Source organism: Bidens hawaiensis, unplaced genomic scaffold (genome assembly GCF_021521415.1).
Source record: "Bidens hawaiensis isolate Kalapana, Puna unplaced genomic scaffold, B.hawaiensis_p1.1 tig00035166_1, whole genome shotgun sequence".
NCBI classification, from domain to species: Eukaryota; Viridiplantae; Streptophyta; class Magnoliopsida; order Asterales; family Asteraceae; genus Bidens; species Bidens hawaiensis.
The window spans coordinates 1-72,089 of record NW_027496133.1 but is presented as its reverse complement, the minus strand read 5'-3'; the positions used below and the strand labels follow the sequence as shown (position 1 = coordinate 72,089).

General features: G+C 34.9%; 2 protein-coding genes and 1 pseudogene across 3 annotated transcripts; all 3 read left to right on the top strand.

The window, feature by feature from the left end:
- The first annotated feature begins 28,922 nt into the window (after positions 1 to 28,922).
- LOC143587173 (WAT1-related protein At5g40230-like) lies at positions 28,923 to 30,702 on the top strand (annotated as a pseudogene). Its single transcript, XR_013144833.1, has 4 exons — positions 28,923 to 29,175; positions 29,401 to 29,623; positions 29,701 to 29,862; positions 30,520 to 30,702. The product of XR_013144833.1 is annotated as a WAT1-related protein At5g40230-like (transcript).
- A 3,707-nt stretch (positions 30,703 to 34,409) lies between these two features.
- LOC143587171 (putative potassium transporter 12) lies at positions 34,410 to 41,069 on the top strand. Its single transcript, XM_077068536.1, has 10 exons — positions 34,410 to 34,735; positions 35,629 to 35,857; positions 36,542 to 36,790; positions 37,223 to 37,273; positions 37,350 to 37,610; positions 37,704 to 37,756; positions 38,155 to 38,269; positions 38,376 to 38,630; positions 39,510 to 40,053; positions 40,544 to 41,069. Exons 1-10 carry the CDS (start codon positions 34,469 to 34,471, stop codon positions 40,995 to 40,997), a joined length of 2,478 nt encoding a protein of 825 aa, XP_076924651.1. The 5' UTR covers positions 34,410 to 34,468; the 3' UTR covers positions 40,998 to 41,069.
- A 14,898-nt stretch (positions 41,070 to 55,967) lies between these two features.
- On the top strand, positions 55,968 to 56,414 carry LOC143587172 (uncharacterized). Its single transcript, XM_077068538.1, has one exon. The coding sequence runs from the start codon at positions 55,968 to 55,970 to the stop codon at positions 56,412 to 56,414; it is 447 nt and encodes a 148-aa protein (XP_076924653.1).
- The last annotated feature ends 15,675 nt before the right edge of the window (positions 56,415 to 72,089 follow it).

Genomic DNA, 72,089 nt, shown 5'->3' with positions numbered 1-72,089 from the left:
TATCTCGTCTATAATGTAATCTTCGATTCGTTCGGGCTTCAATAACCGTTAATCGGTTAATCGTACTTCCAATACGATTAACTGTATAATCGAGTATAATCCGTACTATGAATCATACATACTCGTATAAACGCATTATAATTCACATATTCATTGTTAAATAACACATAAATAGTATATACCGGTTAGGGTATATCTGATTTTGCCGGAATCGTTACATATTGGTTTCTTTGTTGATTTAAGTTGGTTTGGTTTTGGTTCTGATAAAACTAATTCTGGTTCACTTGTCCTCAATTTTGAAATTGTCTAGGAATATTGCATTCCCTTGCAAAGTGATCTGGTTGTTAACAATTGTAACATATGGCTTTTGATTTGTTAAAACCAATTCTTTAATTTGGTCCTGAAAAACTTGACCTTCCTGTTCTGGTGTACAACCTTTTGCTTCTCACAGCTAACATGGTAGCTTGTCATTTTAAATCCATATCTTTAGGATCATCAACACATATATATTCTAGATCTTGTTGTACCACACTTGTATGAATTAAATTCATAGCAACAAAAGCAATGTAAGAATCTATAAACATCGAGAAAAGTGATTGGTACTTATTTCTTTGAGATGTAGAATTTGGAGTAAAAGGAGCTTGCCCACTAGAAACTGATGAAGCATCACCATCCTCAATCATTTTCACATTGAACTAGGTTGACGTGCCTGACTAGAAGTAGATGCTGATGTAACATGGAAAGCTCTTGGTGAATCAACACATTCATTTGGTTCTTCTATGATTGGAATTTGTTGTTGAGGTCTTGTGCTCAAGTTTCTCATTGGAGCAATTAAATCATTTGAAAATGGAAAGATTGGTTTATCTTCCTTTATCATTAGATTTGTAATCATTTTATGTTCAGCTGCTCGCTAAAATGATATAACAACATCTAACTTCAGGTTTGGGAAGTTAGCTTTCTCTTTGATGAATTTTGCTGTTGTGTACCACTCACCATATAAAGATGACAACAATTTCTTGTTTTAATCATTATCAGTAATCTGCGAGTCTGTTATCCTAGTTTCATTTACAATAGTCACAAATATTTGGAGAAGTGATTTCAAACTTTCACATCTCTGAACTTGAATCTGTCAATTTGTTGTTTCAATATGTCTTTCTTAATCTCTTTAAGCTCAGTGTTACCCTCAAGCATGTCTATCACAACATCATGCATAGCTTTAGCAAATGTGTGATGTTGAACACTTGTTAAAATTTCCCATGATAACCCAAGTTTCAACATAGACAAAGCCTTATCATCCATTCTCTTCATTTGTCTCTCTACAGCTTGGTTTGAATTTATACTAGTTGTAGGAACATATGGACCCTCTTTGATTGACAACCACATATCAGGGTCATTGTAATTACTACAACTTCAAACATCACCTTCCATTTGGTATAATTTCCCTATCCAACTAACTTTGGAATTTTGTTAGTAGAAACTTCCTAATCCATGTCCATTTATTTTGTTTATTTTTGGAAATTTTTACAAGAACTTAGAAAATATTTTTGTATTTTTGATTCTAAATTTTGATAAAAGTTTATCCTTAACAATTACTGAAAACTTTAATATGTTGCTAAAATTTACTTAAAACTTGTGGATCTGGCTTAGAAATGTCAGATCTAAGTCAACAGAAAATTTCGAATGGATTTTAACCAAGATCCAGACAAAATAATAATCAAACAAGATGCAAATATAGGATTATAATACTTTTAAACCTCAATACTTTGCAAATCTAACACAAAAATGAGAAATCTGATAAGGTGACGTCACTCTCCAATGGAGCAGTGTTCAGCTGACGTCATCATCTTCAATTCTTCATATATTCAGCTCAAATCACACAAATCTAAAGTCGAAACACTAAGATGTCGTTTGGCTCACATAATGGTTTGTGATTGAATTTCAATCTTAGAATTTGAATTGGAATAGAATCTCTTAAAAATTATTGTGATGTTTGGTTTGTAAATTTAATAATGGAATTGAAATGTTAAAAAAATTAAATGACTAAATTACCCTCATCACCTTCTTTCTAATTAATCCCCTTTTCTGTATATTTACGAATCATGTTTAACGCTTCATTCATTGAAGGATTTTATTATTTTTTGTTTTTGCTACATAGAATTTGATTTCTGGAACTTTAGTTTTTTTGTTTTATGTTGAACTTGAGTTCCGATGAAGCTTCGTCATCTATATTTCGTTTTCTTAGATTTGATTATAGACCAATGTGTGTTTTACGATGTTGGAAGTCATCTACATCTAATTTCTGGGTATACACTTTGAATGAAGATTCGATTTTAATCAATTTTGGATACGAATTTTCAGGGTGTTCTTATAATCTTTGGACATTCCATTGGAAAGTTTATAATTCTATGGTATATTGAAGGAATGTGAATTTCATTAAATGAAAGAAAGATTTCTCATTCCAATCCTTAATATACTAACCAAACACAATTTTGAATGGAATTGTTTCCAATTCCAATTCCTATGAAATCCATGAACTAAGCAGGCCCTAAAACAAAAACTCGATTGTTTTTATATTAGCTCCACGGTTATAATACCGCTTGTTAGGACTAGCTTTCGTGATTACTAGAATCAGACAAGAACATGAAACACAATTTATGAAAAACCCCTAGAATGTTGTTGGCAGAATCAACAACAAACAATAAGTTGCTAATTATAGTAAGTGACTGAAGAACATAAAAAATTAAACTAAAACTAATTCCATTATCATTAATATTCAACTAAATACACGGAAACTTTAGGGTTTTAGAATGTATGATGGCTGACAAATATTCTAGTGTGTCGGCTGTCAAAGGTGTAAGAGGGGCGTCCAATAAATTTAGACCTAATCATTCTATTTATAGGCACACCTCACTACCTTATTGAAACCCTAATCATTACAAAACATTCTAAAACAAGGTACAAGTTTAAAAACAGGTCTTCGAGCAGACATATTCATCGACGAGTAGAGCTCATTATACCTTGTAATCTTCGAGTGTGCACGAGACATTACTTCGAGCAGGCTCTTACTTAGAATATTTTCATAGTGAAAATATTCCTCTCAAGCAGACTTCATCTTCATGATCACACCAAACTTTGTTCGGATAGATCCTATGAGCAAATAAGTTCTTTGATCAAACCTCTTCATCATTGGCTTAGTATTATTTGAACAATCTAATTATGCTCGGGTACTGTAGACTTGCTTAAAGTTGAATCATGCTAAGAGTAATACGTAGAGAAATTCCATAAACTCCTTACCAGCATATTTGAGATTCAATATTATTGAATACCTTGCTTGACCCACTAAGTTCCTCGTGAACTCAGTTTAAGCTAAGTGTTAATCAAGGATTTGCTCGATAGTAAACCATGCTTGAAAATAGGCAACCTTGCTCGATTAAGTGGTGTTATCAAAACTAACACTTAGAAGATATAATGAAGAAATTATATCTTGCTCGAGGAAGTATTTGCCTTGCTCGGAGTGCTTGAACTAGCTTGAGCACCATACTTAGACAAATATAAGGAGGTTAAGAAGACTTCAATCATTCCATTAGACCCAACAAGGTGGGAGTGGAGGCGGAAACGTATGTGGAAGTAGTAGTGGAAAGGAATTGATAGATGTGATACATGAAAGTAAAGCATATTTTGTTGAGCCTTCATTTAGTTTGGGATTAAAATAAGTCTTTGAAGGATCTGTGTTGAAGACACCAACCTCAACCACAGTTCCAGGTGATACAAAATTTGGGGTTTTTGAGTTGAGGACACCAACAAATGAATATAACGAAGGGATATATAGCGATGACCAGCACACACTCTTGAGTGTGTTGTCAAGAAGGTTGAACATAAAAGGTAAAGGTATTAAAAGGGAGAAAACAGAAATACGTCAGAGCTACTGGATTAGATCGCCATATATGTAGAGGCCAGTAGACATTACGAGTAAAGAAGAAAACGATGAAACATTAGTGTAGAGATATATTCATAGGACTGGCGGTCCTAAAACGCAAGTTGTTTTTGTTAGAATGCACATTTATTTAATATGTTAGCGTTAATAGTTGTCACACACTTTTGTTTCTTTGAAGGGAACATGTTTTTTTACTGATGATGGACTATTAGGGATATGAGGTACATTTGAAACCCTGCAGGCGAGCATGATGATTAGTAGCAACGTCATCTCATGTTTCTCCGTGGTATTGAATGATGGGGAGGCGAATAGGAGTGATTCGTCACTGTATCAGTTGTTTCCTGGACCCATTGAGCTTGTAAGTCATTTTAGTGTTATGTATCATATAGGATGTATGCATGTGTACTAGTAGTTTATGTTGGGTTGGTTTACCATGGGCATTAGTTGATAGTACACGTGGTTGATTGTTGAGTATCGGTTAGAGCCACATTTGTGATGGGTATCTAAGTGACCAATAGATAGGTTCTAGTTGAAAGTGTTGTGTAGGGAATATGGAACGTGTCTTAAAAATTTGGAGTTGTTGTACGGTACGTAAAATGTCAGTGTAAGCTATGTTTTGGAATAATGTTTGCACAGACTAAGTAATTTAACCATGTTAATGATTTTGTATTTTTTAAATTTACAGAATGACAATCTGATTATATTTAAAGATGTCACATTCACATCGGCTGTTGGCATGCTGAAGCAGATTATTAGGCACGTAGTGAACAATGATGGGACAAAATTAAATTTAAGACCATATGAACTTATTGTAATCCCGATTATGTCTGTTGATCACTACTATTTGGTGTGTTTTGATGTGTAAAATCTAGCAATTGATGTGTTAGATAGTGTTGATAAATCAACAAACAAACGACGGTCGAGAGCCAAGAAGAAGTCGAATGAAGAGTATTTTTATTTTTAAACGTGTACGGTCATGGAACCGGTTAGTAGTTTTGAATCGAGTACAAGTGTTTTTATGTTTTCTTAAAGTATGATGATAAAGTTTCAAATTGTAAAGTAATTGATGTGTGTTGGATGCATAAAGAGTTTATTGTGAGTTACCTACAAATTGTTGATCATCCAAAGGCAATTGCAATGGAGGAGGTAGTACCAAAGTGGCTGAAATTAAAGTGTACCAAAAAGGATTATGAAGAGTCTAGGTTGTTTACCATGAAGTATATGGAGACACTCAATGGGGGGGGGGGAGGTAAACTACTATTGTGGCCTAGGGGATGTGTCATTGAAGAATAAAAAGGTGTTATTCAGCTTACGGATGAAGTACACAACCAAGATTCTGCTATCTGGCATAAACACCCATAAAAGGAATATCATGGAAGCTCTCATGAACGAATGATGAATGTCTACTTGAGGGCTAGTAATATAGTTTAATGGTTTATGGTCTCCAAACTTAAGTTCATTTTAGTTATACATTTGAATATGCTTTGTTTTGGCTAGATAAGCAGTTAAGATATGATGATTTGGTTTTATATGGTGTTTCACACATGTATCAAGGTTGGGTTTTGATGACCTGGTTTTGTGGTTGGTTAACGTAATGAGAATTAAGCTTGATTATGAAGTTTACATATTAAAAACAATTTTATGTTTTATCAAATGTAGTTGTTCAGTGGGTCAGTGGACTAATAAGTATGGTTTGATGTTGCCATTAGTATCTAATTGTTTTGTGTTATTATATGCTAATGTTAGCAGTTATGTGTACATGTGTTTGCAATTAAATGGATGCATGTCAAAAAGTAACTGACATAACACTCATATGGGAGAATGATTTTGATATACTTAGTAATGAAATCTGGATTAACTTTAATGTTGTGTGTTAAAATAAAGTTGCTTGTATGTATAACACTAGGAGCGTGGGTAGGAAAAAAACTTGTCTTGAATGTGTAATGACCAAAATACATCCAAAATAGATAATAACGTTAAGACATAGTATACATCCATACATAAGTACATAACAAGATAGCAGCTTACAAATCTCATATATTCATACGTATGAAGAAATTCATTATTGTGACACTGATTTGACAAGTGTTTGTATGTTGATGTCTATTTATGCTTAAATTGATGTGTGCGTGCATATAGCCAAACATACGCACCTAAGCACATACATAACATAGATAGACATTACCCAGGATACGTGCCAACCTACCGAGAGGCGTGCAAATGCGTTAGTACATACCTGCAAACCCACTTTCGTACGCACCACGTGCCTGGATAAAAAAATGAGCTGGCACAGGCGTAGATATAAGTAGAACCAACATACGTAAAGACAGACACCTATGCACACCGAAGTGGGACTAACATGCGTACAAACAAGCATACATATGTACATAGATAGCTACAGACATACCCACGTGTGTGTACGAAAATAACTACGTACATACGTGTTCTCCTAGTTACCTACATGCGATAGTGCAAATGTGTGTACGTACATGTTCTCCTACTTACCTACGGACGTACGTACCCATGAATGAAGGTGCATACGTACCCGTGTGAGTTCGTTCATACCCGCGTGTGCATACATACATACGTACGTACATACCTGCATACACGCATACACATACATTCATATGTATGCACATACCTGCACACGTAGATGCATGCGTACATACATGCGTACCTACAGAAAGACCCACTTACATAAAAGAAACGCATATATACCGACGAAACATAATACCGACATAAAATCCCCTATAAATGAAGCAAGCATAGAAAAATATGTATGCGTACATACATGCTCACCGCAATCCCGACTATTTTACCGAATACGTTACTGCATAGATTGGCAGATACCGAAGATGTGCATTCATAGATAATCACAAATAAATATACATACCAATAAAACATCGGTACATACATTTATAAGAACTAACCTAGGAAGTTTATAAAAATGTCAGGTACATACGTAGACAACTAGATAGAAACAGAGACACCTGAATTCAAAACAATGTATATAGACAGGTACATACAAACAGATTATTAAATGGGTATATATGCATACTATGTGTGTGTGTGTATATTGTTAAACATGTTGGTTCTTGTGTCAGTTATTCATTGTTAAAACACAGGTGTTCATGCAGCAGTGGTAATCGAGACACATACGTAGATAATGAGAGATATACATGTTCACGAATCGGTTGAGACCGAGACACACATACATAAGCTAGATGTAATAGATAAGGACAATTTGTAGTTGGCCACATGCTTATCTATTCATGAAAATGGTACACAACTATTTAAAGAAAGAAATGTAGGATAAGATAGTGAAAAGCACCTTTGAATAAAAACGAAAAATGATAAAAAGACATGTTAAGTTCCTTTGAAGTTAAAAGAAAATAAAGAAAACCAAAAAACTTTTATTCATCAGAACTCGATTCGGCATCATGGCTTTCATCAGAATCTTCGGATGTATCCCTTTCAGACATGTCACCGGTCTCGTCTCTTTCCGCATATTCCGTAGCTTGTTTGGCCATCATTGCTGCTTTATATTTTCTCATTTGGTCCCTTTATTTTCTCCTTTGCTTTTTCTCTTTTCGCGTGCATTCCTTTACTTCCATAATTTTTTCATGGTTATGGGAGTTATGACCCCGGACATCTTTATTACATTTTTTACAGAACCTTTTTGGTTACAGGAGTCATGACCCGAACCGTTATTTCTAATCCCTATCAGTGGAGTTATTGTGATTTTATCGGGTATCTTGTATCCAATAAAATCTTGGATTATGGCGGACTTACTGTTGTAGGAATATTCTAAAGGAATTTTGTCCCATATTTTATCATTCATCTGTTGCATTTGGTTGACCGAGGATTGAAGAAGTTTAGTGCACCTTGCGCACGCAAGGGGTGGAATACCACAAAGAGAAAATGTACCTAATAAAAATAATTTTTATTAGTTGGTACATGTTTTGTTAAACCTCCCATAAGCATCATATTCAGACTTTTTTTTGGACAATATCCGATAAGAGTTTGCATTGAGTGAATAACGGATCCCAATATTAAAACAATAATGCTTTAGAGTAAGCATGAGTATAAAATTAAATAAAGCACTGAGATAAGACCCATACCTAAAGCTAACATCATATAACCCAATGAGAAATTGTGTAATAGGCTAAACCCCTCTTAATATCTTTTTGAGAAAGAGCTAAAGTAGGTTCGCACACTGCTTGGTTAAAAACAAAAATTGTTTCCTTAGTTTAGAACTTTCATAGAGAGTAACACCATATCTTGATTCAATCTTGAAAAGTGATAAACTTCTTATCACAAATTTGTGACACACTTAGCAAATTGTGATCCACTATATCACAATAACCCTTTCAAATGCAATATTACCATTTGAAACTTCACATTCCTTTGTAATCATTCCACCTTGCTTACCAGCAAACGCTACATACCCTTCTTGAATATCATTGACATTCGAAAGAAGATTAAGGTTGCCAGTTATGTGTCGAGAACATCCACTATCCATTATCCATTTATCACCAGAAATATTCTTGGATGAACTCTGCACAACCAAAGTAAATGATTAGTTCAAAAAGGCTACCCAAGCATATGTCATTGATTTCTTTGACTTTATGCAAAGATAAGCACCATTAATCACATTTGAATTCTGATTTTGACATATTAGTTGAACGGGTTCAAACGATTTTTTCTTTACATTAATCATGTTTACATTAATATGAACCACCTAACGTGGGTTCACATCATGAAACATGATATGTGTATCATCAAGTTTAACTTGTGTTGGTTGTCTTTTCAAGATTTGTTTAAACAAAGGAACCTTAGGTGATTGTTCCATGGTTAATGACTTTTCAGTCTTGTTCTCCCTAGTTCCACATTGATGTTCAACATGACCATATTCACCACATGAGAAACAAGTTCTCATGTCCACAAAGATGTGTGGTGAGTTAACACTAGCATGTGAAACGTGATGTTGAAAATATGCAACCGATACTTTAGAATCTTCAAAGTGAACATAACGTTTTTTTCTTATAAAATTCAAGATTTGAACAATTTGAGAAATTTTGTAAAGTATCAGTTCCAGTTAATTGACAAACTTAATAGGTTTCACAAAGTTGACTTGCGGTTTTACATTAGATTTAGAAATTGGTTTGTTCAACGACTTGGATTTTTCAAAATCTTTTCAATGTCGTTTAAACTTGATGTTTCATTTTGAAAGACACGCCTAATCAACTCAGGTTTGAGTAAGTTCAATGGAATGTATTTTTTATCAAAAACCATATCCACACCTTTTAATTTAAAAACTCTTCCAGTTTTTAGTTTTCCCACATACAGATTAATGAATTTCATCAAACCCACATCAGAAATACTCGGTTTTTCTGATTTCTTGTTGCTTACATTAGATATGTTTGACCCATACACAACTTCTTCAACTTCATGTGGTTCACAAAGAATGTGGTTAGAACGAGGAATGTTCTATTCTTTTTGTACCACCTTGGGTTCAAACACACCTTCAATAACCACCTCATCAACATATTCGACAAAAACTTTGTTGCTTCGAACATGAGTTTCTTGAGTTGAGACTTGAAAAACTGGTTTTTATTGTTTGATTTTTTTTTGGTTTCTCCGCATTGAATAGGTTCAACCATTTTTGGAGGATCAACAGTCAAAGGACTGTCAATAACAACTTTTTCTTTTTTTCCAGAAAATGGATTATTTGAATAAGCATTATGAAACAGTGGAGGAAGCTCAATAAATCCTAGGTCATTTTTAGATCCTTTCTGTTTAGCAGATATTTCAATTATCTCATTTAATAGAAATGAATAATTTCTAAAGTTTCCAAGTTTGTTTTTCAACTCAAGTACCTAATTCTCGAGTTCAGTTTTCTTAGTTTTTGATTTTAAGATAACCTGAAACTATCGATCAATAATTAACAAGTTTCCTGAAAGCTCAACCTTCAAATCATGATTACTATTTTACAATCCCTTATTTCTAACTTTAGATTTTTGTTCAAGATCATAGGCTTGCCGATAGTTATCACGAACTATAGCTAAGGCTTTCATCAAAGTCTCATTGTGATTATGAATCAAGTCAAACTTAGACTTATATTCATCACATTGAGAACATGATGAACTCTCAGATTCATTCACAATTTTATATATTACATTAACAGGTTCAACAATAACAAGATTAGGCTTAACCTCCTCGATCTTAGCCATGTAAGCAAAAGAATTTTGAGGCTCTTGGCTAGTAACATCATAATCAGATTTAGTTTCTGACTCGACACTATCTGCAGTCAATCCATCAACGCTTGTATCTTGAAAATGTTTAACTGTCTCAAACATGGCCAGGTTCACTTGATTACCATAAGAAGAGTTTCCTAATAGCCTTTGATTCCAGTCGATACCATCAGCAGCAACTAAATCTTGTGACCTACCAGTTTTCACTAGTTCAACCCTATAATTCTTCTCCTTTGATTCAAAATACATCTTACCAGAAATTCTATCTTGATTACGGGGTCCCAAGTACTCTTTCTTCGGCTTGTCACACTCTTTAGCAAAATGTACATAATCTTAAAAATTGTAACATCGAACCTTTAATTTATCGAGCCCAACTCTTTTTTTCAAAGTAGGCAGGTCTTTCCCTGTTTTCTGCATAAATTTCTTTAGTTTCCTCACTATCATTGCCATATTCCACTTTAAATCCATTAGTTCCAAATCATCTGGGTCAATATGGTCATAACCTTCGCCAGTTAACTCACTAGTAGCAATCTTACCACCCACCAATTGTTCATAAGACATCATGAACTCACTTAAGAAAGAAAAATGTTGTTCTGCCTCTTTCATATTAACTTGTGGTCGTTGAGACGCAGAAGAATTACTTGAACCAGTAGATGAGTTGTTTGAACCAGATGCCAAAAAAAACAAACATTAGGCATGGGATCACCTGTTTGTGGAATTTCTTGATTATTCTGTGAATATAAATTAGAAATAGGAACTAAGCTGCTACTAATCGGAAGATAACCACCATAAAGAGTAGGATCTTGATTATGTTGGGATGAAATTTGACACTTCAAGTCATACTCTCTCTCTCTCTCTCTCTCTCTTCAATCTTTTGCATAAAATCCAATGCAGTAAGACCATCATTCTTGAAGAAATTATTCTCTTTCAATACCAACAAGAAAGTAGAATATGAACTTGGTAATGGATTCGTAACTGTGTCAATTTGATCAAATTGATTAGGTTCCAACTTCAACTTAGTCATTTCAGCACTAAGATGACAAAACGTAGTCAACATCTGCTCGAAGGATTCTCCCTTTAAAAATTTAAAGTTTTTGAACTGATAGAAATTAGCCATAGCATCACAATCGGCTGTCACGCTCGTCGTCGAAGATTGCAGTGGTTAGTTTCAGGTTCTATTATTTTTCTGAAAGAAATTAGTCATAGCATCACCACCGTGTATCCAAGCTGTTGCCGCATGTGAGTTTTTGTTACGATATCACCACCGTTTGACAGGAAAGGGACGTGACCATTGTTTCTTTTTTTTTTAATTGGCTCGTGATCATGGGCATGAAGCCAAGGTTTATAAAATAATATTTTTGTTTATTATTGGGTCTTAATGCAAAGAGAAGTAGGTGGTGGGCTTTGTTCAAAGCCAAGATTTAATTTTGGCAGATTAAAAAAGAAATTACTTTTTTATTTTGTTGAGACCCTATTATGCAAATTACGTGTCAAGAATTGTTGAATCAAGATCCTATTTTGTTAAAGAACAGTCGTAAAATCAGAAGAAATTGTTTAAAGAAACGGAGAACCAATGCCAACCTCGTTTGCCAGGTTTTATTGTTTCAGCTTATGATTTTTAGTTCGTTATTTCGTTGTGGTTTAAATAGGTTGATTGTTTAACAGATTTTAGTAGAATAGCCGTTATTTATAAGAGTTTGGTGCGCAGCCGTTAAGTTCATGCACGTGTCATTGTGTGTTTGTAATTTTTTTTATCCAAGTTTTCGTTTACGTCATTGTCATGGAAGAAGACGGAAATGTTTCGATACAGAAGTTTGACGGGCAGAATTTCGGTTGGTGGAAGATGCATATTGAGGCACTACTTTGTCATAAAGACTTAGATGTAGTGCTTGAGGATGAAAAATCAGAAAAGTTGTCAGAAGTAGAGTGGAAGAAGTTAGAAAAGAAAGTTAGGCCTTGGTTGCACTTTTGTTTTCGGAAGATGTCGCGTTTAACATCATGAAAGAAACCACAACCCGTGGTATGATGGAGGCACTATCCAACATGTATGAGAAGCCTTCGGCAGTGAATAAGGTCTATCTTATTAGAGAGCTAGTTGTTGATCAATTCCTCATGGTGATAATGGAAAACATGAATAATATGATAAACCCTCAATTATATGTGTACCTGTTATAGCATGGAGAGTAGTAACCGCATCGGAGAAGGATGCAGATGACATAGTTGTCAGCTTGATTGAGTTCCCTATAGGATGTATAGTTAAGGATGGTGTTAGGGTTCTTGAGAGGAACCCGGTTTAGAAGAGAGGAGGCACACAAAATTGTATGTGTGTGAGATTAGGTTATAATGTTAATATTTATCTCTCTTTATAAGCACCTAAGGTGAAACCATTTATTAGTTAATTAAAGGTAATGTGGCTAATCAACAATTATCAAACTAATATATAATAGGTATAATTAATATCTTGATCTAGTATTATATAAATGATAATGATGGCCATATAAATATATATATATATATATATATATATATATATATATATATTCTTACATTCTCCTACTTGGCTAAATAATCATTTATTATGAGTATTATATTAGTCTGATCAAAAGTTAATACTCATTTTAGCTTTAAACCCAAACTGGAGCAGAGAAATATAGTCACTGAATTGAACATCAGCTTAAGACCCACATTAATTATATTGCAGTCCTTATGTAAAACATAAGTAGTTATGATCAAAATTTTCAAATAAGCCCTTCAAACGTTTTATTTGTATAATAATTTACCTATATGCCATTACGCATGCAGAACATATTAAGAGACATACAAACTCAGAACTGATGAGAAAAATTAATAGTTAATCATTCATAGTACGATATGCAGTTGTACATAGTCATCAATAAACCCCTCATGATTATAAGCTCTTTTATAATATTTATGGGTAATAGACCTTTAGTTATAGGATCCTTAAGCATATCATGAATGTGATAGATATGAAAATTTTAGATTCCTCAATTCGTTCATAAATGAATAATTAATTTCCTATCAAAATTTAATGCAGCACCTCTCAAACTGTTATTGTTTGAGAAAACATGGTAGTTGACTTTATCACAATAAGTATTCATTATAAAATTTATATGGAGTTCAATAAAAACTTGTGAGTCCACTAATAAATATTCAAGAAAATTTATTGACAACAACATTGTACTTAATTAACATATTATGTCATTATGACTTAGGTTGTTGTTATCAGTTCATTATGAATCCTCCATGATATAGATTTAACTACTGACATAAGAATATATCCCGAAAATTACATTTTCTTATCTCTGAATATGACAAAGTTTACAGTAATCTACCGGTTTGAATTCCCACTTCTTTTTTTAAGTTATAGTCCGTCGTTTCTTTTAAAGATATTTTAATACTATTTTAAATGCTTCACATTAATCTAGACATATCTAGTGTGTTGCAATTTTGAGTAATATCTGAACGAGTATAGACTTGAACCTACATAGGTCTTCTACTTAATGAAGCATAAGGTAATAATCTCAATGATCCTATTATCCTCTAAAATAGAGCAATATTTTTTGTTACATGTGTAAGAACCCATATAAGGTAAAACTTATAGAGCAAAACTAATGTCTCTTTGGGTTTATCTCAGAATGTTATGATATCTATTACATAAGGGATATCTATGAGATCTATCATATCAAAGTATGTACAAACAACGCTTTGACTTATGTAACATATACTTGTCAAATGAATGTCATCTATTAAGGACAGGTTTGTTTTTAGTTTCTCCCACTCATCTTGAGGTAGGTGTATTAATTCACTTGGTTTTTTATGAAAATAATTGTATAAAGATTTTATCACATTTTGATGTTTGCATTAACCCATAGATGGATTTTATTGACTTAGAGACAAAATGTTTTTTAACCTTTAGTTTATAACTTTTAGGTTTGTTTTATGAACATATAAATATGTAAGCCGGTTGAAATTTTGTTTTAATGTTCATCTAGTATAGCTCTTAACTATTATAAGCTACTAGAACAGTAGTGATTCTTAAAGAAATCTTTTGTAATATAGGTAAGAAGATTCTTTGATAATTGGTTTCTCTTTGAATATAACCTTTCACAATCAATCGTGCTTCTTAGTGTCTTAACTTTTTTATTGGATTTAGTTTAGTTATGAACACTGTTAGGTGATTAAACTAAATCTCAAATGTTATTCTGACTTATGGAGTCATTTTTGCTAATAATAGCTTTATTTGATTCAGAAGATTGATTGATATTAATGGTTTAATTAGAAGAGGTATGATCATTAAACTTCCCAGCATCCATTTCAACTTTTGTTAAGGAGGTTACATAATCATCAAAGTTAGTTGGTTATAAAACCTAGACGACCTCCTGAGTTGATTATTGAGTTTATCAGAAGTTTTTGTTTTATGAATTCGCTCTTGGTTAAGTTGCTATAATTCTATGGTGTACAAGAGGTGTAATTGGAGTTAAACTAGAGTAAAATTTGATGACTCTCTTTCCCCTGCCTCTTGTACTTTTGTCAAGTTATTATAAGGACTTTTACTGCTCCCACTGACCTTAGAAACTTTAGGAAATTAGCATGCTTAGGGTCAATATTTAAAAACCAATAGATTCTAATAGAGAAACAAGTTAATAATATAAGTTATTGCAGTTTCTCTTGGTGAGGATTAGTTTAGTAAGAAATCTAAATTTGCCCAAGTTTAAGCAACAATGAAACTTTTGTAAGAGTAGTAGTAAATTATAAAGAGATAAGTATTTATGGAATAGTGTTGTGATGGAGAAATGTCTTGTACAAGATGTGTAATTGAGATCATTTCAAGCTTTCACTCCCCTGCCTCTTGCAAATCTTGTAAGTTATGATTGAGACACTTAAGGCTCCCACTGATCTTTAATATCTCTAGAAAAAAATACAACAGAAGTTTCAATGATGTACGTGACGTGGGAAGCTGTTATATATATGTTAGACTTTATTTGATGTCATTAACGTCCATATGTCATAGTAAACTTAGGGACATGTTTAGAAGAAACTGTATTAAGTATATATGAATGGATCTCTTTAAGCTCGTGGACCATAGAAGACATATTAGATACAAGTAAATAGCCTTCTAAATGATAAAGAATTATGTCTGAATATTGTGTTTGAATAAGTTCCACGAATGTAAGTGAAATATAACTTCTGGTGGACCCATATTTTTTAAGCCAACTAATGTTTAGGGTATCTAACACATGATTTAAAATCACTAAGAATGACATTATGAAAAATCACCCTCATCAACCATCTCACGATTTCTCATGAAATTTGGTTTTAATGTATGAATTTTATAGGTCTCATTTGTCTTTTGTCAAATTTTTATTTGCATGATAACAAAAGTTGTGAAAGTATATCGTATCATCTAGTTCTATTTTATAAATGTTTCAATTCATATATTGATAACACATAATATGAGAGTTTAAGGTAAGAGTGACTTTATGTTGGCTATACAAACCTCATAACTGTCATAATGCAACTTAAGTATTGATACTAAATTCTGATTAATCTCTAGAATATTTGTGGTATCATAAAGCGTAATTAGAAGACAGTTTTTCATGGTTCTAATTACCTTCACATTTAAATTTGTCACTAACACTCATGTTAGTTATTTGTTGATTTCGGGTAAACATATAGAAGTAGACTCAACCAATCATGTCTTAATAGGAATATAAGGATTAACATACTTAAATATCATTAACATTGTACAACTATCAATTTTAGCCAGATATTCTTTTAAATTATGGATAGCCTTGTTTCTTATGCCTGATTTAATAACAGATTTTTGGAATGAGACTTCTCCTTAGAGAACTTAAAGGTGGAAGTAATACTTGTATTTTGTCTATGAACCTTAGAATTATCCTCTTTTAGGTTTTAGTGGTAATGAGTTGAATTTCACACCCCAACCTAAGGCGGAAATGTCGGGGCGTGAGCTGATTGTCACAGCTCTCAAGGTTACTATCATGAAAATTGATAAATGACCATATCTATTTAATAATTTCAAGTAATACAATTACTGTTAAGTACATCAAGTATAACGAAATTACAACAATGATTAATTAAGTTTGTATCCTAAAAAGCATCTCTACATGATCTTCATCTTGCTAAACAACCAAGCTGATAACCTGCAAATGCGTATAAAATATATTTTTATCAACAACACATGTTGAGTGAGTAAAACACCAGTTTAAGACACAACAGTAATAGTATATATAATATATAAAGAAAGATGCAAACTTTTCCTGTGAGATAAACAGTTAAACCATAGCACATACACAAACAATCAAACATAAAGAAAGGGCTAAACCGTTGCCATGTGAAAGGGCTAAACCTGAGTTGTTACATTGAACAACATCTTATTTTTCCAGTACCAGACATTTCTTTTCTTGTACATATGTTCATGATTAACACACTCACTTTGGTACTTCTAAGTGTTAAAGTTTATTCTTAAGGCACCAAATTGTACTATTGAAAATTTTAGTATGTAATGTACTAGAAAATTATACTTATTTTCATGTGTGACTTTAATTTTATGGGTCATGATTTTGTACATTATGATGTATTCAATAATGTCACTTAACCTTATAGTTAGAATTTTAAAGAAACACATATAGCTTAGGAGTTATTTTAATTATTTTATAGATATTAGATTAGTTTTTGGAGAAATTAAATCCAGATAACTCTATTTTATATCATGAGTTTATTGATTATTAAAAGAGACATTATGTTTGACTCATCCAATTTTTCATGCTCTAGGTATCTTCTTTACTATTATTAGAAGGAGCAATGAGATGGTCATGTCTTGAGGATAATAAAAAAACGAGAAGCGCTAAAAGTTAATGAAACTCTTTATAAAGCAAAACATATTTTGGTTTAAGATTAGAGTGGATGATTTGAATGAGATAGTTATTTATAGAAGAAAATTATAGTGAGTAATGTTATGGGATATTAAAATAATACATATTAAAATTTATGATCATTAGATTAATGAAGGATAATTAATGTGAGGATCATTATATTTTATTGAATATGTGATATGTCAATTATTAACATCAAACTAATAGACTATAATTAAAAGTTCTACTTAAACAAAAAATAAATCACCTTTGGGCATAATTAAAATTTATTTAAGTATTTTTGTGCAAAACAATTGTAACACATCACCTTTGGGCAGAAGCGAGACAATTATTTTAATTATGCACGAGTTAACTTTGCTAGATATAAATGTAACACATAACCTTTGGGTAGAAATGAGACATTTAAATCATGTAGGCAAAATTAACAAAGCTTTACAATTAGACTTGAATGAGGGGTAGATGTAACACATCACCTTTGGGAAGAAGTGATACATTAAAATTCATTCAAGTAAAGATTTTATGTTTTGTAAAAGGTTTTTAGTTTTAAGTATTTACAAAACATTTAATTAGTTAACCATAACCTGTTTAGTTTAAAAAAGTTTCGGTTTTTGATTTTGTAATGAGTTCTCGATTCTAATAATGAGTTCTCGATCAAATTATGAGTTCTCGGTCAACACTTATGAGTTCTCGGTCAACACTTGAGTTCTCGATTTTTATTGGGTTCTCGGTTTATAATAAGTTTTCAGTTTTTAATGAGATTTCGGTTTTAATGAGATTTCGGTTTTGATGAAATCTCAGTTTTCTGAGATATCGTTTTTAGGAGATCTCGGTTTAACAGATATATCGGTAAGCGTTAAAATCCAAAAATTATTAAAGGTAATAATATTTTTGTTCAAATTGTTAGGGATTAATTTTATCTCTAAGATTTGTTTAATTTTGAAATTTATATTCTTAATAATTATTCAAATTTCAAAAAATCTTTGGAGATTTGTTTATCCAATTATTTTAGGAATAAACACAATCATAATCCGAATTTTAACCAAATATGTATTATTTTAGAAAAAAAACCCATGATGAACATGAAGAACATCACCGAAAAACCCTAACTTTTTAACAAGTTTTAAATATGAAATTGGGTTCTAACAGTTTTAAACAGTTTATATGTAAACTTATTTCAATAAGTGCAAGCATAATAAAATCAAAACTAGGGTTTATCAAGACTTTAGATTCAAGTCTTCATGTTTAAATCCAGATTTAATGGAAAACCATAAAGAACCGACTAAACAACATTGCTCTTGATACCATATGTTGATCAATTCCTCATGGTGATAATGGAAAACATTAATAATATGATAAACCTATAATTATATGTGTACCTGTCATAGCATGGAGAGTAGTAACCGCATCGGAGAAGGATGTAGACGACATAATTGTGAGCTTGATCGAGTTCCCCTTTAGGATGTATATTTAAGGATGGTGTAAGGGTTCTTGAGAGGAACCCGGTTTAGAATATAGGAGGCACACAAAATTGTATGTGTGTAAGATTAAGTTATGATGTTAATACTTATCTCTCTTTACATACACTTAAGGAAAAACCATTTATTAGTTAATTAAATGTAACATGGTCCATCAACAATTACCAAACTAATATATAATAAGGTATAATTAATATCTTGATCTAATATTATATAAATGATAATGATGGTCATATAAATATTTATATATATATATATGTATATTATATTTATTCTTACACTAGTGACAACAAGAATGAAAGAGGGTGGGTCAGTTACAACATGTACTAATAATCTTAATTCGAACCTCTCCTGCTTAGGTTCAGTCGACATTAAGTTTGCCGATGAAGTTCAAGGCCTATTGTAATTAACCTCTTTGCTCGATAGTTGGTCGCAAAACAATGACTGCGGTTAGTAGTTCGTTTACAGAAATTACCTTTAATGGGATTCGGGATTTGATTCTTGGAGAAGATTCAAGACGCAAAAGTCTAGGTGAATCATCAGGCAATATGTTTGTCACAAAAAGTGGCAGTGAGAACAGGAAGAGGAGTCAGTCTAAGACTCATAAAGATATTGAATGATGGAATTGTAAAGAGAAAGGGAACTTCAAGAATCAGTGTCTAACTGGTAAGAAAGAGGTGAACGTTACAAAATATGACATTGATTACGGGGTCAGTAGTGATGGGGCTTTGGTTTGTAGTGTTGAGAGTAACGTTGATGCTTGGGTGATAGATTTTGTTGCACTATTTACTGTCACTCATTGTAGTGAAACGATGAATAATCTTAAGTTTGGGTATTTTGGAAAGGTTCGACTTGAATGATGATATTCTAGAGGTTACAGGTATGGGAGATGTTGTTTTGATAACTTCAGCCGGTACTTCTTAGACTTTGAAATATATGAGGGTTATTCCAAGTTTGAAGAAACGTTTGATTTCAGTTGGGCAGTCGGATGACCGGGGGCACGATGTTAAGTTCGGGAATGGGAAGTGGAAAGTATTCAAAGGGAATCTCGTGGTTGCTCGTGGGAAGATAAGGTGATCGTTATATATGGCCAACGTATCACCGGAAGGTGTTGATCCAGTTTAGATGAAAGACAAAGTCAGGTTCACAGAATCTAGTGGCCAGAAGAAGGTTTGTTTTGCAAGTAACAAACCCAAAGCCAAAGTGAAGATTCAGGATGAACGAGCTAGGAAGGTTAAATCAGTCAGAGGACATCGTGACAGTGGGAGAATAGGTCGGGTTTCAGTTAAAATTCCATGTCGACAGTGGATTAAGAAAAATAGTATTCCAACTGTAAAAGTCTCTCCAGTGGATTACTTGCTGGATAAGGAGAGTGTTTGTTCTCGGGATATATTAGGATCCGATAATTCATGACAGTGGGAGTTGATAAGGACAGAGAACTGTTCAGGGGCAGTTTTAGTTGTGATTGGAGCTTCAACAGGCCTTCAGGTTAATTAATGAGAAGTTTTTGGCAACTAGAAGAAGTTAATGCTCATATTAGAGAAGTACGATATGAGTGCATATAAGAGTGCTCAAGACCTCCGAGTGGGAGAGCTTTGGGTTTCGTAGGCCTTCTTTGGTCAGTTTGTTATTTGAAGTCAAGAGGAGACGGGTGTGGGAGCCAGGCCCAAACCCAGCCCATTTTAGATTTCTTGTTTAATAATTTACAAACCCTAGTTTAGTCTCTATTTAAAAAAAGCTATGTACCTGTAATTATTCATTACTTAATAAATAATACATAGTTGCCAACCGTGGACGTAGGTCAGTTTAGACCATACCACATTAAATCCTCGTTTTCATTTATGGCTTTCGTGTTTGTGTTCAGTTCGTGTGTGTGTTTAATCCTAACACTTACAGTAACTGGAGGATCTACTATCAATGGATAATGAATATCCACTTCTTTTATATTCTTAATGTTTAGTACTTTAGTATAATTATGATTAAATGAAGGAGGAATTTCAACAAATCCTAAACTAGTTTTAGTACCCTTTTGATTATTACCATTTACTTCAATGACCTTGTCTAGTAAAAATGATGAGTTTCTAAATTTACTTAATTTGTGTTTTAACTCCAATATCTCACTTTCGAGTTCATGAACCGTGGTTTTTTTTATTGTTTCCTCATACTGAAGTCTCATTATCTCCTGCTTGTTAGAGATCTCATCTTTTAAATCATGATTACTATCAGATAAAAGCCGCAAGTTTTTTTTTATAATCCTTATCACTTTCAAGCATTATCCGATAGTTAACTCTTACCCTAGCAAGATCAATTATCAATGTTTCATAATGATGGCGAATTTTTTTTTAATTTTAGAATTTGATACATCACAATGAGAACATACAAAAGTATGAGAATCATCAGAACTATCACTATCTGATGAGCTTAAACTCACAAAAACACAGAGGAAGAAAGAGAAATAGATTTAGAATTAACCTCTTCAATCTTTGCTATACACGGGAATATTTCCTTATGATCTTCACAAGACACTTCTGACTCATATTCAAAATCTTCAATTCCCTCAATAACCTTCTTCATCTCATCACACCCACTCTCTTCAGTTTCAACAATCACAACCATGTTTGCTTGATGTGGTTCACTTGAAGTTTCTCCCAACACCCTTCTTAACCAATCTATTTCTTCTTGAACAATCATGGCCTTTAACTCACCTTACTTTGGTTTTTCCAAAGCTATCTTTGGATTCTCCTTCGACTCATTGTTGTTATACTTATTTGATGAGTTTCTATCTTGAGTATTGTTAGTGGGAGAATACTCTCGCTTTGGCTTATCATAGTATTTAGCAAAGTGACCAAATATCTGACAATTATAACACTTTACCTTCAGCTTATCAAACACTATCCTTTTTCTCACTGTTGGCAAATAATTCCCCGTCCTTTCCATGAACTTCTTAATATTTCTGACTATCATGGCCATATTCCATTTGCGATCCCTCGGTTCTAGATCATAAAAGTTAATCTGGTCATAATGTTCATCAGTTAAGTCACAAGTAGAAACTTTACTGCCCACCAATTGTTCATATGAGGACATGAAGGCTCCCGTAAAAGCAAAGTGTTGTTATGCTTCCTTCATGTTGACATTCGGTGGTGAGGGAGGAGGAACAATGATGTGAGAAAATGTAACTATGAAAATTATGACTCGCAACTAAGCTTTAAATTAAAACGGACTAACCTAACATAACTTCACAAGACTGGTAAGTGTATCGATCGTACCTAGTAAAGACCAAAGAAGTCCGAGTATCAAAAACAAAGACACGTGAAAACGATTTTGTTACCGAACCCTAACTAAAACTTACCTAAGAATAATATTTTAATTGATTTTATTGTTATTTATTTATTTTAAACTAATTTGACTAATTAACTTAACTTAGCTTACTTAACGAAGCTAACTGGAAACTTAACGGGATTTATTGATAATTAGAAAACAAATCACCTATGTAAGATGAATTAACGAGTATTGGATGGTTCAGGTGCTAACAAGTGTTTGAAACCGGCTTCTAAAGATGAACTAAGATAGATGGAATCAAGGAAACTGGGTCCCCACGTTCAGTTTTACTAGAAAACCCTAACAACGTCTATTTAGCTTTTAATCACGGTTGTTTATTTACGTACCCTAATGATTTATTACTGGTCCGTATCAAAATCACAATCCTCGCTAAGGCTCAAGCTAATTATAAACCTAGTAAGAGATGGGTAATTTACTAATAAGGAAAAAATAACTTAACTTACAAACTATTCTAGTCGAAAGCTAGAAAACCGCACGTGGTCTCGCAACGGGTAACTAAATCAACTAAAGCATAGAGATATGCTAACCCCTAAGGTCTTGGTACAACTCAAAGAAGATGATCCTACTGACCTAAATGATTCATGAACCACAAACCCTAATGGCACACGTCTACCAAAATCAATCAACACACTCAGTATTAACCGAACTAACAATTAATGACTACACGAAACTAATTCAGGCAATAATCAACTACCCGGAGCTCATGCAACCTAAAATTCATCCAATGGTAGCAAGGTTCAAGGAATAATATCACAAACTATGAACTTTACAATAACTAAACCATCAGACACAAGGTTAACACTCGAAAACTAATAAATCAACAGTTAAACATCAAACCTAGGCGATTCAAACAAGTTTAGCCAAGCATAATGAATGAGCAGCAGATAAAATAGATAAATATGATAAGCATGTTCATTAGAAACTGATTACAACTTGTCGAATGTCTAAAACTCAAAAACGAACTCACAATCGTTAAAATACTCAAAACCGACAACCGGGTGATGAAACTTGAAACTGGAAGCTTTTCCTCCTTGGTAATTCGTCCAATATTTATTTATTACGGCTGGAATGATGGTAATTTCGTGGTTAGGGTTAAAACCCTTTTTATAGATGTTTAAACACCTCATTCCTAATATAAATTAGGTTAAAACAAGCCCACAATGCCCATAAAAGACAAAATAGGCGTTTTTTGGCAAATCTAGTAGCCCAACCACACCGCCACTCGTGACCATGTAGTATATCCTGGTCACGCGCCATGGTCAGCCTCTGTTAGCACGTGTTTTTCGCTTTTCGACTCGTTTAACATCGTATCGTACACCGACTCTGATTCGATCCCCCTTTCAGCCTCGTTTCCTCTTCTTAGACCTCGTTTTCCATGCTCTTCAACCACAGGACCTACAGTAATCAAAAACATTTAATTCATGCAAGTAACAACTGATGATTGTTAACGTTTAAGCATAAAACACACAAACGGGATAAAACGCTATGTGTTTTGCAACACATCACAAAAATGGGATAAAACGCTAAGTGTTTTGCAACACATCAAACAGAGTTAGAACTTTCCTAAGTTGGGCTTGAAAATACATGTTGTTCAGTAAAAGCTTTTTGTGGAAGAATCCCATAACTTTCTGGGTATAATATGTTGTGATAGGAGTAAAAGTAATCTTGCCGTAGGAGGTGCTCCACCATATAAAGTAGGATCTTGATTGGTCTTAGAAGATCTTTGACATTTTAAATCATACTCTCTTTTCTATAATTTCTAAATAAAATCCATGCATTTGAGATTTGGGTTATTGAAATACCCATTATTATTTAACACAAGAACATAAGTTGCGTATAAATTTGGAGGAGAACCCTTCAAATTATCAATCCTATTTGCTTCATCATGACGAAAACCAAACCGATTCAGCTTAGCCAATAAGTGACATTACCTGATCAACATTTCTCCAACTGTCTCATTAAGTATGATAATGAAATTCTTATACTGAAATTTTAGGATTGGCTTTTTTGCTTTCAAGAGTATTTCCAAGACTTCTTGCTTTTAAAGCAGCATACAATGGTGCAGAGACTTTGATATGATTAAATTGATGAAAGATATGTTCAGGTAAAGCCATTGTCAAAGTGGAATATGTCTTCACTTTAATGTCATAAGCTTTCTTCTCGGGAACAGACATTGCATCAGGAGCTTTGGGAAGATGACCAATATCAAGAGCATCAATAACTGGTCTCACATATGTATTATCTAACATTGTTAAACAATCCGCATCAATTACCCCCAAATGATATCTGAATCTTAAGTCCCAACTGAGAAAATCGTCAATACTATTAAGCTTCAGGTCTTTGCATGAGAACCAATCTCAGTATCGTAGTTAAGCATTGTTTGCATGAGAGCGTTCTGAGAAGCAATGGCATAATAGTTTGTCATCTTGAAGTTTTGGGTTTAACTTGTCAGAAATGAAAGTCTAAGGATGAAAAGTGAATAAAATTAGAAATTTGAAAATGAATGGGTAGAGAATGAGGAATTTGATAACGAAGAGTAGAGAATGAAGTGTACGGTCTAGCGAATTATCTTAGAAAATGAAAGACTTGTAACGAATGGGAATGTGGCAAATCAGTATAACGAAAGAGTGAACGAATGAAAATGTGGCGAATGGATATAATAGTGTATGGATTTAATGAATGATGCATATAACGAATGGGTTAACAACTTGGCGAATGATTCGTTATAATAGTTGTAACCAACTAACACAAGCTTAGCGAATGAACTCATCCAAGCTCAAAAAATTAACGAATGAACTCAAAACTTCAAAATCAATACCCATATAAAACACCAAACCAAAAACCACACAAATTCAATACCAATACATCCACACAACTGTCGCAATCACACCACAACCAATCCAAACCAATTCCGAACAAAATCATTACCACAAATATGTCAAATATATGATCAATTTGACTAATTAAAGTTAAAACTAACATTCAAACCACTGTAGACTCCCGCTCAAATCCAAACAGGTCAAACTGAACAATTCAGTTCAATTCAATCAAACATAACCTAATTCAAAATCCATGTGAACAATCCTTAATTCAAATCAACTTCAATTATCAATTCATTTATCCTAATTGATTAATATTCAGTTTATTCAAGGTTCTTGCAGTTCGTTTAATCAAATTTATCTCAAAAACAGTCAGTTAATCCTAATCTAATCAATGAATCGACCAATTAAACGTCCAGAAAACTCTGATACCACTAGAGGAATCACGAGCTCATAAGGATTCATATATTGAAAGATCAAGTCTTATGATATTATCGATGTTAATCGATTAAGGTTATGGTGTGTATGTGTATGTATTGAGAGAATGATTGGCCAGCGTAACGAGAGAAAAGTTAAACAAATAATAAGAATGTTAATTTAGTAATAGTTTACAAACTATATATAGACGATGACTCATTCGATAAACAGACTTAGGGAATTAGTCACATTCTCTACGCCATTCGCTAGACATCCCCCTAGCGAATGGCATAATGCATTAACCTCCCATTGGCTAACATTACTTGGCGAATAGGGAACCAAAATTTTATTCATTCGCTATACATTCCATAGAGAATGAACTTTCTTTATTGTCAAAACTAGTCCTTAGAATATTACAAATTACTAAACTAAATACAAAGAGCGAGACGACAATAAATGTGTCAATAACATAATGCCACGATCATGACTTGTTTGTTGAGTATGTAGCGTCGAAAGCTAACACTTCACCGAACAAAGTGCAGTTGCTTCTAGATATGTCGTCAGACCAGAATATTGACCTTAGCACACCGTCGACAGGTTTGTATTGAGAAAAAAATCCTTCAAATGACTCATGTTGTGGTTAAACCTATCTACAATCATTTGAGCATCCGCATAAGCAACACAAGACCTAACATTGTGACCATGGTTCTTAAAATCGTTCTTTGTTCTCGTGACCAAATGTTCGCCACCCTTCATAGATGATAACACATGGTGAGCAACGGTTGGACCGAAACCCATAGTTTGAAGACGTTGAATATATTCCTTGTCTAAAATTTGTAATTGTCTTCTTCCTCATGTTAGGTTCATATTATAATCACTAACAAGTCCATGATTGTGAGCCTCAACGAAATTATATATCTCAAACCCCACAAAGCTTGATGGAACTCTAGGTCTGATACATGCATACCAACCTGTAACCTTTATATTCTTGTTGCGTCACATGGAAAAGGATGATGATGATGATATGACCTAAATTATACAAATTATTATATAAATATTTCTTATACTTTTGAGTATCTTTGGGGTTATTTTTATTAAAATATATTTGATCATAGTGCAAACAAGCTAAAATATATATAATAAACTTGAGATGGACGAGTAAATCAACTAAGAAACTATTAATCAGTTTATTTACTTTGCTAATGAAATTCAAAGTTAACTTCATTAATGAAAGTGTTTTAATGGTTTTAAAGATAATTAAAGTCATTGTTTTAGATATGTCATAAGATCCATAAAAAAAAGGAAAAAATGTTACAAATAGATGCAACTATTATTCTTATTATATTATTATTTTTAGTTCTCAACACATGAATTTATAAAGAGATCTAAATGACTAAAAGCAAATTGGGGGTGTTGAGATTAAACTCATTGGATGGACCCGACTAGAGAAAACACAAAGAGAACTAATTTAAGGTGGGCTGGAGCTATAATACGTGGGGTCCTAAAAGGAGGAATTAGGTCGGCTATTGGAGTAAAAGGCTTGAGGGCATGGCAAATTATATTATAAAAAGAAAAAGAAAAATAACCCTATTGGGGTTGATGGGCAGAATCTGAAGGAGCCACAAGTTTTGGAGTTGGAGACGATTTGGGCAGTCATAAGCTGGACGAAATTTTTGAGCATTAATGGTTTGTTATGTGTTTGGTTTTGAGTTTTAGACATTGTTTTCTTCATTCAAGTATTGTTAGAGATGAGTTTTTCTACTATTTATTTTGATTTATTAATTATTATGAGTAGCTAAACTTGTTGAACTACCTAGGTTTGGGAGATTAATGAGTCTTTGATTGAATTTCTATTATCAAGTTCATATTTTGTGATTTTATTATGTGGTTGCTGTTGTGATTGATTAGTTTTGATCTTATTGAACCCCGTGTGATCTTATTTTGCATGAATTAGTTTTGTGTTTAGTCTAGGGTTGCATGTTTACTGTATACTTGGTGTTTTCGGTTTTTTATGGTAGATATCACCATAGAGTTTGTGAGGTTGAAGTTGTTTAGATCAGTGGTTCACCCTCTTCTAGTTAGACCAAGACATTAGGGGGGTATGTTTCTCTCTTTGGCCTAGTTGATTTAATTAGCCATTGCGAGATCACGTGCGGTTTTCTAGCCGTTTATTAGGTTAATTTGTAAGTTGAGTAATAGGATTCTTAATACTGAGTTACCCCTTATTCCTTAGGATTGTTATGACTACGAGCCTTAGAGGGATTTGTGACTTAGACATGGACCAAGTTGTGAGTCATTAGGGTACTTAGGGAATCAACCATGCATTATTCTACTTTCTAGATATTTAGGGGTTTTTAGCAAAATTGACCGTGGGGACCTACTTATCCTTATCATTATCTAGTTAGTTTATCATTAGAACCCGGTTTCATAGGCTTCTTGACACCCAAGAATCATTGATAGTCATTGAGGATCCTTACCTAGGTGGTTCCCATTCATCATATATAAGAGTTCGTTAAGCCATTAAGTTTCCCCGTTAGTTAAGTTAAGTCAGCTAGTTAAGTTAGTTAAGTTAGTTTAGATATATAAGTTAAACAAATATCTTATTTAGGCAGGACTTGGTTAGGGTTAGTGATTTGAGTCACACCTAACGTGTCTTCGTGATAGATACTCGGACTTACTAGACCGTGCTGCTACGCGACCGGTACACTTGTCGTTTGTGTGAAGCTTAGTTAGGTTATCCGTTTTATTTGTGTTGAAATTATAGAATTAGTTATTAATGTTTATATATAAATTTGCACACATCAACGTGTCCATGGTATCCACATTTTTGTTGCATGGGTTATTGGCTTTGCTACAAACAATATACTTAAAAGAAATAACACCCTTTGACAATGTCGTGGTTAACTTCCTTACATCAAAACCAACTTTATCAGCGTATGCCTTGCACATGTCAACATCATATTCCCAGGTTTTAAAATGTAGCCCGGCATAAGGTTTCTCATCAGCTGGAACATTTAGAATCCAATTTTTTGTCTCATATGATGTGTAGAAATAGTTACGATACACATCTTCTGCATCTAATATTAAGTAAAAAAATCAAATTGAAAACTAATAATTGGAAAATGATACAAACTTTTAATTAAAGAAACTCATAGCATGATAATATATACCTATGTTGTGAAAGAAAAAGTGAAAAACAAAGATGTGAGGTTGATAAATGAAGGAAAAATCATAGCGTTATAATGATATGAAGCCAATTATGGGGGAATAATATTAAAATAGTTCTAGTTAAACCTAATTGATATGTTCATCTTGATTGGAACAAAACGAATGTTTAAAATTAAAGATTGAATAAATACCATTAATAAAACCTTGACTTGCAGATGTTGAATAGATGTATAATTATGTTGTTGTGAACATCCTGGCATCCAGACTTCGTGGAAATCAAACCTCGATTTAGGGCAGATCAAATTTAGGCCTAATAATCGGCTTGTGAGTATTACAAACGAAAAAGCCATTGTCTTTCAAAAACAATCTGGTCAGTCTTGACATAAGTAATGAGTTGCAAGAAATCAGGGATTGTTCTATAAGGTGAATCGATGTATTTGTTCTACTTAAAACTTGACCCAAAAAACCCAAAAAAAAAAATATGGAAAAAAACCTCTAGCTGTTCAAAAAGCTCAAATAAAACTAGCAAAAGATACTTAATTTTAAACAACCTAAGTCGAGACGACTCGTTTAGAAAAAGTAGATAAATAAATATAAACAATAAAAAGCATGAAACTGGCTGGCTGCTGCTATAGGTGAAGGAAGGAAGGAATTGGTGTAGCGTAAGTTAACTTCAATGAAGGAGTAGTTGGGGATGGTTGGAGCTCAGACTGCACAAGTGATACTGATGATAGTGAGCAAATCCGCCATAGCCGACGGCATGTCCAACTACTCCTTCGTCTTCCACCGCAATCCTCCCTCCTCTCTTAGCCTCAACGTTGTCTCTGGATTCTTCCTTATTGGCCTCCTAGGGTACGAATAATACTTGATTCATTGCTTATTATTATACTCTTCTAATTTTCAGTTACTACATAGTTTCATGGCACAGATATTTGGTTATACTGGTATCTATTACTCATCTGCTACTCTCTCTAGCTACAACATTACTCAACCTCATACCATGCCATAATATGCACCACATCTCACCTTCTACTCTGAATTGATCTCACCTCACCTCACCTCACCTCCTCTTTTTAGGATGGAAACAATCAAATTTGGAAGCTCCGTCACAAGTGCAAAGTTCGTTGGCACAATCGTCTCTGTTGCAGGAGCTATAATGGTCACTCTTTATAAAGGCCCACCAATAATATCATCTCCTCTCAACTCACAAATCTTAACTGCGCAGCCGTCGACATGGGTGCTTGGAGGAATCTTTTTGGCAATTGATGCTGTCTTTTCTTCTATGTATATCATTGCACAGGTCATATCATACATTCATACCTAATTGTCATTTCATTATTACCATATTCTAATTAGCTTGTTTCATTAATGTTTCAGGCGTTTGTTCTTAAGAAATACCCTGCAGAGATGATTGTGATCTTTGCATACTGCTTTGTCTGCACCATTTTATCTGGTCTAACATCTTTGATTGTTTAAGATGACCCGGGTAGTAGTTATAGTTTACAGTCTAAGAAGAGGCTGCTTTCCGTCCTTTACTCGGTAAGTGAACTGTTTGGCGGGGACCTTCGTTTATTTAATAAACAAACGAACATTAGCAGTTATTTTGTCCATCTAGTTAAATGAACGAACGTGAACATGTCTACTTCGTTCTTTTATGCCGTTTATCTTCATTCGTTTATATTCCTTAGTTTACACTTTTTAAGTTTGTATTTTACATATTTACCTAAATTTTTGGGCCCGTTACAACTTATTCTAGTTTAATTAATGTCCGTTACAATTTATCTAGTTTTAATTAAATTTTTAGGTCTGACATATTTATGTTCGTGTTTACTTTTAATTGATGTACGGCTGTATGCGCAGTTATGTTCGCTCATCTATGGTTAGTTATGTTCGTTTGTTTATGTTTGTGACTTTCGTTTATAGTATTACCGAATGGGCCCATTCATTTCCTAAACGAACGAACACAAAAAAGTCGTTCGTTTAATTATTCGTGTAATCGTGTTCGATTGTTTGTTCCTGTTCGCTTTCGTTCAGTTCGTTTACAGGCTGACACTCTCATATATTCTTAGTGGCATTAATGAGTGTGCATTGCATATTTATATTCTTCATTTATGATTATTGTTAGTATTAACGTGTTGTTTAATTTATGGCATTAGTGAGTGCAATACATATTTATAATCTTTATATTACATGTAGTGTATCTTCGGATCTGCTTTTCAAGTCACGGTTCAAGCTTGGTGTGTACGAAGGAGGGGCCCGCTTTTCGTTGCTATGTTTCATCCAGTGGGGATTGTGATTTCAACCGTTATCGGGGTCATCTTCTTGGGAGATGGTTTCTATCTTTTGGAAGGTGTTGTGGATGCTCTTAGAATTTGTTAGGGGCACTGCCCAGACCTCGCCGAAAATCATATTAGTCTCGAACAAATATACATTCCACATCTCTTAATTCATATGGATGTTTATTATGATTTCCTTTCGTATTAAGTAATACCAAATAATTGAAACAATTTGTCGACACTGAAATAGCCATCGACTTGTGAGTCTAATCCAACTCGAAGCATGTATGATTCAACCTTAATCTTGGCTCAACTCAAGTTTTCTAATAGATCGATCTCGAGTGTTACATGATTAATATAATAACCCAAATTTTTGTATTAGATAACAAATGAATAAATATATATATGTATAATATATAAGATAATAATAATAATAATAATAATAATAATAAATTTGGATATAATAAAATAGTAAATGTCGAATAATCGAGTCACTTATCAGAAGAAGTGTTGTTCCGTAAAATCGATAAAACATAAATGGCGGATATATAATCATCAAACATTTCAGATATAAATATCACTTTTACTAACTTGTTATAGTGGGTTTGTGTTTCGTGAGATTAATATCTAATATTTCAAAGTTAATAAATATTTAAACTAAAATGAAAATATCATCTCATGAGAACCGATCTTGATCTGTTGGTTCAATAATATATTTGGATCAAAGTTTCAAATTTTCCACCCTTATCCGCTACCAACTAACCATCGAAATTCAAAAGAATCTGGATAAAAAAGATATGCATCCAGCTTATATATATATATATATCAACCCACGAACCCACCGAAAATTCTATACTTAGGAGATACCATCATAATCCGCCACCTCTGCCTCAGTTGGAGCTACCGCCGCCTTCTGTCGCCTTTCGAACGCCAATCACATCCATCGCCGCAACCACCGGTCACAACCTCTATAGCCGTCGCGTACCGTCGCTGTTTCCCACTATCCGACGTCTTGTTCCGCCTGTTCAGTCACCGTTACACACCCGTGTTCTCTCACCGTTCTCGCCCGATTATACGTTCGGTTTTGTTCGGCTTGTGAGGTAAAAGTTCTGATCATTCGCTTTTGATTTGTATATGCTCTTAACATATTCTAATATGGTACGGGTTTATTGATTGTTCCGGCGATGAGAAGTTTTATAATTATAATATGCATTTGAAATTTATGAGGTTTTCAAAGAATAATATTTAAACAAAAGAAGTCTCCCGTCGGTTCGTTTTGTTCTGTTCGTTAACACTTGAAATTGGGTTTGAGTTTCTTGAAAAAACTTTTAAAGCTTTACGTTTGGTGCTGCCTCCAAAACTAAAATGAAGAAGATGTATATAGAGTAATATTATTATTATACTTGATTGGCTAAACCCACCAGGTAGCCTTCTATTTTATAATTAATCAAACCAAATATGTAAAGTTGAGATCACCATATAACATGGATAAATGTATTATGTAAAAACTATTGATCCCATGAAAAACTTGGTGTCGGTTAACGAACAGTGCAATAAATTACAATAATGAGATTTCAACAACTTGATAAAAATCGTGAATTCTAAAAGCGTCCGTCGTCGGAAAAATCCGTAAGTTAGCAAATCACCAACATGATAAATTAAGTTATGTAAATTAATCTTACAAGAAACTAAACCATAGGTTCTCATACAATTGGCGGACAACATTGACTTTACTTTGGTTTTCACTTTTGTTTAAGGTACGGATTCTGTTTTTCTTCACTCATAGTATTGGTTCTAGTCCATTTTATATTCGATGTCCGTCACTTCGTAGTGCGGATTTTTGTTATCTAGTTCGGTTTATTCGTATGATATGGTTATATTAATTTTATAGCATGCAATAGGTTATATATATTTTGAATTCATTATTGCATGTTCCTGTTTAAATATCTTTTAGTTATACGACTTTAGTTCAGTACTCTGTTACCCGAGCATTTCTGACTTGTCGTTGGGGCGTCAACGACATGGCACTTATCGTGACAGTGCGAAATCAAAGTTCACGGCGTCTCTGAAAGTACTCATATAGTACCTTGGCCACTTAGAGGCGTATAGATCGATCTTAGCTCCGACTCCTGACTCCTGACTCCTGACTCCTGACTTCTGTTTGAGATGGAACAATGTGTGCACGCCACCCACACCGTCTCCTTGGTGCACGGACTAGCTAGCTGTGTACCCCTCTGTTTAGGCTCTGGGTGCTTCCGTATTACACGACCTATTTATTTTAACATCATCGTCGTATATTTTAGTAATTATATTTTGTTTAGCTATATTTCTGGTCCGTTTTGATATGTGTATATGCATTTGGTTAAATTTGAGTATATTCAGATTACGTCCCGATCGTGTATCGGATTATGTTTCGCATTTAATTATAGTTCGGTCTAAAACGTGGTTTTATATCCGCAATAGTTTCAGTTTTATTTCAGTATGTGTTTTGTCTTATGTATGCCTTTACCTGTACTATTGTTCTCTCCGTTACTGGGCAATTTTTGGCTCAGCCGTATTTTCTTGTTTGTGTCTGTCTTATTTGCTAACAGATAATTCGGGAAATCGGGGAGATCAGTGATGAGAGTAAAATGAAGCTCAAGAATAAGGACTTGATTTAATTTTCTTTTATTTAAGCATTTAATAAATTTGACTTAGAATTTCTTTCAGTGTTTTTAACTCTTTTGGTTGCCATGGGATTCTTTTCATTTCATTTAAATGGTTTTTGTTTGGTCTATGATATCTGTAATAGTGACACGTCAGTCTGCTCCGGGTTGGAGTGTTACAGTTAATCCACTATGCAAACACACTAATAACAGTTTAAACAAAAAAGAAAAATAAAACTAATAACTGAAAAAAACTATTAAAAAAATACGTGAATGATTGCATAAATAATTGAATATCATGGGCCCCTTTTATATTTAATCTACCCATCATACAATGGATGAACCATTAAACTATCGTTGAAATTTTATATTAATGAATCTCGTATTATTTTTAACCTTCTAAGAAGAAATTCACCATTGTGAGAAAACTCCAATTTCATCCTTAAATCTCGTATTATTATTTTTTTGTCACTAGTAAAACTTTGGGCTAAGACAATCATTTGTTAAATTGAACTTTTTAGATGCTTCACCAAAACTACTTGTCCATTTAGTATCGGAAATCATTGACATTTATGTTAAATAATTAAAACTCATAAATATTGTATTCTTATTAAATTCAAATGATTGGGTCATTACGTAACACCAACTGATTTTTTTTGCTTGTTTTAAACAAGTAAGTTTTTTCCGATCATATTTTATTTTTATGTTTCAAGTGAGACTAGTTACTATATTTTATTTTTATCATTAGATCAAGCTAGTAGTTGTATATCACTAACCGGTTATTAAATATATTTATTATATTTTTTCTAAAGGCTATTCTAAAAATGTTTTTTTTGAGACGGGGCATGCTATTAGTTTTGCAATGGACCAATGGTGATAAAGCATTTAACCAACGACCCGTTTCCCAAGGGATCCAATCCAAACACGAATGATTGTCCGGAACATGTTTACGTTATCTATCTATCCTCAACAGTAACACACGTGACTAGCAAACAAAACCACCATGCATCAATCAAGTTTATCTTTTACCAAACCAAGAAGAGCCCTTGGGTGTCTTTTGTATTTAAGATTCCAAAAGTTGATGCTTTCAGTTTAAACTATAACTAACTATTTTCCAAGGTTTTCAAATTGGGTTTTGATTCACTACTTATGTGATTTGATGCTTTGAGTTTGAAACTATTAACTATAAGGCCAAATTAATTAGGGTTGTTGGAGAAATTAAGGATGGATGATGATGATGATGGGATTGAAGAGATTAGTAGTGGCATTAGTGCTAGATTATTGAGGAGGAGGAGTGGTGGTGGTGATTCGAGTTCCCGATGGGTGGACGGTAGTGAGGTGGACTCAGAATCACCACCATGGTCATTGCTAAATGAGGATGAAGGCTATGAATCTGTTAGAAGAAGGCTGGTTAAGAAGAAACCCAAGAGAGTTGACTCTTTTGATGTTGAGTCATTGGCTATTTCTGGCTCTCATGCTCACCATAACAAGGTTAATTACCTCAATTTTTCTTATTATATTTACTTGCTCTCATGTTTGATTATTAGTAACAGTTTGCTATCATTATGTATCATCATTAGTGTTTTGGATACTTAATGGCCAATAGTCATATTTGATATGTCATCATTAATTAAACTTTTTTAAGACAAGGTTAACCAGCTAAATTCTTTTAGGCCAAAACTAAGTATAACGCCAACAAATTGTTTTAAAATGTTAATATAATTACCTTTAACACATCAGCCACCATGCCATCATTTCAACCATTTACCTTAATAAAACCCTTTGAAAATCTCTAACCTTAAATCAATATTGATATCCTAAAATCAATGTTGCAGAAGTCGCTAGGCGGCCGACCCCCTTGGAGGGAGTATTCGGAGTACTCGGGGAGTAATCGGAGAGTACTCGGACATAGTAAATATAAAGAAAATTAATATTTGGTTATTATATATATGTCAAATATCATAAGGTTTCTAATATTTATAACAAAATAGGTGAATATCAATATAAATAAAAGAAATAAATTTTTGAATATAAAATATTCTAAAAATTACTAATCATTAATTAAAAAAATGATATTTGTTCTTTAATATTATTGAAATAACAATTATGTTTTATTTTTTTGAGTAAAAACCGGTCCAAGTTCACCGATAAGATGTGATTCTGGCTGAGGTTGACCACATTTGACCGATTCTTAGTAACTAGGCGGATTTACAAAAACTCGCCTCGGTGACATACCTTGTAACGAGTACTAGGAGTCTAGGAGAGTACTCGGCCTTGTAATCCTACTTTTACAACATTGCCTAAAATACAAGTTGGACCAACTTTGGTTCCTTTAAAGATAGGAACAATGTCCATAATGCTATACTTTTTTTACAAAATATCAGGATGCATCTATCTGGCAGACACTTGGATTGGCTTTTCAGACACTTGGAGTTGTGTATGGTGATATGGGGACAAGTCCTTTGTATGTGTTCACAGATGTTTTCAGCAAGATTCAAATTGAGTCCGAGGTTGATATTTTGGGAGCTTTATCACTCGTTATATACACCATTGCTCTCGTGCCTTTAGCAAAGTATGTTTTTATTGTGCTAAAAGCAAACGACAATGGCGAAGGTAACAATTAGATTTACATGACTTATTCTTCTTCAAATATATCCAAAGGTTGACTGTAGTACTGTACTGGTCTAACAGACTGATTTTTTTTATCTCAACACTTATGCGAGTTTTTGACTTTTCAAGAATGTCACGATGACTGCATTAAAATTGTAAAAAAGTCTTCTATTGGATGTCCGCGAGTTAAATTTTTTACAATAAATCAACATGTTGTAATGAACTCGGAAGAAGTAGGTTTGACCATTAAAAGTCTAAGTTTATATCTTTTGTGCGAGTTAAATTTATAAGAAGTCCATACTCTTTTATGAATTTAGAAGAACCAAGCTTGACAAATAAAACTCACAGTTTATATCTTTTCGCGAGTTAAATTTAAGTCTATATTTATTTGTGAATTTAGAAGATCTAGGTTTGGCCATTAAAAGTCAAAGACTCAAAGTTTCTGACTTTTTGCTGATACAAGCACTGGTTGACTTTACTAGACCAGATTTGACTTGACAAAAACTCATATTACTTCTTTAACTTTGGAACAACAACATAATGCATGCATTGCATTTCTAAGAAATCTTCCATAAAAATATTCAAGATAATTTACAAAAAAAACAACACATTTAAGTTGTCTTTGTGAAAACTCGGCTTTTATAAAACTTTCACATATTCTTGCTGATATGTAATCTAATCATGCAGGAGGAACATTTGCATTGTATTCATTAATCTGCAGGTATGCAAAAATCAATCTTTTACCAAACCGTCAACAAGCCGATGAACGGATCTCTAGTTATAGGCTGAAATTACCTACTCCAGAACTCGAGCGGGCCTTGAATATTAAAGAAAAATTAGAACACAATTCCTTTTACAAAACCCTTCTTTTGTTACTCGTTTTAATGGGAACTTCTATGATTATTGGAGACGGTATTCTGACCCCCGCAATATCAGGTAAGTGGTCAACTAACTCGATTTTCTTTTATAATACATGAGTATGCACATGTCGGTTTTGGGCTCAAACTGAACCAACAACCGAAAATTTGGTCTTTGGATTTGGAAAAGCGTTTGGTTTTTATATTTGTTCATGCAAATGTTGGGCAAAAAATGGCCCAAAATAATGAGTTTAGGTCCAATTTGTTTTTTATTAATTAATGAACAATTGATTATTACACATTTGGGCGAAAACTTTTGGGCTACACCATTTATGTTTTTTTTATCAGATACCTAATATTCAACAATTAAATTTATAATCCATGAATTTACAATAGATTCGGATTTTAGAAAAACATAAAACCAAACCATCGGTTTTGGGTTGGATCCTGTTATTCCGGTTACGAGTCAGTTATTTCAGTTTTATCCACACCCCAACGTTACTGATTGCAGTCATGTCTGCTGTGAGTGGTCTGGAAGGTAAAATTCAAGGATTTGGCACAGGTAAGTGAACAACTAGTTGTCGATTTTTTAAAGTCAAATATATTGACATTTTAACTTGAGATATTGTGTTTTACAGGTGCTTTAGTGACTGTATCAATTATTATTCTTGTCGCATTGTTTGGCATACAGCGGTTTGGGACGAGTAAAGTTGGCTTGACTTTTGCCCCATGTCTTGCTTTGTGGTTCTTGAGTCTCGGGTCGATTGGATTATACAACCTTATCAAGTATAATATATATGTCGTGAAGGCGATTAATCCTTTGTTTATATATTTGTTCTTTAGAAAGAATTCGTTCAAAGCGTGGTCATCTCTTGGTGGTTGTGTTTTATGCATTACGGGTAAGTTTATTTGATTACATATTGTTGTAAAGCTATAATCTTTCTTGTTTCCTTTTAACATTATTATGTGATAATGTGACACTTTTGTTTCAGGAGCTGAAGCTATGTTTGCTGATTTGGGCCATTTTTCTGTACCATCTATACAGGTTTGTTTTTGAAAATTACTCCTTTCAGGACTATATTAAAATAACTTCTTATATTTAAAGAACGTTTTTCGTGATATTTACATATATGTAATGTTTTAGATGTGATTTTAAAAGTTACTCCTTTCAAGACTATTTATGGGTTTTGAGTATATAATTACAATGATAATCTTATTTTTGAATTTCAATATTTTAAAATCTTTTTAAAAACATTACCCGATCGACCCATCTCCAAATGGGTAATGTTGACCCGTTTTCGTTTTAACCAATCTTGAATACAGATGGGTAAACTTTCTAAATATATTACCCGTTCGACCCGTGTACCATAAGTAGTAATCTGTATTAGTAGTTTAATTAAGTTCACTCGTTAATGATAATCTGATCATATATTCATGTTCTAGATTGCTTTCTCGTTCGTTGTGTTTCCGTGTCTTCTGTTGGCTTACATGGGTCAAGCTGCATATCTTATGAGACACCCGGATTCTGCAAGTAGAATATTCTATGATTCGATTCCCGGTAATACTTAGAGTTCTATGGACCTTAATTCGGTTAAAAACCATTAAACCATTGTAATTACTAATCATTTAACATTTTGGTGTTGTGTATAAACATGGACAAACAGATAGGCTTTTTTGGCCCGTTTTCGTGATAGCCACATTGGCGGCTGTAATTGCTAGTCAAGCTATGATATCGGCTTCTTTCTCGTGCATAAAGCAATCAATGAATCTCGGGTGCTTCCCAAGGTTGAAGATTATCCACACTTCAAGAAAGTTTATGGGTCAAATCTACATTCCTGTTATTAACTGGTTCTTGATGATCATGTGTGTTCTGGTTGTTGCTACTTTTCAAAGTACAACGGATATTGCCAATGCATACGGTTCGGTTTCTTCTCAATCTTCGTATAACTATAGGCGGTGATCATGGCCTGGTCTTTAGAGAAATGTGGTGTTTGAACAAAAATAAACGAGTCATTTCAACCCAACACCATTTTGGCCCAGACCAGAATTTTACTTTTTCATAATGGCCGGTTTTGACAAGGACCAAATTGATGTGTTTTCAAAACGGACTGTTTGACCCCAACCAAATTGAAATTTTGACTTGAACCAAATTGATGTTTATTTAATAAAACAGGGCGTTTTGACCCAAACCAAATTGATTTTTTTTAATATATAAAACAGCCCGTTTTAAACTGAACTCATTTTGCTAAGACCTTGTATTCACCTGAACTAAATTGACGCCTTTTTAAAATTGCCCATTTTGACCTGAACTAAATTGACGCCTTTTTAAAATTGCCTATTTTGACCTGAACCAAATTGATGGTTTTGAACCAAACCAAATTGATGTTTTTTTAAAATATATAAAACAGCCCGTTTTAAACTGAACTCGTTTTGCTAAGACCCCCTTCTTAAAGTGGCCTATTTTGACCTGAACCAAATTGATGCTTTTTTTTCAAAACAGCCCTTTTTGACCTACAATGAAATAATGCTTTTTCAAAGCAGCCTGTTTTGATCCGAATCAATTTGACGCTTCTTTAAAACGGTCTGTTTTGATATAAACCAAATTGATGCTTTTCCAAAACAGCCTATTTTGACCACCTAAAGTTTATACAACAACCTCTTTTAACCTGAACCAAATTGATGTTTTTTTTTCTCTAAAGCGGCCTGCTTTTACCTGAAGAAGTTGATGTTCTTAAAATGACTCGAACCCGTCTACTTTTCCGGTCAAACACCATTCTAAAAACTTATTCTTTTCGCAGGCATAGCAGAAGTCGGTGTGATGATGGTCAGCACAATGTTAGTAACTCTTGTCATGCTTCTAATATGGCAAACAAACATCTACCTAGCATTCAGTTTCCTCATCGTATTCGGATCCATCGAGCTGTTATACATGTCAGCAGTCCTATCCAAAATAACCGAAGGCGGGTGGCTTCCACTCGCATTCGCATCATTCTTTTTATGTGTCATGTACATTTGGAACTACGGAAGTGTACTAAAATACCAAAGTGAAGTCCAAGGAAAAATCTCAATTGACTTCATGAATGACCTCGGGTCAACTCTCGGGACCGTTCGGGTCCCGGGTATCGGGCTGCTTTACAACGAGCTGGTCCATGGTGTTCCCTCGGTCCTGGGCCGGTTCTTACTCGACCTGCCTGCGATCCACTCGACTTTAGTTTTCGTGTGCATCAAATACGTACCAGTCCCGGTTGTGGCTCAAGAAGAACGGTTTCTTTTCAGACGGGTTTGCCCGAAAGACTACCATATGTTTCAATGTGTTGCCCGTTACGGGTACAAGGATGTCAGGTACGGCTGTTCACGAGCCGAGTCGAGCCAGGGCGCTGAAAATATCTTGGCTCGGCTCGGTTCGGTTATCTTAACGGGCTGAAATGTGAGCTTGAGTTCTACTCGTTGAAAGCTAGTTAATTTTTTATAATATGTTTTTTTCGTAAGTGTTGATATATTAAAAGAGAAGAAATAATTTTCAAACATACACATAATACTTGATTTATGAGCAATAAAATTTATAACATTATATGTATTAACTTTGGCATTTTTTTAATTTTTTTTAAAGACCGAGAGGCATATTACATGTATTACTTTTGTTTTCTTTTCAGATTTTTGTATGTTATTATTATTATCGTCTGTATTAAAATTTGGGATTTAATCTAAACAAGCCTAGGAGTAGGTTTTCAAGCGAGCCATGAGCCGAGCCAACCCTGGCTCAGGCTCAGCTCGTTTAGATATGAGCGAACTTTAAGCGAGCCATTAACTTTTTGAACACCACTAATATCAGGAAAGAAGATCATCACGCGTTTGAGCAGCTTTTGGTTGAGAGTTTGGAGAAGTTTATGTGGAAAGAAGCTCAAGATCTTGCATTGGAAAACGAAATCAACGATGGTGATTTCGAAAGTGTGTCGGTTGGTCAACGGAGCTATTCTGGTGAGCTTAACGAGCCATTGTTGCAGCCCGAAGGTGAGTCGGATTTGCCATCGAGTGTGATGGGGGCTATTGATGATGACCCGAGTTTGGAGTATGAGCTTTCGGCTCTAAGGGAAGCGAGTGAGTCGGGGTTTACTTATTTGCTTGGGCATGGTGACGTCAGAGCAAAAAAGGACTCGTTTTTCCTGAAGAAGCTTGTGATTAATTATTTTTATTCGTTTTTGAGGAATAATTGTAGGGGTGGGGCCGCGACGATGAGGGTCCCACATATGAATATCATACAGGTCGGGATGACGTATATGGTATGATAAATGTAGGGGTACGTTTATTTCAGAATTAATGATACGTTAAGATATATAAATGTATTGGTTTATTTTGTTGAATTTGTTGGTCTAATAAAGAAATACATCTTTTTTTGTAAATGAAAGTGGTGGTTGAATTTGAATAGATGATTTGCTGTCCAACAAGCATAACAATATTAAGGTGCACGAAGGTAACACCGCCCATGTGATTGGTTAGTGTCTTCTGTTTGGTTAACCTTAACATTTTTATGAAATCTTGCATTTATGATCTAGCCTTATATCATAAATCCAAAATATGTTTGGTATGATGAGATATCAAAAATCTGATAATGATCCAAAACTATGTTATATGCTTGAAGACCTATTTCTTCACAGATAAAACATGATATCTTATTTATAGAGTTGTAATTTTTTATGTGTTTATTTGTGATATATGTTTAATGGAATTCTTTGGAGAAGAGTCATAAGAATTATTTGTTATATTTGTTTATGTTATATTACAATCTATGTAAATATAATAAATGATGTTTACACTAGAATACAATCTTTATGCACATATATTTTCAAGGAGTGTTGTGGTGATAAGCATCTAATTTTTCTTAAGTAAAACTGTAGAGGTCTCATATTCGAATCTTGTTTCCACTGGTTTTCTATCACAGTCTATTGAAAACGAGACATGTCTAGTGCAAGTTCCAGTTCACTTGATCTTGTTAGTCATCATAGGGTGGCTACCAAAATAAAGGTAAATAGAACAAAGATGTTTTGGAGAAAAGGCAACTTCCATGTGATCAAATTTTAGATAAAGTTTAAGCTTGGATTTGTACATTAACAAGCCAATTTTATTGTTTGCAATTATGGGTAACCAAACTGTCAAAGAGGCTCCATATGGAAGGAACTTGAGGTTTTAGTAGGTCTTTTGGTTTGAATTTTTTATTTATTTTTCACTTTTTATTTTTTATTTATTTTTACGTTTAGCCGTTTTTCGACTTGGAATTGTCCCGATTTTTTCTTTAATATGCATGTCAAACCATTTGTTAAATATCCACAAGCGCATATAATTAATATCATTTTAAAATCAAGCATTTTATTTTCTTTCACATAAAAATATGTACGTGTCAAACCCCGTATTTTTTAACATAAATTTGTAACCGATAAACCTTTTCTTATGTTAAAACTATTTTTGTCAACATAGTGCATATAAAATGCAATTTACATACCAAACCATTTGTTTTATATACATACTAGAAAGGTATCTGTGCGATGTATCTGGAACACAAAAACTAGAAATCACGTAAAATGTTATTTTTTCTAAAATTTAATATATAAAAAAGCTATAACAATAATATACTCAAGTTAAAGAGAATATAACTCTCGTTTTTATGGTGTAATTCAAAAACAAAAAAATAAAACATTGACGCATAAAAAAAGTTATAGCATTTTTAAAATTAAAATCGAGAAAGGAGTTGCTTTAAAATTAAATAAAAAAAATATATGGTTGAAAATGAAAAGTGAAAATGTAAATAATCTTTTATCTTTAAATATTAATATATTAAAAGTTGAGTAAAATTTATGACGCTAACTTATAACTTATAAGTAAACTACATGAAAGATGTAGGACAAATGGCAAATTTGCCTCCTTACATTTGCATTAGGTGTTGTACACTAAGCTGTAAATCTTGTAATTAGTTAAATTTTAGTGATTTAATTTGCTCATAAAAGATATATTATATTCGTAGTATATATATTTTGAAACCGTGGAACAAGAAAAGGTGTCACGTGTTATGGCCTTAGTCCAATTTAGTTATTTAGATTTTGCATCCCTTTTAGTTTTACCGGTTTTTTAGTTGGTCTCTTTTAACAATTGATTTTTATGTTTTCAACATTGTCTTTCTCTTTCCAGTAACTTGAGGTAAGGGTCACTTCAGTAGTTTCTTTAAAAAATATTGTTACAAATATATTACAAGATGTAAGTTGATTTTTCCAACAACTTTCAATCGGACGAGCTCGATGCCTAGCCCACCGTCGCCACCTCCTCCCAGCGCCGTCTCCCCTCCCCTCCCTTGGTTCTCTCTCGCTTTTCCACGCACCCACATACACCTGCCGGCCACAACTGCCCCATAAAGTTTGGGGTGGGGGTTTTACACTAAAGATGAGCTTAGTATAGAACCGATTTTAATGGGGCTGTCCGGCGGACGTCCGGCTGTTTGTTCGGTGGGAAGTTCGTTTATGTTCGTCCGTTTAATAAATGAACTGAACACCTAAAAATAACTTTGTTCGATAAGCTTAACAGACGAACATGGACAAATGTCGTGTTCGTTCAATAGTGGTCGTGAACGTCCACTAACGTCCATCCAATTACGTCCATTTAACAGGGTTGTGTATGTTGAAATTTCTTGAAGAATTTGAAGTTTTTTTTTCTCGTGAAACACTAGAAGTTTTGGATTTTGAACACTAAAACATTATTTTGATATGATTATGTGTTTGGTTACTATGTTAATTGTTAAGTATTTTTGGATATCATGTGATGTAATGTTCATTGGTGTTTATGTTAAATATTTTGATATGTTTATGTTGTTTGTCCATTAACGTTCATTAGTGTCCATTGGTGTTTGTTGGTCCATTAGTGTCCGTTAGTATTCGGTTGACCATTAGCGTACGTTAGCGTCCGTTTACAATACAAACGAATGGATACAAACCTACACGGAAAAACTCAATTCCTTAATGAACAGACACAAATTTTTGTTGGTAGGGTGTTCGTGAACCGTCCATTTATCTGACAACATCTTATCGGACGAACACGGATAAGGTCTCGTCCGGTTCGGTTCAGTCCGCTTACAACCCAGGTTACGATCCCGAATTTCCCAAAAACTTGGTACTAGCACCGATACCATAAGCAAAAATTCGGTAAATACCAATACCGGCAACGACCCCGAGTTTCCCGATCTTGATTTTTTAAGAATTTTTCGGTAACAGTATTGATACCCTGTGTACATTCCTCATTTTCGGTTTAACTATATTTATATTTGTATCAAAAACCCGACCCGTTTTGATCTTTCGGATCCGTCGTTATTAATGAAATATTGAGTTTAACTTATATTTGTTTGTTTACATCTTGTTTGACCAACTTAAACCATCCAAACGCATGAAACTTCTTAAAAGCAATACCATGGCCAACCCTTAACTTTTTCCCTATATAAACAAGGCCAATGCATCCTCTTTGGGTTTGCTCATTCACCTCAAACTCCCCACAATCTAGATCTAAGTATTCTCTCCAAACTTTCTCTCAATCCAAGTGTTCATCTTCAACCTCTTGTTAGTTTGACTACTTAAGGTCAAATTAATGCTAACCTTGTTTCTAACTAATTCTTGTTATTTAAAGCTTGATATTTTAAAAATATACTCCCCTTGTTTCCTTGGCTTTCCCTTTTCCGGCCATGTCGGTTTAGGTGTATTGCTAGGCAAGGCTTCATGGAGAACTATTATAGTCCTTGATAAACACTTTAATTTATGCTTTAATTTGTGCAAGCTTACTAATGCTGTTTAGTTTCTAATTACTTTAGTTTCCAAATCATTTTAATGAACTCTATGGTATTTGGGTATGTGGCCACCATTCTCGGTTTCATCCCGAGTCAAGAGCCGAACCAAAACCGAACTTTTGTTTAAATACTTTATTGTTAACATATTGTATGTAAGACTTGAGTATTATTACTTTTTAAGTTTATTTTAACGAGTTCTATGGTATTGGGTATGTGGCAACCATCCTCGGTTTTATTCCGAGTCAAGGACCGAACCGAAACCGAACTTTTGTTTAAACACTTTATTTTAACATGTTGTATGCATACTTGAGTATTATCATTTCTAAGTTATTTTAATAAATTTCTATGGTATTGGGTACGCGGAAATCATCATCGGTCTTATTCCGAGTCAAGGACCGAACTAAGACCGAACTAAACCGAGTTCACTCACTTAAGACACACTAGTGTGTCTGGCCACCGAATCTCATATTATATCTAAAACTATATTATAAACTAATTTTAATTGTTTTCTCAAAACACTTGGTATGTTGGATCTTACTTGATCTTATAACAAATGTCTTCTTAATAGAACTACACACTTGGTTAAGCTTCTTTTGATTTAATTGAGTTATCTCATAACATTTTGGAATCTCGGCTTCGAGCTTGACCAATTATCAAAAATCGAACCGACAAATCCGAACACTCGTAATATCTCGTTTTGGTATCTATTTGACTTTGCAATATTGCAATTATACCCAAATATTTACTTAACAAAGGTTAACTAAAAACAAATGAATAGAATGCCGAGACCCGACTTCGGTAAACTTACTTTTCTAAAACTATTACTTCAATTCTTATGTATTTACATTTTAATCTTCAAACTTTAATTATATATTTTACTTGTCAAGTTATTTTATTTTAAAGCTTTTAAAACCATCCACTAACTCAAGACCTTTTTAATCTAGGTTTTGCCCGTTGAACTTACCCTTCCCCCGTTTTATCGCAAACTATCCTTCAAGTTACTTATTTCACGTGAGTACATTTCATCCTCCGTTTTCTTTTATACTTTGGGGGTAGCATGCATACTTATCCAAAATAAGAATGATTTATAATACTTCATCTTCAAACCACAATCTCTAGGTTGTATGATACTTAGAATACTTGCTTTATTGTGTGTTATATGTTTCATATGATTTACGTGCACGAGTAATTGTTTTTATGCAAGTGGTGGAGTCTCAATAAGTATGATCATACGCACCTCTAACTACTAGCCTTGTGCAAATAGCATAGGGCATCATTATCCGAGTATGTCGGTTGTTACCGATTAGAAATGATCCTTATTTACATAAGTTTTATATACCACAATTGATGCTTTTATTTATAGTCTCATATTCGTTTGTGGATTTTGCCTCATATTATATATACTCAAAACTATGAAATTGCTCACCAACATACGTGTTGACAAACACTATTTTATGCATTGTTACAGGTTTGATCATTGGTTGATTGGAGTTCGAAGATGCTATTTTGCTTTGAGACCGTTTAAGTTATTAGAAGAATGAACAATTAAATTCTTATATTTGGTGTTGTTTTGTATGAACAAGATGTATTACTTTTGTGGTTTAAATATTGTCACTTTAATAGTGTCTTGTGTTCATGGGAAATCCGTTGCACCCAGGCATGTTCCGCTGCCTTTGGTCGGGGTGTGACAGATTGGTATCAGAGCCAAGACTATAGGATATGCGGTTAGACGTAACGACCTAGTATAGTTTTGCTTTAGGGTCCTTATACGTGTTGCTTATCAGTGTTACCCCACTTTATTGTTCATTACACTTATATAGTTAATTGCTTATTTATTTCATTTAATCTCCAAAATATAAACATGCACACACTCTCATAGTATTCCAAGGTATCCTTACCTTATCATAAAAAGTAGATTTTTGTATTGTTTTATGGATCACAAACTTAATTTGGATCCCGTTATTTAAGATCTCTTAAAGGTCGAATTTATATTGGGTTTGCAGCCATCATAGAGGGCGAAACACTATGAAACGATCATTTGACAAAAAGATTCCAAGAATCGAAGGTGATTTACTTACCTAGGATGGTTGAATTGTAGTGTTCGTCTTCTAGGCCAACGAATCGTGTTGTACATGTCAATACTTTAAGTTGTCGAATGCAAGCGTTCCGGTTGCCTCCTTATAGTTTTGTTGGAAGCATAAGAGCCACGGTGATACGTGGACTAATGTTTTCAACAATCTGATTACCTAATCGTTTACTTTTTATTGTTATTATAACTCCCCACTTTACAACGATTTTTAAGATTCAATGTTGGGACAACTAGTCATGGTGGTTCATGCAAGTTTTTCCCGCTTTTAAATCCTAACACATTATTTCAAACTTCAAAGATTTAAATTAAACTATTTAACATTCTATTTTTTTTACTTGTTTTACTAACAAATTTTTTTAACATCCTCATAACTTTAGGACTCACAATCATTAAAACCTCATATTTACTCATTTCCCTCATACTTATATCAATGACCCCAAATTTATATCATTTCTCTTTAATTATTTTAGAATGCCTCCACTTAGTCGTCAAACTCGCAAGTCAAGCTCCGGTCGTCGGATGGCCGCTATGGTTGCTAAAGAAATCATCACTGTGATTCCCGAACTAATAACTCAAATTCAAGCCACCCAACCCCCAGTTACTCAAACCACACCTAACCCCACACCTTTCGCCTTGAAATATTTCACCGGTGGAAACCCATCTAAGTTTCATGGAAAGAATTGTGCCACTACCTTGTTGCAATGGTTCGAAAAAATGGAAAGTTTGTTTAACCTTTGTGAATGCCCCGAACCCAAGAAAACCACGTACGCCTCAAGCATGTTCGAGGGAACCGCCCGCACTTGGTGGAATGGCGAAATGTTCGCCAATGTGGCGGAAGTAGCTATGGCCTACTCATGGACCAAGCTCACCGAAGTCATGATGAAGAAATTTTGCCCAAAACATGAACTCCAAAAACTCGAATCCGAATTTTGGGAACTTAAGCAAGAAAGTGGTGACAACTCCGCCTACTCCGATCGCTTTCATGAGCTTGGCCTCTTGGTTCCTCACTTGGTCACTCCCCTCGAACAGGCAAATGACAAGTATGTCGGCGGTTTGTTTATGCAAATATGCGACTAGGTGATGAGTAGTAAAATGCAAACCCTTCATGATGCAATTACCCTAGCTGGTGCTCTTTCCGAAAACCATGTCAAAGCCGGTACCTTGACTATCAAAAGCTCAAAGAAACCCAACGAGAAAAGTACACCCGAACCATCAACCCTCACCGAAGTTGACCCGCAACCTCAATCCATAAACTACTACAACTCATCTCACCACTCCAAGAAGAAAAGCAAACCCAACCACCGAAACTATGTCGTCACTCACCCATCTCAACCTCAATCACAATCCCAACACCTCCAAACCAAAAACCGTATTTCGGCTCTCACCCTTTGTGTAACACTTGCCAACACCATAATCCCGCTTACTCCGCTTTTCGCCAATGCACTAAGTGTAACCGCTATGGTCACCTTAGCAACGTGTGTCGGGAAGCCTCACATGGGCAACCCGCTCCACCAAGATTTACTCCAACTAACCAAAACCGAACCGACCCGCACTGTTTGCTCAAAACCCTCCCCCTCAACCTAGGGCTTGTTTCAATTGTGGAGATCGGAATCATTTCTGCAATGCTTGTCCTCGACTTGCCTTCGTTAACCAAGCCCAAGTCATGCCCACACCCTACTACCAAACCCAAGCCTACCAAGTTCAAACCTATCAACCGCAAATCCCGTAACTCTTGGCTCCTATGGCTCAATCGCTCCAAGCCATGCAAGCCCTCCTCCTCAACCACACCCGCAAGCAATGCAAGCTCTCCCTCCTCCTCTAGCTTAACAAGTCAACCATGGCAACCAAGGGCGTGCCTTTATGATGAACGCTAACCAAGCTCAAGTTGCCATCGATGTGATGAATTGTACGTTTTTAGTAAATGAGCATTTACCTTCAATTTTATTTGATACCGAAGCTGAGAGGAGTTTTGTTTCTTCTAAATTTGAATCTATCCTTGCCATACCACATACTAAACTTTCTCGCCCTTTTTCTGTCGAAGTCGCCAATGGTAGTTCCATCACCATCAATTCGGCCATTCGCGATTGTATCCTCACTCTTTGCAAGAACGAATTCTCAATCGACCTCATACTGATGCAAATGGGAAGCTTTGATATCATAGTAGGTATGGATTGGTTAGCTTTACACCGTGCAAAAGTCGTTTGTTATGACAAATTCATTCGAATCCCCCTCGTCAATGGCAAAGTCCTCAAAGTCTTTAGCAAAAAGATCCCCAAGAAACTCAACCTCATGTCTTGCTCTCGATCTCGTAAGTACTTGCGCCAAAAGTATGTTCCATTCCTAGCCCAAGCGGTGGTGAAAGATCCCAAAGAAAAGAAAATTCAAGACATTCCCGTTGTTTGTGAATTTCCTGGCATTTTTCCTGAAAATGTCTCTGGTCTCCCACCCATTTGTCCTGTTGAATTTCGAATCTACCTTGTGCCTGAAGCGACTCCCGTAGCCAAGGCTCCCTATCGTTTAGCTCATTTGGAATTGCAAGAGTTATCGAACCACCTTCAAGAACTCTCCGATAAGGGCTATATCCGTCCAAGCTCTTCCCCTTTGGGCGCTCCCGTCCTCTTCGTGAAAAAGAAAGATAGCTCGTTTCTCATGTGTATCGATTACCGTGTACTCAATAAACTCACCATGAAAAATCATTACCCTTTGCATTGAATCGAAGACCTCTTCGATCAACTCCAAGGCGCAACTTGCTTTTCCAAAATCGATCTTCGATCGGGTTATCATCAGTTGCGTGTTCATGAAGACGACATTCCTAAAACCGCTTTCCGTACTCGGTATGGACATTACGAGTTCTTGGTTATGCCTTTCGGATTAACCAATGCACCCATGGTATTCATAGACCTCATGAACCGCGTTTGCAAACCATTCTTGGAAAAATTCGTAGTTGTTTTTATCGATGACATCCTTATCTTCTCCAAGACCAAAGCCGAACATGAACATCATTTACGTTCCATTCTCGACCTCGTAAGAAAGGAACAACTTTATGTCAAGTTCTCAAAATGTGAATTTTGGTGAAAAGAAGTTCAATTTTTGGTTCACGTTGTCAACGATAAAGGTATTCATGTTGATCCCGCCAAAATCGAGGCCTTAAAATATTGGAAAACTCCATCCACACCCACGGAAGTCCGATCTTTCCTTGGTTTGGCCGGGTATTATCGGCGATTCATTCTAAACTTCTCCAAAATCGCGTTACCCCTCACCTCACTAACTCATAAAGGAAAACCTTATGAATGGGGACTGAAACAAGAAGAAGCTTTCCAAACTCTAAAGAATATGCTTTGCAATGCTCCCGTTTTATCCCTTCCCGATGGAAACGATGACTTTGTGGTATTTTACGATGCATCCAACCAAGGTCTCGGTTGCGTTCTCATGCAACAAGGTCAAGTTATCGCATATGCCTCAAGGCAACTTAAGGTTCACAAAAATAATTACACAACTCATGATCTAGATCTTGGTGTCGTCGTTTTCGCTCTCAAAATCTGATTCATTATCTTTATGGAACGAAATGTGTTGTATTCACCGATCATAAAAGTCTTCAACACATTTTTGACCAAAAGGATCTCAACATGAGACAACATCGATGGGCCTAGTGATTTTGTGAAATTCGCTACTGTGAGACCATCGATCTGGTAATTACCGTAGCCATGATCAAATAATAATTAATAAAATAAATATAATTAAAAAGTATTTTTGTCCAAAATTATTGTTTTTATATGAGTTTTAAAATATAAAGCTTGAAAAAGCTGAAATTTGTCGCGTAGTGAGCACTGCGCAGAATGACACCGGGTGACAACTTAGAAACGGATAAAATCATAAACATGACAAAATGATCTCGAAAAATCAAAAATAATATTGGAATATTAGAGATAGCATATCAACTTAATTTTAGAAGGTTCGAATCGCAAAAATTAGAAAATAAGCGATCAAGAGTCAGTAGAGGACACCGTAAGAGCCCACCGTTAAATTTCTCAGAAAAATAGTTTTTAGGTTTTTACTGACTGAAATTCAATTTCGTTTAATGTCTGACAAAAATTATTAGAAACGGAGTTCGTTTGGTCCATCAAATATTACTTTACGTTAATTCTTACCACCAAAACTTACCAGATAAAATTTAATACCCAACCTTCCCCCCTCCCTCAAAAATGGCGGCCAACATGTAGCCACCCCACCTCCCTAATTGACCAATCAACACTCTAGGCAATCATTAGAAATATTTTGTTAAGATATGGAAGAAATTAATTAATTATTTAAGACCCTCCCCACTTCCCCATAAACCACGCCACTCTTCTTCTTCTTCTTCTTCTTCTTCTTCTTCCTTCCAAGCCGGCCCCCATCTCTCTCTCCACCATCACTTCTTTCAAAATCCAAGAACACTCATATTATACAAGTTAAAGGCTTTCCATGCTAACATAATCAAAAGATAGGATCAAGAGAGCTTAGGAAAGAGTTTATGCACATTCAAGCCCTTGTTTTCTTCTCTTGAACCTCTAATCCGAAACAAAACCCTAAGGTAATGTGGTTAAGCATTGGATGTTTTTGCTTTAGTTAGAGCTTGATAATAATGATTTTGATCACAAAAATCCAAAGTTCGGTTTTGATTTGTATATGCATGCATGGCCGTGGGTTTGTGTGTGCGTGTGAGTGATTGTTTTGCTTGATAATAACATGGGTTATGGTCACTTGATAGATTGATTTCACTTAGTTATATAGAACTTGAATGAGTTTGCTAAAAGATTTAGTTAGAATAATAACTTGACATGAGTTTTGGTTGTGTCTTTGGTTAAAAAGATTGAAATGGAACTTGGTTGAACCCACCCCAATGGGCCGTGAGCCATGGCTTGGGGTCGGGAATGACTCTTGTTGGTAAAATATGGACTACATGATACTATAATAATCTCTATTTCTAAACCCACTTGATTAAACTTTAAGGATATACATGCATAAAGTTAATATTGATGATTGTTTGAAAAGTGACTTTTGAAATATCTTGATAATGTTGATAGACAAGATAATGAGTATATAAAATTGTTGTTGGATTAATAAATGATTAGGTTGTTAGTTAGGAAATTGCCTCTCATTTGGCATGAATTGAATAAACAAGTTGTCACTAATGACAAACATGCTATTAAAGGAAACATTATTTTGATGAAATTTGTGATTTAAGTTTTAATGGTTACTTGATACATGAAAGCATTAGTAGTTTATGATACATGCTTAGGAATATGTTGGTAAACATTACTATGGAGAAATATTAAGTTGTTAGAGATTTGCAAAAACCAACACTTACTAAAACAGGAAACTTTATATGGTAAACTAGTAGAAAAGATGAAACAAGCTTATGAAACAAGTTGGATTGATTGTTGTCAAACTAGTTGAATGAGATAAAACATATGATATATATCTTGATGCTTGAAAACTTGAACTAGATGAAAATATGATTTTTAACAAAGTTGCTAATATAAGAAACTTTATTTGAAACTTGAAGCTAAGGCTTGAGCATGGGTACTTGGAAAATTGTTTGATGTGTATTATGTGTTGCATGATGATGAAATACATGTTATTATATGCTTACTTTCTGTACATGATGATTTGATTTGATAATATAGCTTAAAAAGCTTGTCGGTAACATTAACGGTCGGAAAGTTCGACTTTTAAAGTGAACCGACAAGGAGTTTCCGGGACTGTTTTGAATAAGCCCCAAAAACCATAATATTCTTATACCTGACATAAGTTAAGGTATAAGAGAAGATCAAGAAAGCAAAACTTGACCCTTACACGATTCGTGTCGCGAAAACCGACACGAAAATTTTAAAAATTGACGTTTTTGAGAAAATAAAACCAAAAATAAAAACCATGACATTTTTATGAACAAAATTATGAAACTTGACCAAATTTATACATAAAATTATTTTTGGTAAATTAAAATTCAAGTTTTACACGAAAAGTTAATCGGTTCGTCTTTAAAAGCAAAACCGACAAAAACCGTTTAAAAGTAATAATATGGCAAGACTTATATTTTTCTAAATATTCCAGCAACCAAAATATTACTTTCACAATTTACATACTATTTTATTATTTAATAAAAATTTACTAAATTATTATTAACTAATTTCTTACTTGTGTAATCGATAATTGCTAAGTGATTAAATAGGAACCTTGTGTGCTTGTATGCTTGTGTGATCACTTAGAATGAGGTCATAGAGGATAGAGTCGTCACTGAATCATTCAAACTTGAGATATAACAATTAACAAATGTGAACTGATTCAGGACACGAGTTTTTTGGACAATTTCTGGAAATAACTGTGAGTTTTCTCTACGCCCCATGTTTTAATTGTTTTATAAACTGTTTTGGGGAAAAGCATATTTATGTTGATATATATATATATGTATGTATTGTACTGTTTTCGTTGTATTGTTGTTGGAAACGCGGATTGTTTTACAAATTGTTGTTATCGTGGGATGAATCAATTTGGTTAAATAACTATTAACCGGGTAACAGACACATAAATGTTGGTAGATCTATCGGGGTGACGCCCCCCACTTCCATTCACGTTGGGTGAAAAGTGGGAATATTTTGAGTATGGTATGTTTCGAGTTATCAAATTGGTAGTCATACACGCGTTGTACTCTTAGCTAGTTTACAACTAACACTTTTTGTGTAAAAGGCAATCCGTTGGTTATTTGAGTACCGTGTTTGGTATTGTTATGTATACCGTGTGTGATCGGTATGGTGTGTGTACCGTTTTTGATCGGTACCTATGGGGATATGGTAGCTTGCAAACTATCATATTCGCCTGTGTTATTATATATATATATATATATATATATATATGAAAACTATTTTTATCGAGAAACTCACCAACATTCGTGTTGACAAAATTATTTTAATATGATTTTCTGGTAAGTGAGGATTTCGCGAGGAGGGAGCGGGAACGAAGTGTCGGTGTTTGAATAAGATGTTGTTTGTAATATATTAATGTTTTAAATAACATTATCCGTGTCTTTGGACACGCAAGACTCTGATGTTCTAAATAAAAATGTTTATTTTAATATAAATAAATTGTGTTGTAATGTGATTGGCTAACGGCGTCTGCCACATCCCGAAAGGCTTAACCTAAGTCTTCCGCTGATTGTCATTATGGTTTTCGGGGTGTGATAGAAGTTGGTATCAGAGCCAATCGTTATAGTGAATTAGAAATGTAACAAGTTTCTAAAATATAACCGAATATTCAAACACGCGCTCGTTCCCACCTCTCGAAATAAGGTAAAAGTGTAAGTATACAAAAATGTGTGTATATTTATTTGTTTACTTGGATATATTTATTTATTATTACTAACGATCACTGCGAATTGGTTACGTATTACAGATGTCGTCACCGCAACCCATCATTATTCATGACTCAGAAAGTGGAACTAAAGGGGCACTAACGCCTCCGATTGTACCACTGCCAGACTTTTCCCCGGCACATCACGAGCCTGTTTTCCATGAGACTCTGAAAGCTCTAGGAAACGGACCCGTGACGAGTACGAGGGAAATGACCACGTTTACATTCCACCCGTGTTTGAAGCACCACCCCCACCCCCGTTGGACCAGGGTTTGCGCGGGAAATTATCCCGACCGTGGATAAGAGGACGGATCAGCAAAGCAAGATGTTAGCTATGCAGGATTCCGCCTTATGTGGTGTTAAGCTTCTCCTCGCGACGATGGAATGTAAGAGTATCGATAATGGCTGGACTTTTGACCTTTTGTCTAAGTTTTTGCACACTCTTAACCGTCACATGAAGTATATGGAGAATAGGATCGGTGGACTGGAGGCTGGGCTAGGAGCGGTGGAGTCTAGTGCTCACTATCTTTTGGGTCTCCGTTGACCTATATTGTCTTGTTTGTTTATTTTAATATGTATGTTGTCATGATCGTTTGGACCTTTTGTGTTTGTTGTAATGGTGGGAATCCAAAACTATTAGGGTGTAGTATGTATTACACCAATTTGGTTGTATTTTGGGATGATTATAGGTTTCCCCTCCTAAGATTATGAAGTTAATGGTTGTTTAAGTATTATTATGGTTGTTTGTTTAAAATTTGCCAACTAACCATTTGTTTTATGAAATGAAAGAATTATGGCACCAAGAAGAACCGCCCCTAATCAGGAAACCAGACTACCATCATCTCAAGAGGAGTTGGACCAAATGATCGCTCAACGTGTCAATACGACACTCGAACAACAAAATGTGAACCGAAACGGGGACCGAAATGCCCAAAACGATATTGGAGCAGGAATGCCAAGCGGTATACATATTTGTTTTAAATAAAAGGGGATAAAATTTTTATAAATATTCCAACGAGAATTTTTAACTAGTAACCTTTAATAATCAGTAATAATTATTAGCAAACTATGTTAAAAACAGGGAATGTAGTGCCCGGGTGCACTTATAAAACTTTTCAAGGGTGTAAGCCCAAACCTTTTACCGGGGCCGAAGGACCTCTCAAGATCATAAGATGGATAGAAAAGATGGAGTCGGTTATGAAGATTAGTGATTGTACCCTCGCATAGCGAGTTATGTATGGAGTATGTTCGTTTGAGGATGAAGCTTTAGAATGGTGGAGCTCCTTGATCCAAAATATGGGTGAAGATGCGGCTTACCGTTTGAAATGGGATGAACTGAAAGAATTGTTGCTAAAGGAGTACTGTCCTAGGAATGAACTGCAAAAGATTGAATACGAGTTCTGGACACTGAAAATGGAAGGTGAGGATATCAGCACATATACCTCCCGGTTCAACGCGCTGGCAAGGCTAGTGCCACGACTGGTCACGCCGGAATATGTTCGGATCGAGAGATACCTTTGGGGCTTGGCACCTAAAATTCGAGGCATGGTTACTTCCTCGAAGCCATCCACGATTCAGTCTACCAGAGAATTGGCGAAAACCCTAACCAATGATGTCGTCCGTATGGGAACGCTGAAAGTTACAAGTTAGAAAACAGCCGACGCTGCCCCAAAAAATAAGGATTCTGGAGCAATTCCGAAGTTGGCCGAGCAGAAGAGAAAGTGGAACGAGAACTCAGGAGGACAATTCTGGAAGAGACAGAATACCGGAAGGATGTTCGCAACTAACTAAAGCGGAAACGCGAGTCAGGCGACTCAGTGAAACAGGTGTGGAAGGAGTCACGTTGGTGAATGTTGGAAATGCCTCAAGTGCAATCGGTTCGGACATCAGGCTCAATACTGTTTTAGCAAGGACTCATCGACTGGCTTAGGGAAGCCGAACACCGGGTGTTTTGAATGTGGAAGTATGGGACATTTCCGGAAGGATTGCCCGAAGCTTAGAAACCAGAATGTTAAAGGAAGAGCCTTCGAGTTGAATGCGAAGAAAGCTAAGAAGGATTCCTCGGTTGTCACTGGTATGTTTCTTATTAATAACAATTACGCTTATGTACTATTCGACACCGGAGCCGATCTAAGTTTTGTTTCCAAGCAATTTGAGCCCCTCCTTGGTATAGAGTCCAGTAAACTAGATACCAAATATTCAATTGAACTAGCTAATAGGAAATTAGCTGAAACTGGTGAAGTTGTACGGAATTGTAATCTCCTTTTAGAAAATCATCTGTTCGATATAGACCTGTTACCCGTTGATTTAGGCAGTTTTGATATATTTGTGGGAATGGACTGGCTAACCAATCTGAGATTATCTGTTCGGAAAAGAAAATTCGTTTGCCACTCCCAAGTGGTGAAACCCTAGTTGTGCAAGGTGAGCAAGGGAATTCAGGTTCAAATCTTACTAGTATTATGAAGACGCGTAAGATGCTACGCAAGGGTTATCCAACGTATTTCGTAAATGTGGTGGATACAAAAGCAGAAGAGCCGAAGATTGAAGATATTCCTGTAGTAAGAGAGTTTCCTGAAGTATTTCCTGAGGAAATACCGGGTTTACCCCCACCAAGGCAAGTTGAATTCAGAATCGACATAGTTCAAGATGCTGCACCGGCAGCTCGATCTCCATATAGATTGGCACCCTCAGAAATGCAGGAAATGGCAAATCAAATTCAAGAATTGCTAGAGGATTCATCAGACCGAGCTATTCCCCGTCGGGAGCACCAGTTCTTTTTGTGAAAAAGAAAGACGGCTCGTTCAGGATGTGTATAGATTACCGCGAATTGAACAAACTGCCCATTAAGAATTGGTACCCCTTACCGAGGATTGATGATTTGTTTGATCAATTGCAAGGATCCAATTACTACTCAAAGATAGATCTGCGATCTGGATATCATTAGCTGCGAGTTGCTGATGCAGATGTTCACAATATCGCATTCAGGACCCTCTATGGTCATTACGAATTCTTAGTCATGCATTTCGGTCTAACAAATGCCCTCGCCGCATTTATGGACCTCATGAATAGAGTTTGTAAGCCATATTTGGATAAATTCATGATAGTATTCATCGACGATATACTTATCTATTCACGAACCAAAGAGGATCATGAGCAACATCTAAAGCAAATTTTGGAGTTACTTCGAAATAAGAAGCTGTATGAAAAGTTCTCAAAGTGTGAGTTCTGGTTGAGAGAAGTACGTTTCCTTGGACACGTGATTAACGAGCAAGGTATACACGTGGAACCCAAAAAATTGAAGCAATCAGAAACTGGGAGATACCCAAGTCACCTACGGAAGTGCGACAATTTTTAGGTCTTGCTGGGTATTACCGGAGGTTCATCGAGAATTTCTCCAAAATAGCTCAACCTTTGACGCTATTAACCCATAAAGAAAGGAAATATGAATGGACCGAAGAACAAGAAGAAGCTTTTCAGATTTTAAAGAAAAAGTTGTGTAGCGCGCCTATCTTGTCTCTACCCGAAGGAACTGATGGATTCGTAGTGTATTGTGATGCGTCTCGCCTAGGTCTTGGTTGTGTTCTTATGCAACGGAACAAGGTGATAGCATACGCATCAAGACAGCTCAAGGTACATGAAGAAAATTATACAACTCACGATTTGGAGCTAGGAGCTATTGTGTTTGCCCTCAAACTCTGGAGGCATTATCTTTACGGGACAAAATGTACCATATTCACTGATAATAAAGTCTTCAGCACATTTTTGACCAGAAGGATCTGAACATGAGACAACGCCGATGGGTAGAACTGCTCAATGATTATGAATGCGATATTCGCTACCACCCGCGTAAAGCGAATGTTGTAGCTGACGCATTGAGTAGAAAGGAGAGATAAAAGCCTTTGCGTGTTCGTGCATTAGGACTAACCATTCAGACGAGTCTCACTACTCAAACTCGTGATGCGCAACGTGAAGATTTAAAGCCAAGTTATTTGAAGTACGAGAAGTTGCGAGGACTCGAAGCTGAATTCATAGAAAAGTCCGACAGAGCATTGTACCTAATTGATCAAGTTTGGATACCACTCTTTGGAAATATGCGTAGACTTGTTCTAGATGAAGCGCATAAGTCTAGATATTCAATCCACCCAGGATCAACCAAGATGTACAAGGATCTCCAAGAGCATTATTGGTGGCCCAATTTGAAAGGAGACATAGCCGTTTATGTCAGCAAGTGTCTGACATGTTCCAAAGTAAAAGCCGAGCATAGAAAGCCACCTGGACTTTTGCAGCAACCAGAGATCCCACAGTGGAAATGGGATAATATTACCATGGATTTCATAACCAAGCTGCCAGTTACGCCGCGGAACCATGATGCCATCTGGGTAATAGTAGGCAGATTGACCAAATCTGCTCATTTTATACCCATCCGAGAAAATGACATAATGGAGAAGTTGACCCAGATTTATCTAAAAGAGATTGTAGCCAAGCATGGCATACCTGTCTCAATTATTTCTGACAGGGATGGTCGTTTTGTTTCTCATTTTTGGCAATCTATCCACCAGTCTTTAGGAACTTGCTTGGACATGAGCACCGCATATCATCCTCAGACAGATGGTCAAAGCGAGAGAACCATCCAAACATTGGAGGACATGTTGTGAGCCTGTGTCATAGATTTTGGAAAATTTTGGGACACTTATCTGCCTTTAGCTGAGTTTTCCTATAATAACAGTTATCACTCCAGCATTCAAGCTGCATCGTTCGAAGCTTTGTATGGGAGGAAGTGTCGATCTCCTCTCTGTTGGGCAGAAGTCGGAGAGAAACAGCTTACAGGACCTGAAATTATCAAAGACACCACCGACAGGGTCTTTCAGATTAAGGACAGGTTAAATACTGCGGCCGACAGAGAAAAGAGTTATGCTGATAACCACAAGAGACCGTTGGAGTTCCAAGTAGGAGACCGAGTGTTGTTAAAGGTTTCGCCTTGGAAAGGAATAGTCAGATTCGGAAAACGAGGCAAGCTAAGCCCTCGATTCGTTGGACCATTCAAGATTATTCAACGTATAGAGCCAGTAGCCTACCGACTAGAGCTACCTTCATAACTTCGTGGGATACACGACGTGTTCCACGTATCAAAATGCAAGAGTCGGCCCCCATCTCTCTCTCCACCACCACTTCTTTCAAAATCCAAGACCACTCATATTATACAAGTTAAAGGCTTTCCATGCTAACATAATGAAAAGATAGGATCAAGAGAGCTTAGGAAAGAGTTTAAGCACATTCAAGCCCTTGTTTTCTTCTCTTGAACATCTAATTCAAAACCCTAAGGTAATGTGGTTAAGCATTGGATGATTTTGCTTTAGTTAGAGCTTGATAATAATGATTTTGGTCTCAAAAATGCAAAGTTCGGTTTTGATTTGTACATGCATGCATGGCAGAGGGTTTGTGTGTGTGTGAGTGATTGTTTTGCTTGATAATAGCATGGGTTATGATCACTTGATAGATTGATTTCACTTAGTTATATGGAACTTGAATGAGTTTGCTAAAAGACTTAGTTTGAATAATAACTTGACATGAGTTTTGGTTGTGTCTTTGGTTAAAAAGATTGAAATGGAACCTGGTTGAACCCACCCCCATGGGCCGTGAGCCATGGCTTGGGGTCGGGAATGACTCTTTTTCGTAAAATATGGACTGCATGATACTATAATAATCTCTATTGCTAAACCCACTCGATTAAACTTTAAGGATATACATGCATAAAGTTAATATTGATGATTGTTTGAAAAGTGACTTTTGAAATATCTTGATAATGTTGATAGACAAGATAATGAGTATATAAAATTGTTGTTGGATTAATACATGATTAGGTTTTTAGTTAGGATATTGTCACTCATGTGGCATGAATTGAATAAACAAGTTGTTACTAATGACAAACATGCTATTAAAGGAAACTTTATTTTGATGAAATTTGTGATTTTAGTTTTAATGGTTACTTGATACATGCAAGCATTAGTAGTTTATGATACATGCTTAGGAATATGTTGGTAAACATTACTATGGAGAAATATTAAGTTGTTAGAGATTTGCAATAACCGACACTTACTAAAACAGGAAACTTTATTTGGTAAAGTAGTAGAAGAGATGAAACAAGCTTATGAAACAAGTTGGATTGATTGTTGTCAAACAAGTTGAATGAGATAAAACATATGATATATATCTTGATGCTTGAAAACTTAAACTAGATGAAAATATGATTTTTAACAAAGTTGCTAATATAAGAAACTTTATTTGAAACTTGAAGCTAAGGCTTGAGCATGGGTACTTGGATAATTGTTTGATGTGTATTATGTGTTGCATGATAATGAAATACATGTTATTATATGCTTACTTTCTGTACATGATGATTTGATTTGATAATATAGCTTAAAAAGCTTGTCGGTAACATTAACGGTCGGAAAGTTCGACTTTTAAAGTGAACCGACAAGGGGTTTCCGGGACTGTTTGAATAAGCCCTTAAAACCATAATATTCTTATACCTAACATAAGTTAAGGTATAAGAGAAGGTCAAGAAAGCAAAACTTGACCCTTACACGATTCGTGTCGCGAAAACCGACACGAAAATTTTAAAAATTGACGTTTTTGAGAAAATAAAACCAAAAATAAAAACCATGACATTTTTATGAACAAACTTATGAAACTTGACCAAAATCATACATAAAATTATTTTTGGTAATTTAAAATTCAAGTTTTACATGAAAAGTTAATCGGTTCGTCTTTAAAAGCAAAACCGACAAAAACCGTTTTAAAGTAATAATATGGCAAGACTTATATTTTTCTAAATATTCCAGCAACCAAAATATTACTTTCACAATTTACATACTATTTTATTATTTAATAAAAATTTACTAAATTATTATTAACTAATTTCTTACTTGTGTAATCGATAATTGCTAAGTGATTAAATAGGAACCTTGTGTGCTTGTATGCTTGTGTGATCACTTAGAATGAGGTCATAGAGGATAGAGTCGTCACTGAATCATTCAAACTTGAGCTATAAAAATTAACAAATGTGTACTGATTCAGGACACGAGTTTTTTGGACAATTTCTGGAATTAACTGTGAGTTTTCTCTACGCCCCATGTTTTAATTGTTTTATAAACTGTTTTGGGGAAAAGCATATTTATGTTGATATATATATATATATATATATATATATATATATGTATGTATTGTACTGTTTTCGTTGTATTGTTGTTGGAAACGCGGATTGTTTTACAAATTGTTGTTATAGTGGGATGAATCAATTTGGTTAAATAACTATTAACCGGGTAACAGACACATAAATGTTGGTAGATCTATCGGGGTGACGCCCCCCACTTCCATTCACGTTGGGTTAAAAGTGAGAATATTTTGAGTATGGTATGTTTCGAGTTTGTCGGTCCCCTTGGATTTCAGCTGGATCTTACTCAAATCATGTCATAACTTACACAGATTAATCGTGTTGACAAGAGAGTTAATGACGGGTTACTATATTTAGAAAGATATCCGTTTGTTAAAGGCGGAATCAATAACAAACATACGGTTGCAATGAATAATCAAAGATAGAAGACACACTCAGGATTCACTCAAAAGATTTCCATTTATATCATATTAAAATCATACAAACGGATAATCGATCTAGGGTATTCTAGGAATTCTAAGAGATCAGTCACACAATATTCTCTCAATTAATGAGTCGGTCTTATCCGTATTGTGCTCTGTTTCTCTTTGTGTATGTCGTTCTCCTTGTGTCTGGCGGCGTGCTCTAAATATTCTATTTATAGGCCTGCCAACCTAGGACAGCTGTCATTCCTTCTAGAAACCCTATCCGATAATACATATTCAAAAATAAACTAAGTGTAAAACAAGTCTTCCGGGTATGCTTTTCATTAAACTTCAGTCTCCGAGTACGCAGTGTACTCGGCCTTCCTTCAGACTTGGTAAACATAGAAGTGTACTCGGGATCAGTTTCCGGGTAGACTTTACTTAAAGAATATTTTACCAAGTAAAATATTCACTGAGTAGACTTCAATCTTCTTGAATTTATCAGACTTTGCCCGACAACTCCTTACGAGCAACCCTGTTCTTCGATGGTCCAATTCAACTATTTGCCATAAATAACTTATTAGCAAAGCGTACTCGGGAGTACAGTTCCTTGCTTGAGTTGAACCTTGCCCGATGTTACTTAGAGATATATTCCATTTATACATCAAGCTTGCTCGGACCATAATTATTATAGAATACCTTGCCCGGTCTTCCAATCACTTGGCTTGATGGACTTGGTTGACCAAACCTTACTCGGAAGAGTAAAATACTTGGTCTTGAAGAACAAACCTGCTTGACAAAGTAAACCTTGCTCGGATATACCTAATCAGTGAACCTTACTCGGGAGTGCATTGATTAGCATACCTTGCCCGGATATCCACTTAAGAAGACTATAAGAAGTAAACCTTGCCCGGGAGGCAAAATCTCGTACTTGGCTAAGTAAAAGCTTGCTCGGAACCCAAGGTGCGCTCGGATTCAATACTTAGCAGTTTCTGAGGAGGTTGAGAAGATTCCAATCTTCCATATTCTTCATTTAGGTCAAATCTCCTCATTTGGGTCAAACTTTTGACCCAACAATCTCCCCTTAGATTGGAACACCTCAGCTGGCCCAAAACACTCTATGGTTACTTACACTTAGCAAAAATACACATTAAATTAAAAGTCAAATTTCATAATCAAATTACATAAACAAAATTACATAATCAAAAGTGTCCGAAGACATTACAAAGCAAAGCCTAAGATAAAAAATTTTCAATTTTGCCAAAGATGCTTATTTAGGCATGGAAAGTCCAACTTTTCTTGTTCTCTCAAGAATCTTAGCAATTCTGATTGCTTGTCACTTGTAGGCCTTTGCCTTTCCTTACAATCAGAGAGATACAATCCCGCAATCACAGTTAATTGCCATAGATTGAATTTTCTGAAGTCATTTTTATAGAAGATCTTCACAATCTCTCCATTTTCCATCATAACATTCAGATGTTCAGTCTTGGAATCATAGAATATTCCACTTGGCATAACATTATGGTTGACTGAAGAGTTTTTGGATTTTACATCAATATTGATAGTGGGTTTATCCATCTTCAAGTGCATCTGCTTTGGTTTTTCCTGAGTAGATACAGACATCTTCCTTTTCTTTGTATTGTTCTGTTTTGAAAGCGCGGATGTTGTCTGTTTGCAGAGTTCCTCTACTTTGAATTTCCCATTCATTGTCATCCTTGATAGATCAACCATCTTCTTGGATATTCCTTTGTCCTTACCGACCAGAGACTGAGCGGCTCCCCTTTTCAATTTCAATTGTTGTCCTTTCAATTTCTTGAAATTGCTCAGAATCTCTTTTCTTTTCATTACTTTTACATGATCAAAAGGAATTCCATTCTTAACCAGAAATCTTGGTTTACCACCATATCTGCTTAAGAATTTTTAATTTCCATTTCTTGTTCCAAATCATCTTTCAATTTCAAACCTTTTAGTTTTTTGTCTTGAACAGTCTTTTCTTCACTCAGTGTTTTTGAAATTTTATCAATAACAGTATCTAGTTTCTCTTTCACTTCTGTCTCTGGTTCTTCTTGTTTAATCAACTGGAGTAGAGATACTAGTACACCATTTGGAATTTCTTTATCATTTAAGCAGTTGTCAATTACTTCTTGTGGAACTTCTCTCTGTTTATTCATCACTTCATCTCTTAGCCTTTTCTCATCTTCAAACATTTTCAACAAATTTTCTTGTTCTTCAAAGTCTTTGTCAGACAACATTTGACTCAGAAATTCTCTGTCATGAATTTCTGTCATTCTTTGCACATAGACTCTTTTGGCTTCTGATTCAGATTCATTCATTTCTAAGTCCATTGTATTCTCCTTCTGAGAGTTTAAAGTCTTAATTTCATCATCCTCTTGAGCAATTTCTTTCCCTTTCAATTTCTTTCTTTCCTCAAGATCCTTCTTTTCATCTTCTGGAACATTGTCAGCTTCATCATCTGAGCTGTTTTTTTCATAAATTGAGAGAAGCTTCAGCGAATTCTCCTCCTGATTCAGTACTTTCTCCCCCTGTTTTGGTGATTTCTCCCCCTGTTTTGGGGCAGCTGAGATCTTCTCAACCTCAGAGATTAGGGTTTGAACTCGTTGCAATGCTTTTTTCAGTTCTTCAGAAAGATGATGTTTGTAGGAATTGTAATTACTTGGAGTTGGATCCATTGTTGATAATCTGTTATATCAATGAATGCACAATTATCAGTTAGATCTAAAACAATAAAAACAGAAAACAGAATATTTCAATTTAAACCGTTGTCTTGAATGATAATGAAATCTGCACAAAGAAAGCACAAGTGTGAGTTACACTTGAAATGTGAAGTTTGAATTTTGAATAGCATATGCATGTCTTCTTTTAATGAGAGTTTAGTTAAACGTAAGGTACATATCTGTAGCTTTATCATAAAAGAGTTATGAATAAAGGTCTGCATATTTTGCTTTTCTTCAGCATGTCAGATAAAGTGAGAGATTTTAAAAGTGTTTTGTCTTTTATCTCATAAATTTCTTATCTATTTCAAGAATGGTTTGCTTTGTGATACCAGATTTGCAGTGGAAAGAGAGAGAGGAAATAATGTTTAAAAAAAATTGCCTTACTCCCTCTTTTATATCTTTTGAAATTGGGTTTAAAATGCTTTTTGTCATTTTGTGAAATATTAGCAGTGACCCAGTAACATTATCCACTTGATATATTAAAAACATTTAATTTCATTTAAGTTTATAAGACCTTACTCGAAAGATTAATATATCCAAAGTTTACTTGGTATACTCCCACTTACAAACCTTACTCGGTCAAACTTTGCTCGGAATAATTTTCATTTTGAAATATACAAATTTGCCCGAATACGCCTATTTACAACCCTTGCTCGATTAAGTAAATTAATTTAAAGTTAAGACATAATGAAGAAAGCTTACCCGAAATACTTGATTTCTTGAGAAATAAATCACAAGGCAAATAATCAAGTATAATAATCAAATAAACATTATTACTAAGAATCAATTAAGATCCCCACATAGATTTCTCAATTTCAAATTAAAACTTATCTAGCATGAACCCTAATAAGAATCATAATCAATTTTATCATATTAACTTACATATTCAATCAAGTAACACATTCACTCGAGTATGCTTCAAAACATAGTGTGCTCGAGCAACCTTTCTGATGTAAAGTGTGCTTGAACAACAATCTTATGCAAAGTATACCCGAATAACCTTCATATAGTACAAAGTGTGCCCGGAAAGAAATTCTAGCAGACAGTGTACTCGGAAAATTAAGTTTTGAAATTACCAAGTATATTGAGGGAACACAAGTGTACCCGAAATATAAAGTGTGTTCGGAAAACAAAGTTTACCCGAAAACACTAGTACTTTCAAAGAAATCATAAACACACATATCACAGAGCATGCTCGGAATAAAATTAAACACATAAACATTTAAGTGTACTATAGTCTAAAATTTCATAGAGCTTGCCTGAAAATCCTATGTTAGCACTAAGCTTGCTAGGATAAACACATTCAAACATCAGGTATTCCCTTGCCCGCGGGATCTCATCATATCAAATCATACCCGAAATATGACAAACTTAAACAGTAACATCTAAGCATGCCCGGAAAGATTAACAATCCTTTCCTAACAACATATTCACACAAAGCTTACTTGGTGTACTCACTTAAGTTCACAAAGTTTGCTTGGAAACACAATCAGTATATAACATGCATAGCTTGCCCGAAACTAGCATATAACATGCATAGCTTGCCCGAAACAAGAATTTCTTATTAAAAGACAGCTATAACAACACAAAATCATCTCAAGACTTCAAGCTTGCTCGGGAAATGAGTACAACAGTGTACTCTACCCGGAAAGTGTAAACACTTCAAAGCATGCCCGAAAATCATAAAGTTAGTCAAAAATGACTAAGCTTACTCGGAAAGGTTGAAAATCATCAAACCTTACCCGAAACAACATATTCACACATAATCAAGTCAAAAATGACTAAGCTTACTCGGAAAGGTTTGAAGATTATCAAACCTTACCCGAAACAACATATTCACACATAATCAAGTCAAAAATGACTAAGCTTACTCGGAAAGGTTTGAAGATTATCAAACATTACCCGAAACAACATATTCACACATACACAAGTCAAAAATGACTAAGCTTACTCGGAAAGGTTGAAAATCATCAAACCTTACCCGAAACTACATATTCACACATAATCAAGTCAAAAATGACTAAGCTTACTCAGAAAGGTTTGAAGATTATCAAACCTTACCCGAAACAACATATTCACACATACACAAGTCAAAAATGACTAAGCTTACTCGGATAGGTTTGAAGATTATCAAACCTTACCCGAAACAACATATTCACACATACATAAGTCAAAAATGACTAAGCTTACTCGGAAAGGTTTGAAGATTATCACACCTTACTCGAAACAACATATTCACACATAATCAACTATTTTATACTCGGAAAGGTTGTAGTTCATTAAACCTTACCCGAAAATACACATTCAAACAGTTTGTGCCCGGGAAGGTTATAAAGCATCAAACCTTACCCGAACTTACATATTCAACCTGTTTTAGGCAAAATGCAACTCTTTTTGACTTAAACCACTTGTCAAAGACATTTCTAAGTTATGTATCATTTCAGATCATAGTTTAAGAACAAATGGTGCATTTAGAGATCAAATTTCAGTTATATTTCTTTTCAAAACATTTTCTTCCATTTTCTGAAAAGATCTCAAGTGTGGGATCATATTGACTAAGTAGCTATTTCAATACTTCACTCTCAGCATTATTATGACAACTTAGATAGGTTAACAGCAGGTATGAACTTAGCATGAATTTCATCTCTTTAGTGATATGATTTAGGTTCATTTAAAGCATAATGCATTAATGGTCAACACTGTGTAATGATGCCTCATATCTCTTCTCAAAGCTTATTTGGCTTTCCCCAGATCGCCCCAAATTGACTCCAACCTCCTGTATTTGGTCAAAAATAGTTTTTGTATGACAGAACTTATTGTAATTTTTTTTGTATTTTTAGATTCAAACATATCTAGAGGTTGAACATTGGACTTACAGTTAGAAACATGCCTTTCATTCAAGATGAGACATTTTTGCCAACATCTTTGTAATTCTAGTTGTAACCCTCTTGTTTGATAAAATATTTAAAACACTTATCAACTTTTGGTTGATTTATTCATTCTTCCCCTTGTTTTTGATATTTTCTCAAATTTTCTTAAAGTATGTTCCTTGTCATATTTAAAGATGTTTCATTTTTGGTTGACCAAATAACAACAGGCTCGTGTATGACTGGGTAATCACTTTTCTGCCTATCATTTGGAGAGATTTATCTTGAGATAAACAAAACAACTATGCATCTCCACATAAAGATTAACATATTCATTATGTTTATATCACCTTAGATTTTACATCATCATGGGAAAGCAACCATACTTGTTAATGACTATACTAAGGTCTTTTTAGCATAATAATTCCATATGATCAGCTAAGTAGTCAATGTACTATCATTTCCCAAAAAATCACAGTTTAATATTCAATCACCCCAATATCTCTTCATTTTCAAGTTAATGGCTATCCTGTTTGACCAAAAGTGGTTAACAGGACCAAACATACATGTGAATATATGTCCTTTCAAAGTCAGAGCTATTGACATAGTTTTAAGTGAAGGAATAAGAAACAAGTCATAATTGCCCCAAATGCATTCAGTTTTTCAGGTCAATGGCTATCCTTTGAATCTATAGAGATTTAAGGACCAAACATACAGAAGTGCATGTCCTTCCAACTGAGCAAATGACATAGTTTTCAGCAAAAACAACTACTTGAGACTTTTCTTTAAAAATCCTTCTTTTAAGCTTCTTAAAAGCTTGAACTGAATAATCTTATCATATCTCAACACCATTAATCAACGTGCTCATGTTTTGATCAAAATAAAGTATTTATGCAAAATTCATTATAAAATTCATTAAATCACTTAATTTTTGACATAAAACACACTTTGACATAAATAGTTGAATCACATAATCAAATCTAATCATTCTTAATATCATCAAGAAAACAAACTGTACTAACATTCAAATGTTATCATATCTTAACAACATCAGAAGATCAGATTAAAGAACATATTCAAGTAACCATAAACCTGTGATTACTCATGACATTAGACAAGTATTTAATTTTACCCAAACAGATTAAACTACTTATCATAACATCAGATCAGTAACATGATAGTCAAGAATTATCATAAATTTCAAACAAATTTCACAGATATTTACTTAGGCACCTATCAGTTAACTTCAAAACAGTGACATATTTAAAACATAATCAATCAACATTCAGTTGAAGCAGATTCAATATGTGTAATCTCTAATAAAATGATCAGTTATCATAGAAAGACACACATAGAAACATACTCAGTAACATATTCAGCAACATATTCAGCATGTGTGACCTCCTCTACAATATTCAGTTAGTACATAGAGGCACACAACTAAGCACACATCCTTAATCAGATTTCATCAGAGTTGATCATCCCCATGGCTTTCAAAAGAAAGTTGAACCTGGTTCTATCAAGTGGTTTGGTGAATAGGTCAGCCAAATAATCACTTGTATCAACTCTTTGCATTTCAATCAAACCTTTTTCACTGCAATCTCTAATGAAGTGATGTCTGATTTCAATGTGCTTAGTCTTAGAATGTTGCACAGGATTCTTAACAGTAAAATATGCAGCAGTATTATCAATCAGAATAAGGGTGTTTAGAAAATTCAAACCATAATCCAGCATCTGATTTTAAATCCAGAGAACTTGTGCACAGCAGGCAGATGCAGCAACATATTCAGCTTCTGCAGTGGAGATTGATACTGTGGTCTGTTTCTTAGTTTAACATTGCTGACAATGTGATGCTCAAGGTCTCGCCTTGGAAAGGAATTATCCGTTTTAGAAAAAGAGGGAAGTTGAGTCCGAGATACAATTGACCATTTAAAATCAGAGATCGTGTGGGTGTAGTTGCTTATAAGCTGGATTTACCCGATGAATTAGAAGGAATTCATCCAACCTTCCATGTTTCTCATCTGGGGAAATGTCTGGCTGATGACAAGTCCCACGTGCTATTGATGGATATCGAGTGTCACACCCCGACTTAGGGCCTAGACGTGTGACCACAAGTTGGTACATGTTTTGTAAATAAATCAGAGTATTGGATTGTTTTTAGCGGAAGACTTTAGGTTTGAATATAATACTAATTTACATTGAAAATTTACTCGGGAATTAAACACCCGAGTATTAGTTTACAAAATATATGTTCATATTACAAGGATTATTAGTTATCAAAAACGGAGCCATCTTGTACGCGCTTCTATCTTCATTAAAACTCCAATCCTTGTTAATGCTACTTATGCTTAGTTACCTGCAATGGGTTGAAAAAATACGTCAGCTATATGCTGGTGAACACCTATGACTCAATAAAACAGTTGAATGACAATATAATACAAATATAGTTTTCTCTACAAGCTCAGCAGAAGCATTTTCAGTACTATGTGTGTGTAAAGAGAGGTATGTTTGGGATGAATGGGGTTCATGCCCGTCACCCCCCTTTTATAGCAAAATTTGGACCCTATCGCGATACGCGATAGGTCCCTTGTGGCCTGTCGCGTATCGCGACGCCGCCTTTTTACACCGCCTTATGCGATGATGACACGTGGCCTGTCATATTGCGCCACGTATCGACACGATGTTCAAAACGTGTCCTGTGACTCACCAAGCCCATCGCGCTACGCGATGGGTTGATTGTTACCCCCGTCGCGTATCGCGATGGGAGCAAATTTTCAGAATTTTCACTTTTGGTCCCTGTACTTTCTAAGTTAGTATTTTTAAACTTATTTTAAAGAGGGTAAAAGCGCGGTGTTACATCGAGGTTGATGAACAGTTGAACTATGTTGAGCAACCGATCGAGATAGTTGACTGCAAGGAGAAGCAACTTCGTTGCAAGGTTATACCCTTAGTGAAAGTGATATGGAAACACCGCAAGGGATCATATGCTACTTGGGAAGCTGAAGATGAGATGCGCAAGTTTTACCCGAATTTGTTTATGTAGTAGTTAGGTTTCGGGGACGAAACCTATTTAAGGAGGGAAGACTTGTAACATCCCATAATTTAAATAATAACATTTTATATATTATTTCTTATAATAGACAAGTTTACTTAAGTTAAAGAAATAATAAAATAATAAAGATGGAAAGGAAGTAGGCTAAATAGATGGAAATTAATCATGGACCAAAAAGGAAATATGGGCCTTAGGTCCATGGGCTTAAGGGAGTATAAATACCCCTTAAACCCTAAATCTTTCCATTTCCAACCATCTTATCCATATTATTCCCTACACACCTTCAAAACACACACACTTAAGTTAAGGAAATATGGGCCCTAGACAGTTGAAAGTCCATGAGAGTACTTATCCGAGGCATGATTTAGAGTTAGCAGCTGTAGTGCATGCTCTTAAGATATGGAGGCATTATCTGTACGGTACTAAGTGTACTATCTATACAGATCATAAGAGTTTAAAGTACTTCTTCGAGCAGAAAGAATTGAACATGAGGCAGAGAAGATGGTTGGAGTTGATTAAGTATTATGACTGCGACATTAAGTACTACCGCGGTAAAGCTAACGTGGTCGCTGATGCGCTAAGTCGTAAGAATGAGGAAGTCCTTGCAACAGTAAAGTCATACCAGTTGATCATGAACTCAAGTCTTTTTGAAGAAATCATCAAGGTGCAGTCATAGGTGTTAGTAGATGAAGGGTTAGTAAAGAAAGAAAGGATTTATGGCCAGCAAGATGAGTTGATGGAAAACACTCATGGAGTTAAGACTAGGTTCGACCGTATGTGGATCCCACGCCATGGTGATCTTAGAAGTCGAATCTTAGAAGAAGCTCATAAGTCAAGGTACTCAATCCATCCAGGAGCTACTAAGATGTATCAAGATTTAAAAAGAGACTATTGGTGGCCGGGAATGAAGAATGAGGTAGTAGATTATGTCAGTAAGTGCTTAACTTGCTTACAAGTTAAAGCCGAACATCAGAAGCCTTATGGAAAAATGCAGCCTCTAGAGATACCAGAGTGGAAATGGGAACACATCACTATGGATTTCATAACTAAGCTACCTCGTACAGCTAAGCATCATGATACTATCTGGGTGATTGTGGACCGTTTGACCAAGAGTGCTCACTTTCTGCCCATACGAGAGGCCATCTCGTCAGAAACGTTAGCAAGCTTGTTCATTAAAGAAGTTGTAACCAAGCATGGAGTACCGTTATCGATCGTGTCTGATATAGATACACGGTTTACTTCGAGGTTCTGGAAGAAATTCCATGAAGCTATGGGAACGAGATTGAACATCAGTACGGCGTATCATCCTCAAACAGATGGACAGTCTGAAAGGACGGTCCAAACCCTTGAGGATATGCTGCGTGCTTGTGTTTTAGATTTTGGTGGAAATTGGGATGATCATCTGCACCTGGCAGAGTTCTCCTATAACAACAGTTACCATTCAAGTATTGGTATGCCACCGTTTGAGATGCTTTACGGTAGACGATGTAGAACCCCGGTGTGTTGGGGTGAGATTGGTTAGAAGGAAATGGGAAGCCTATAAGTGGTTCAAGAAACGTCTTCAAGGTTCGATCAGATAAAAGCAAGAATGAAAGCCGCTCAAGACAGATAGAAGTCATATGCGGATAAGCGGCGACGACCGATTGAGTTTAACATTGATGACAATGTGATGCTTAAGGTCTCGCCTTGGAAAGGAATTATCCGTTTTAGAAAGAGGGGGAAGTTGAGTCCAAGGTACATTGGACCGTTTAAAATTATAGATCGTGTAGGCGAAGTGGCTTATAAACTAGACTTGCCAGAAGAGTTAGAAGGAATTCATTCAACCTTCCATGTTTCTCAAATGCATATAATTTAT

Bases quoted from the DNA above. Each gene is read 5' to 3' on its own strand.
- LOC143587171 (XM_077068536.1), top strand. From the start codon at position 34,469: ATGGATGATGATGATGATGGGATTGAAGAGATTAGTAGTGGCATTAGT. The intron at 36,791-37,222 runs GTAAGTGGTCAA...TACTGATTGCAG, and splicing joins TCTGACCCCCGCAATATCAG to TCATGTCTGCTGTGAGTGGT. The intron at 37,611-37,703 runs GTAAGTTTATTT...CTTTTGTTTCAG, and splicing joins TTGTGTTTTATGCATTACGG to GAGCTGAAGCTATGTTTGCT.
- LOC143587172 (XM_077068538.1), top strand. From the start codon at position 55,968: ATGGGACATTTCCGGAAGGATTGCCCGAAGCTTAGAAACCAGAATGTT.